The sequence below is a fragment of the Homarus americanus genome, unplaced genomic scaffold (genome assembly GCF_018991925.1).
Source record: "Homarus americanus isolate GMGI-L3 unplaced genomic scaffold, GMGI_Hamer_2.0 scaffold42657, whole genome shotgun sequence".
NCBI classification, from domain to species: domain Eukaryota; kingdom Metazoa; phylum Arthropoda; class Malacostraca; order Decapoda; family Nephropidae; genus Homarus; species Homarus americanus.
In genome coordinates this window covers 440489-506294 of record NW_024722584.1, presented here as the reverse complement: position 1 = coordinate 506294, position 65806 = coordinate 440489, and the positions used below count along the sequence as shown (strand labels likewise).

Sequence of the window (65806 nt, the reverse complement as noted above, 5' to 3'; positions counted from 1 at the left end):
TGGATCAAACCACAAAATATTCAACAACAAGACAGCCTCCCATTCCCGACCAACTCAGTGAAATGTTAAAATATAATGTCTATGTTTGTATCTTTTCATGGAATATTGTATAGAATTATGTAGATGTAATTAAATTTGACTTCATTTCTGTTCTCTTCTTTATGTTCTAATACTTATAAAAGTCTTGATGTAGTTCATGTATCGATAAAATATCTGACAGTCGTCGTCTTCTCCTGTCGGATTAAGAAGACAAGTTTCAATATATGTTGTATAAGTTTTTTTTCACGATTTATTGTTGGGGAAGCTGTTAAACAAATATTTAGTTCTTTTTTGAGAAATTATTCTTGTGTATCAAACAAAATAGTCAATATAGTAAAAGTAAATTACTTCAGAAGAAATATTATCACGATTGAATGAAATATTACTATGGGGAAGACTGATAGTGTCTAAACAGCCCGAATAACCTTGAAGCTTTACTTGTAACTGTACCACCAAGACAAAATATCCCTTAAGTGTAAAAAAAAATATTGTTCCAAAAATCCTAGAATTTTGTTTGTGTTCATTATTTACAATCGAGCAATTTTTCGCCATCTACAAATTAATTTAAAATTCAGTATTTACGCAAATTAAATGGAATTTACAGTAGAGTAACTTCTCAAATAATGCTGAGGACTCATGAAGATTAAGCACTCAACCTCCTTTAATTTGATGAATAAACACTTAGTGCTACCAGGGGTTATGTGTTTGGTTAGGTTAGCTTTAGGATGTTTAAGGATCAAATGAAATAAATTGGGTGCCTAATTTTCACACTTGATATCACCATTATAGGAATACTTCGTTGTCACAACAAGTTTTGTATTATAGTTAAAAGGACCCATTAAGAATTAAAAATATATTTCTGTTTGTAATATCTGTATTCGTTTGTGTACAGATTATTTTTTTCAAAAGATTTAAAGACGAATTTATGATTTTGTTAAACTCTTTACCATAAAATGTATGCACTTAGGGGGTTCTGAATATATTACATGAATTAATGGTAAGCAGTTTAAAACCACTATATACGTATTCCTTACACAAGTATATATACACGTTACAAAAATAGGATGGTGTTACGTTGAACTTATGTTATTTACTGTTAAAAGAAAAAAATAATGTTACAATTTGGAATTATGCAGAGAATAAGTTTTTTTTTTTTTTGGTTGGTGTGGAAAAACCTTTCAATAATGGTTATCCTATCGATTATTTTGTTGAAAAGATTAGATGCTGGTTTCTTTTGATTTAATGAAATCTTCAACTGAAAATTCTGATATTGCTACTGTACTGAACAGATGTTGATCACTGGTTACCCCCTGAGATATAAATTTCTTATAAAAGAAACATATACAGAAAGTTGACTCATCCATTCAATCACTCCTAGTTGGTAAAGGAAGTAAAATAGAGTTTAAATGTCTTTAAGATAAAATGTTTAATTTTATCTATTGTGACGCTACTCAGGCGCAATTATTATTATATTTTCTGTGAGTTGTCAAATAATACGGCGTTTAAACTCTTCACTGCTTGTTTTGTTCTCTTTATTCAGTGAAGTTTTTATGTATTGTAATTGAATGTAGAGTGTTTTATATTTTTGTTTCAAGAATAAAGAAGTATTGTGCAGTGTATAACGTAAAGAACTGTTTTATATTATTTTTATGTGTAATAACAATATATAAGAATTTCGTTATTAGGAGACAAATCATTTTGTATGCTACAATAACTTAAATATATGAAACTTTTAAAAATGTTGTTAATATTTTCTCTGGAGTAAAATGTATTTACCAGACGTCATCCTCATTCATGTCTTGGAGGGAGGTGGGCACCTATATAAGACCAACTTCACTGCAGGATATCAAGAGCTATTTCTCATCTCCACACTGTCAACATGGTTAGTATTAAGAAGCTGTGCAGAATAAAACAAATTAATGTAATATTTCTTTTAAATACAGTTGTGGATTAAATTATAATTGTCAAATAGTAAGCTGTTACTTATGTCCCACACGTCTAGGAATGAAAAAGTAAACTAATAAGCTAATGCAATCCTGATTCATTTCGAAAGAGTTTTGACTGGTTTAATATAGGATCTCAAGTTGTTTCATTTTTTCCGGAATTCCTTCGACTTTCAGTCTCCCCCTCCAATAAAAAAACTTTCAGAAATAAACATCGATTCCTAATGGATGTGTTTGTGCAAATCATTTCTCGCTCTAGAATCGGAAACTTAGTGTATTTTCTTGTAATACTATAATTTAATTCGAATACAAAAGTCCTTCTATCTAATATTATGGAGATAATTGGAGATTTTATATGAGTAATACATAATTTAGCTATTTCTGTATATAAATTTAAAAAAAAATGGATTTAAAGTCCTGATGCGGTTTGCAAGTGAGAATTCGATGAGGATTCAACTAGCTCAGTTCATGCAGATAAAAAGCTTCTATACCTTTTATCAAATCTCATGTTGCGAATACTTTCGAGTATTTAAAAGTAGTTAATATATTTTTTATTTCAGCGTTGCGCCATTACTGGTTTCTGCCTAGTGCTGCTGGTGGCCTCCAGCGTCGCCATGTATGTTAGCCGTAGTAAGTGGATCTACTGGTGGTCGATCCTCTGGGGCACAACGGTGGATATAAGCGCTGTATCTCTGGGGCTACCAGCAGTGGTTGGCGGCGGCTCTTCTGGTGGTAACAATGGTGGATATAGTGGCAGCTCCTCTGGTAGTAACAATGAATTGGATATAGCGGCGGCTCTTCACGCGGTGGTAGCAGCTCCACGGGTGGTGGGCTCTGGCAACTCTGGTGGTTCTTATGGCTACTATGGAAAATAAACAAGTAGCCAATACAGCTTTTGGATCAAACCTCCAAAATAACAACAAGACAGCCTCCCATTCCCGACCAACTCAGTGAAATGTTAAAATATAATGTCTATGTTGTATCTTTCATGGAATATTGTATAGAAAATTATGTAGATGTAATTTAATAAATTTGACTTCATTTTCTGTTCTCTTCTTTATGCTCCTAATATACTTATAAAAAGTCTTGATGTAGTTCATGTATCGATAAAATATCCACAGTCGTCGTCTTCTCCTGTCGGATTAAGAAGACAAGTTTCAACATATTTTGTATCATAAGTTTTTTTTTCACGATTTATTGTTGAGGAAGCTGTTAAACATATATTTAGTTCTTTTTTGAGAATTATTATTGTGTATCCAAACAAATAGTCAATATAGTAAAAAGTAAATTACTTCAGGAGGAAAATTATCACGATTGAGATGAAATATTTTTCTACATGGGAAGACTGATAATGTCTAAAACAACCCAGGAATAACCTTTAAGGCTTTGCTTGTAACTGTGCCACCGAGACAAAAATATCCCTTAAGTGTGTGTATAAAAAATATTGGCCCAAAAATCCTAGAATTTTGTTTGTGTTCATTACCTTACAATCGAGCAATTTTTGCCATCTACAAATTAATTTAAATTCGAGTATTTACGTAAATTAAATAGGATTTGCAGTAAGAAGTAACTAAAAACATTGCTGAGGACTCATGAAGACTAAGCACTCAACCTCCTTTAATTTGATGAATAAACACTCTAGTGCTACCAGCCGGTTATGTTTGATTGGAGTTAGCTTTAGGATGTTTAAGCATCAAATGAAATCATGGGTGCATAATTTCCATGATATTACCATTATAGGAATACCTCGTTGTCACAACAAGTTTTGTATTATAGTTAAAGGACATTAAGACTTAAAAATTATTACTGATTGTATATCTGTATTCATTTTGTGTGCAAATTTTTTTTCAAAAAGACTTAAAGACAGAATTTATGATTTTGTTAAACTCTTTTACCATAAAATGTATGAACATAATGCATTTAGGGTTCTGAATATATTACATGAATCAATGTTCCTGATTTAAGCCAATATATAAAAGTATTCCTTACACAATTATATATACGTTACAAAAATAGGATGGTGTTACGTTGAACTTATGTAATTTACTGTTCAAGAAAAAATAATGTTACAATTGCAATCACGGAATTATGCAGAGAATAAGTTTTTTTTTTCAAGTTGGTTTGAAAAGCTCTAAAACCTTTCCAATAATAGTTATCCTTTCGATTATTTTACATAAAAAATAAAATGCTAAGGTTTTAACAGTTTAATGAAATCTTCAACTGAAAAATTCTGATATTGCCACCGTAACTGAACAGATGTTGATCACTGGTTACCCACCTGAGATATAAATTTCTTATAAAAAGAAAACATAACAGAAAAAGTTGGACTCATCCATTCAATCACTCCTAAGGTTAAGGAAGTAAAAATAAGAGTTACAAATGTCGTCTTAAAGATAAAATACTTCAATTTTATCTATATGTGACTATACTCAAGGCATAATTATTATTAGTCTAATTTTCTGGGAGTTTCCAGCTCACTTAATACAACTTTAAACTCTTCACTGCTTGTTTTTGTTCTCTTTATTCAGTGAAGTTTTTATGTTTAACCAATTGAATGAAGAGTTTATACTTTTTTGTTTCAAGAATAAAAGGAAGTATTGTACAGTATATAACATCAAGAACTCTTTATTATTTTATGTGTAATAACAATATAGAAATTTATTTATTAGGGAGACAAATCATTTGTATGCTACAATAGCAAATATATGTTTTTAAAATGTTATGTTACTATAGATCGATATATTTTACCATGTTTATGTGGATTTACTCGAGTGTCACTTGAAAAAATAGTAAACTATTATTTTTATCAAATTTTCAAGATAAAAACTTTGGCAAACAAAATGAAATACAAAATAACTATTACGCAATTCCTTTTGACATACAAATAAAATTAAAGTTTCAAAAAATACGAAACAATTTGAGTTCAACTATTAATCCGGAGGTGATTGACTAAAAAAAGTGGGTGACTCTGCTACTAGGATAGAATCTGAAGGTATAATAACTTACTTCCTAGAAAATGGAGAAATTTCACTGGAAGATTATGTTACCCTGACTAACACTACCGCTCATGATTTGATGCTTGTGGTTAAACAATGACCTTACGACACGTCATCCTCATTCATGTCTTAAGGAGGGAGGGTAGAGGCTACTACAGTATATAAGACAGACCACACTGCAGGATATCAAGAGCTGTTCTCATCTCCACACTGTCAACATGGTAAGTATTAAGAAGCTGTGCAGAATAAGAACAATTAATATAATATTTCTTTTAAACCTGATTGTGGATTAGAGAATTATAATTGTCAAATAGTAAAAGCCGTTACCTTATGTCACACGTCTAGGAATGAAAAGTAAACTAATAAGCTAATGCAATCTGATTCATTTCGAAGAGTTTTGACTGAACTTTCCAATATAGGATCTCCAAGTTGTTTCAAATTTTATCAGGAATTCCTTCGTCTTCCGATTCCCTCTCCCAATAAAAAAAAAAACTTTCAAATAAACATCGATTCTTAGGGATGTGTTTACGTACCCAAATCATTCTCCTTTAGAATCCAGGAAGCTTATAGTGTATTTTTCTTGTAATACTATAATTTAATTCAGGCCTAGGAATCCTACTATCTAATATTATGGAGATAGTGGAATTTTTATATGAGTAATACATAATTTAGCTATTTCTGTATATAAATTTAAAAAATGGATTTTAAAGTCCTGATGCGGTTTTGCAAGTGAGAATTCCGGTAAGTTCAGTAGCTCCAGTTCATGCAGATAAAAAAGCTTCTGTACCTTTATCCAAATCTCATGTTGCGGAATTCTTTCAGTATTTAAACAAATAGTAAAAAAATATATTTTTTATTTCCAGCGTTGCGCCATTACTGGTTTCTGCCTAGTGCTGCTGGTGACCTCCAGCGTCGCCATGTATGGTAGCCGTAGTAGAAGTGGATCTACTGGTGGTGGATCCTCTGGGGCTTCCAACGGTGGATATGGCAGCAGCTCTCTGGTGGTAACAATGGTGGATATAGCGGCGGCTCTCTGCAGTAACAATGGTGGATATAGCGGCGGCTCTTCTGGTGGTAACAATGGTGGATACAGTGGCAGCTCCTCTGGTGGTAACAATGGTGGATATAGCGGCAGCTCCTCTGGTGGTAGCGGCTCCACGGGTGGTGGCTCTGGCAACTCTGGTGGTTCTTATGGCTACTATGGAAAATAAACAAGTAGCCAGTAACTTTTTTGGATCAAACCTCAAAATATTCAACAACAAGACAGCCTCCCATTCCCGACCAACTCAGTGAAATGTTAAAATATGATGTCTATGTTTGTATCTTTTCATGGAATATTGTATAGAAATTTATGTAGATGTAATTTCAATAAAATTTGACATAATTTCTGTTCTCTTCTTTATGCTCCTAATACTTATAAAAGTCTTGATGTAGTTCATGTATCGATAAAATATCCACAGTCGTCGTCTTCTCCTGTCGGATTAAGAAGACAAGTTTCAACATATTTTGTATCATAAGTTATTTTTTCACGATTTATTGTTGGGGAAGCTGTTAAACAAATATTTAGTTCTTTTTTAAGAAATTATTCTTGTGTATCAAACAAAATAGTCAATATAGTAAAAGTAAATTACTTCAGGAGAAAAATTATCACGATTGAATGAAATATTTACTATGGGGAAGACTGATAATGTCTAAACAGCCCGAATAACCTTTGGAAGCTTTACTTGTAACTGTACCAACAAGACAAAAACATCCCTTAAGTGTGGTAACAAAAAAAATATTGGCCAAAAAAATCCTAGAATTTTGTTTGTGTTCATTACCTAACAATCGAGCAATTTTTCGCCAAATACAAATCAATTTAAAATTCAGTATTTACGTAAATTAAATACTATTAACAGTTGAGTAACTTCCTAAATAAAGCTGAGGACTCATGCAGATTAAGCTCTCAACCTCCTTTAATTTGATGAACAAACACTCTAGTGCTACCAGGGGGTTATGTTTGGTTAGGTTAGCTTTAGGATGTTTAAGCATCAAATGAAATAAATTTGGGATGCCTAATTTTCACACTTGATATCACCATTATAGGAATACTTCGTTGTCACAAGTTTTGTATTATAGTTAAAAGGACCCATTAAGGCTTAAAAAAAATTATTACTGTTTGTAATATCTGTATTCGTTTGTGTACAGAATTTTTTTATTTTTGTTTTTCAAAAGATTTAAAGACGAATTTATGATTTTGTTAAAGTCTTTACCATAAAATGTATGAACATAATGCATTTAGGGGTTCTGAGTATATTACATGAATCAATGTTAAGCAGTTTAAAGCCACTATACAAGTATTCCTTACACAAGTATATATACACATTACAAAAATAGGATGGTGTTACGTTGAACTTATGTTATTTACTGTTAAAAGAAAAATATAATGTTACAATTACCAAACCTGGAACTATGCAGAGAATAAGTTTTTTTTTCCAAGTTGGTTGAAAACAAAACCTTTCCAATAATGGTTATCCTATCGAATATTTTACATAAAAAGATAACATGCTAAGGTTTTCTTTGATTTAATGAAATCTTCAACTGAAAATTCTGATATTGCCACCGTAACTGAACAGATGTTGATCACTGGTTACCCCACCTGAGATATAAATTTCTTATAAAAGAAACATAACAGAAAAGTTGGACTCATCCATTCAATCACTCCTACGGTTAACAAGGAAGTAAAAATAAGAGATACAAATGTCGACTTAAAGATAAAATACTTCAATTATATCTATATGTGACGCTACTCAGGCGCAATTATTATTAGTCTAATTTTCTGGGAGTTTCCAGCTCAACCAATACAGCTTTAAACTCTTCACTGCTTGTTTTGTTCTCTTTATACAGTGAAGTTTTTATGTATAGTAATTGAATGACAGAGAGTTTTCATCATTTTTGTTTCAAGAATAAAGGAAGTATTGTACAGTGTATAACGTAAAGAACTCTTTTATATAATTTTTATATGTAATAACAATATATGAAATTTAGTTATTAGGGAGACAAATAATTTGTATGCTACCTTAACTTAAATATGTTTTAAAATGTTGTTAATATTTTCTCTGGAGTAAAATGTATTTACCATGTTTATGGTTACTCGGAGTGTCACTTGAAAAAATAGTAAACTATTATTTGTATCAAATTTTCAAGTTAAAAACTTGTAAAACAAAATGAAATACAAAATAACTATTACGCAATTCCTTTTTGACATACAAATAAAAATTAAAGTGTCAAAAATAGTAAACAATTTAGAGTTCAACTATTAATCCGGAGGTGATTGACTAAAAAAAGTGGGCGACTCTGCTACTAGGATAAGTCTGAAGTCATAATAACTTACTTCAGTAGAAAATGGAGAAATTTCACTGAAGGTGATTATGTTACCTGACTAATAACACTACCGCTCATGGTTGATGCTTGTGGTTAAACAATGACCTTACGACGTCAGCCTCATTCATGTCTTGGAGGGATGTGAGGCTACTATATAAGACCAACTTCACACTGCAGGATATCAAGAGCTGTTCTCATCTCCACACTGTCAACATGGTTAGTATTAAGAAGCTGTGCAGAATAAGAACAAATTAATGTAATATTTCTTTTAAATACAGTTGTGGATTAAATTATAATTGTCAAATAGTAAAAGCTGTTACTTATGTCCACACGTCTAGGAATGAAAAAGTAAACAAATAAGCTAATGCAATCCTGATTCATTTCGAAAGAGTTTTGACTGGTTTCAATACAGGAACTCAAGTTGTTTTCATTTTTTTCGGAATTCCTTCGTCTTTCAAGTCTCCCCCTCCCAATAAAAAAAAAACTTTCAAATAAACATCGATTCTTATGGATGTGTTTGTGCAAATCATTTCTCGCTTTAGAATCGAAACTTATAGTGTATTTTTCTTGTAATGATATAATTTTATTCGCATGCAAAGTTCTTGTATCTAATATTATGGAGATAATTGGAGATTTTATATGAGTAATACATAATTTAGCTATTTCTGTATATAAATTTAAAAAAAATGGATTTTAAAGTCCTGATGCGGTTTGCAAGTGAAAGTTCGGTAAGTTCAGTAAGCTCCAGTTCATGCAGATAAAAAAAGCTTCTATACTTTTTATCAAATCTCATGTCGTCAATTCTTTCGAGTATTTAAACAAATAGTTAATATAATTTTTATTTCCAGCGTTGCGCCATTACTGGTTTCTGCCTAGTGCTGCTGGTGACCTCCAGCGTCGCCATGTATGGTAGCCGTAGTAGAAGTGGATCTACTGGTGGTCGATCCTCTGGGGCTACCAACGGTGGATTTGGCGGCGGCTCTTCTGGTGGTAACAATGGTGGATATAGCGGCGGCTCTTCTGGTGGTAACAATGGTGGACATAGTGGCAGCTCCTCTGGTGGTAACAATGGTGGACATAGCGGCGGCTCTTCTGGTGGTAACAATGGTGGATATAGTGGCAGCTCCTCTGGTGGTAACAATGGTGGTGGATATAACGGCGGCGGCTCTTCTGAGGTGTTAGCGGCTCCACGAATGAGTGGCTCTGGCAACTCTGGTACCGGATATATAGCTGCCTATGGAAAATAAACAAGTAGCCAGTAACTTTTGGATCAAACCTCAAAATATTCAACAACAAGACAACCTCCATTCCCGACCAACTCAGTGAAATGTTAAAATATAATGTCTATGTGTATCTTTTCCATGGAATATTGTATAGAAATTTATGTAGATGTAATTTCAATAAGTGACATTTCTGTTCTCTTCTTTATGCTCCTAATATATAAAGTCTTGATGTAGTTCATGTATCGATAAAGTATCCACAGTCGTCGTCTTCTCCGGTCGGATTAAGAAGACAAATTTCAATATATGTTGTATCATAAGTTTTTTTCACGATTTATTGTTGGGAAGCTGTTAAAACAAATATTTAGTTCTTTTTTGAAATTATTCTTGTGTATCAAACAAAATAGTCAATATAGTAAAAATAAGAATTACTTCGGGAGAAAAATTATCGATTGAATGAAATATTATTTACTAGCAGGAAGACTGATAATGTCTAAAACAGCCCAGGCTGCTTTTGGAAGCTTTACTTGTAACTGTACCAACAAGACAAAACATCCACTTATGTGTGGTAACAAAAAATATTATTTAAAAATCCTACAAATTTTTGTTTGTGTTCATTACTGCCTAATCGAGCAATTTTCGCCAAATACAAATCAATTTAAAATTCAGTATTTACGTAAATTAAATACACTATTAACAGTTGGTAACTTCCTAAATAAGCTGAGGACTCATGCAGATTAAGCACTCAACACTCCTTTAATTTGATGAACAAACACTCTAATGCTACCAGCAGATTGTGTTTGGTTAAGGTTAGCTTTTGGGATGTTTAAGCATCCAAATGAAATAAATTGGGATGCCTAATTTTCACACTTGATATATCACCATTATAGGAATGCTTCGTTGTCACAACAAGTTTTGTATTATTATAGTTAAAAGGACCCAATAAGGCTTAAAAAATTATTACTGTTTGTAATATCTGTATTCGTTTGTGTACAGAATTTTTTTGTTTTGTTTTTCAAAAGATTTAAAGACGAATTTATAATTTTGTTAAACTCTTTACCATAAAATGTATGAACATAATGCATTTAGGGTTCTGAATATATTACATGAATCAATGTTAAGCAGTTTAAAGCCACTATACAAGTATTCCTTACACAAAGTATATTATACACATTATAAAAATAGGATGGTGTTACGTTGAACTTATGTTATTTACTGTTAAAAGAAAAAATATAATGTTACAATTACCAAACCTGAACTATGCAGAGAATAAGTTTTTTTTTTTCAAGTTGGTTGAAAACAAAACCTTTCCAATAATGGTTATCCTATCGAATATTTTACATAAAAGATAACATGCTAAGGTTTTCTTTGATTTAATGAAATCTTCAACTGAAAATTCTGATATTGCCAGCAGCCTTTGAACAGATGTTGATCGCTGGTTTTACCTGAGATATAAATTTCTTATAAAAGAAACACTTAACAGAAAAGTTGGACTCATCCGTTAATCACTCTAAGGTTTAACAAGGAAGTAAAATAGAGTTACAAATGTCGTCTTAAAAGATAAATGCTTCAATTTATCTATATGTGACGCTACTCAGGCACAATTATTATTAGTCTAATTTTTCTGGGGTTCCAGCTCAGCCAATACAACTTTAAACTCTTCCCTGCTTGTTTTGTTCTCTTTATTCAGTGAAGTTTTATGTATTGTAATTGAATGACGAAGTGTTTTTCATCATTTTTCATTTCAGAATAAAGGAAGTATTGTACAGTGTATAACGTAAACTCTTTTTATATAATATTTATATGTAATAACAATATATGAAATTTAGTTATTAGGAGACAAATAATTTGTATGCTACAATAACTTAAATATATGTTTTTAAAATGTTGTTAATATTTTCTCTGGGTAAAATGTATTTACCATCTTCACTTAGTCATAGGTATACTTGAAAAATAGTAAACTATTATTTTTATCAAATTTTCAAGATAAAAAACTTGGCAAAACAAATGGAATACAAAATAACTATTGCAATTTCTTTTTTGACAAACAAATAAATTTAAAGTGTCAAAAATATAAACAATTTAGAGTTCAACTATTAATCGGAGGTGATTGACTACAAAAAGAAGTAGGCGACTCTGCTAGGATAAGTCTGAAGGTATAATAACTTACTTCAGTAGAAAATGGAAAATTTCACTGAAGGTGATTATGTTACCCTGACTAATAACACTACTTTCATGGTTGATGCTTGTGGTTAAACAATGACCTTACGACGTCATCTCATTCATGTCTTGGAGGGAGAGTGCGAGGCTACTATATAGACCGCTTCACACTGCAGGATATCCAGAGCTGTTCTCACCTCCACACTGACAACATGGTTGGTATTAAGAAGCTGTGCAGAATAGAACAAATTAATGTAATATTTCTTTTAAATACAGTTGTGGATTTAAATTTATAATTGTCAAATAGTAAAAGCTGTTACTTATGTCCACACGTCTGGAATGAAAAAAGCAAACTAATAAGCTAATGCAATCCTGATTCATTTCGAAAAGAAGTTTTGACTGGTTTCTATTACAGTATCTCAAGTTATTTTCATTTTCAGGAATTTCCTTCGTCTTTCAAGTCTCCCTCCCAAAAAAAAAAAACTTTCAAAATAAACGTCGATTCTAATGGATGTGTTTGTACAAAACATTTCTCCTTTTGGAAATCAGAAACTTATAGTGTATTTTTCTTGTAATACTATAGCAAAATTCGAATACAAAAGTTCCTTGTATCTAATATTATTTAGATAATTGGAGATTTATATAAAAATACATAAATTTGCTATTTGTATATAAATTTAAAAAATGGATTTTAAAGTCCTGATGCGGCTTACAAGTGAAAGTTCGGTAAGTTCAGTAAGCTCCAGTTCATGCAGATAAAAAAGCTTCTATTCCTTTGCCAAATCATGTTGCCAGATTCTTTCAGTATTTAAACAAATAGTTAATATATTTTTATTTCCAGCGTTGCGCCATTACTGGTTTTTCTGCCTTGTGCTGCTGGTGACCCTCCAGCGTCGCCATGTATAGTGGCAAAGTAGAGAGTGGATCTACTGGTGAATTACGGATCCTCTGAGACTCAACGGTGGATATGGCAGCAGCTCTTCTGGGGCTACCAGCGGTGGATTTGGCAGCTCTTCTGCCAGGTGGTAACAATGGTGGATATGGTGTGGCTCCTCTGGTGGTGGCACAATGGTGGATATAGCGGCGGCTCTTCTGAGGTGGTAACAATGGTGGATATAATGAAAAGCTCCTCTGGAGGCCAACAATGGTGGTTGGCGGCGGCTCTTCTAACGGTGGTAACAATGGTGGATATAGTGGCAGCTCCTCTGGGTGAGCAATGGTGCTGGAGTATATGGCAGCTCTTCTGGTGTTAGCAGCTCCACGGGTGGTGGCTCCGCAACTCCTGAAAAATTCAGTTTCTTATGGCTACTATGGAAAATAAACAAGTAGCCAGTAACTTTTTGGATCAACCTCAAATATTCAACAACAAGACAGCCTCCCATTTCCCGACCAACTCCAGTGAAATAATATAATGTCTATGTTTGTATCTTTTCATGGAATATTTTATAGAAATTTATGTAGATGTAATTTCAATAAAATTGACTTTATTCTAAACTCTTCTTTATGCTCTAATACTTATAAAAGTCCTTGATGTAGTTCATGTATCGATAAAATATCAATCGTCGTCGTCTTCTCCTCGGATTAAGAAGACAAGTTTCAATATATGTTGTATAAGTTTTTTTCACGATTTATTGTTGGGAAAGCTGTTAAACACTAGTTCTTTTTGAGAAATTATTCTTGTGTATCCAAACAAAATAGTCAATATAGTAAAAGTAAATTACTAAAGAAGAAATATTATCACGATTGAATGAAATATTTACTATAGGAAGATAATGTCTAAACAGCCGAATAAGTTTTGGAAGCTTTACTTGCTAACACTGTACCCCGCAGACAAAAATATCCCTTAAGTGTGGTAACAAAAAAAAATATTGGCCCAAAAATCCTAAATTTTTTGTGTTCATTACCTTACAATCGAGCAATTTTCGCCATCTACAAATTAATTTAAATTCAGTATTTACGTAAATTAAATAGAATTTACAGTAGAGTAACAACTCCTAAATAATGCTGAGGACTCATGAGATTAAGCACTCAACCTCCTTTAATTTTGATGAATAAACACTCTAGTGCTACCAGGGGTTATGTTTGGTTAGGTTAGCTTTAGGATATTTAAGGATCAAATGAAATAAATTTAGGGGTGTCTAATTTTCACACTTGATATACCATTATATAGGAATACTTCGTTGTCTAACAAGTTTTCTTATTATAGTTAAAAGGACCCATTAAGGCTTAAAAAATATTTCTGTTTGTAATATCTGTATTCGTTTGTGTGCAATTTTTTTCAAAAAAGATTCCCAAAGACAATTTATGATTTTGTTAAACTCTTTACCATAAAATGTATGAACATAATGCATAGGGGTTTGAATATATTACATGAATTAATGTTAAGCGATTTAAAAGCCACTATACGTGTTACCACACAAGTATATATACACGTTACAAAATAGGATGGTGTTACGTTGAACTTAGTTATTTACTGTTAAAAGAAAAAAATAATGTTACAATTACCAAACCTGGAATTATGCAGAGAATAAGTATTTTTTTTCAAGTTGGTTTAAACAAAACTTTCCAATAATAGTTATCCTATCGATTATTTTACATAAAAAAAATAAAATGCTAAAGGTTTCTTTGTTTATTAAATCTTCAACTGAAAATTCTGATATTGCCACCGTAACTGAACGAATCAATATTTGATCACTGGTTACCCCCCACCTGATATAAATTTCTTATAAAAAGAAACCTAACAGAAAGGTTGGACTCGTCCATTCAAATCACTCTAAGGTTAACAAGGAAGTAAAATAAAAGAGTTACAAATGTCGTCTTAAAGATAAAATACTTCCAATTTTATCTATATGTGACTTCTCAGGCACAATTATTATTAGTCTAATTTTCTGGGAGTTTAGCTCAACCAATACTAGCTTTAAACTCTTCACTTAGCATTTTGTTCTCTTTATTCAGTGAAGTTTTTATGTATAGTAATTGAATGACAGTGTTTTCATCATTTCTGTTTCCAAGAATAAAAGGAAGTATTGTGTACAGTGTATAACGTAATGAACTTTTTTATTATTTTTGTAATGTAAAGCAACAATATATGAAATTTAGTTATTAGGAGACAAATAATTTGTATACTACAATAACTTAAATATATGTTTTAAAATGTTATTAATATTTTCTCTGGAGTAAAATATTATTTACCATATTTATAGTCCTCAGAGTGTCACTTGAAAAAAAATGATAATATTATTTTATCAAATTTTTCAAGATAAAACTTGTAGAAACAAATGAAATACAAAATAATATTACGCAGATTCGCTTTTGACAAGCAAATAAAAATTAAAGTGTCAAAAATACTAAACAATTTAAGAGTTAAACTATTAATCCGGAGAAAATTGACTAAAAAAAGTGGGCGACTCTGCTACTAGGATAAGTCTAAGAACATAATAACTACTTCAGTGAAAATGGAGAAATTTCACTGAAGGTGATTATGTTACCTGACTAATAACACTACCGCTCATGGTTGATGCTTGTGGTTAAAACAATGACCTTACGACATCATCCCCTCATTCATGTCTTGGAGGATGTAGAGGCGACTATATAAAACTAACTTCACACTGCAGGATATCAAGAGCTGTTCTCATCTCCACACTGTCAACATAGTAAGTATGAAGAAGCTGTGCAGAATAAGAACAAATTAATGTAATATTTCTTTTTAAACACAGTTGTGGATTAAATTATAATTGTCAAATAGTAAAAGCTGTTACTTATGTCCACACACGTCTAGGAATGAAAAAGTAAACTAATAAGCTAATACAATCCTGGATTCATTTCGAAAAGAGTTTTGACTGGTTCAATATAGGATCTCAAGTTGTTTCATTTTTTCGGAATTCCTTCGTCTTTCAAGTCTCCTCTCCCAATAAAAAACTTTCAAATAAACATCGATTCTTATGGATGTGTTTTGGTACAAATCATTTCTCGCTTTAGAATCGAGGAAACTTATAGTGTATTTTTCTTTAATGATAAAATTTTTATTCGCATGCAAAGTTCTTGTATCCTAATATTATGGAATAATTGGAATTTATATAGAAAAATTCATAATTTAGCTTTATTTCTGTATATAAATTAAAAAAAATGGATTTTTAAAGTCTGATGCAGTTTGCAAGTAGAAAGTTCGATAAGTTCAGTAAACCAGTTCATGCAGATAAAAAAAGCTTCTATAACTATCAAATCTCATGTCGTCAATTCTTTCGAGTATTTAAACAAATAGTTATTAATTTTTTTATTTCCAGCGTTGCGCCAAATTACTGGACTTTCTGCTTGGTACCTTGGTGGCCTCAACGTCGCCATGTATGGTAGCCGTAGTAAAGTGGATCTACTGGTGGGCTGGATCCTCTGGGGCTCAACTTGGTGGATATAGCAGCAACTCCTCTGGGGCTACCAATAGCAGTGTAGTTGGCGGCTCTTCTGGTGGTAACAATGGTGGATATAGTGGCAGCTCTCTGGTGTGGTAACAATGGTGGGTATAGCGGCAGCTCTTCTGGTGGTAACAATGGTGGATATAGTAGCAGCTCCTCTGGTGGTAACAATGGTGGATATGGCGGCAGCTTTCTTCTGGTGTGCTTGGCTCACCCGGTGGTGGCTCTGGCAGCTCTGGTGGTTCTTATGGCTACTATGGAAAATAAACCGTGTAGTAACTTTTGGATCAAACCTCAAAATATTCAACAACAAGACAACCTCCCATTCCGACCAACTCAGTGAAATGTTAAAATATAATGTCTATGTTTGTATCTTTTCATGGAATATTTCATACAAATTTATGGATATGTAATTTCAATAAATTTGACTTCATTTCTGTTCTCTTCTTTATGCTCTAATGCTTATAAAAGTCTTGATGTAGTTCCATGTATCGATAAAATATCCACAAGTCGTCTTCTGTCGGATTAGAAGACAAGTTTCAATATATGTTGTATCATAAGTTTTTTTTCACGATTTATTGTTGGGGGAAGCTGTTAAACAAATATTTAGTTCTTTTTTGAGAAATTATTCTTGTGTATCAAACAAAATAGTCAATATAGTAAAAGTGATAAATTACTTCAGGAAATATTATGACGATTGGACCAAATATTTACTATGGAGAGAAGACTGATAAATGTCTAAACAGCCCGAATAACCTTTGGAAACTTTACTTGTAACTGTACCGCAGACAAAACATCCCTTATGTATTGGCACCACACAAAAAATATTGGCCCAAAAACCCTAGAATTTTGTTTGTGTTCAGTACCTTACAATCGAGCAATTTTTCGCCATCTACAAATTAATTTAAAATTCTGATATCGTAAATTAAATAGGATTTGCAGTAAAGTAACTTCTAAACATTGCTGAGGACTCATGAAGACTAAGCACTCAACCTCCTTTAATTTGATGAATAAACAATCTGAGTGCTACCAGCGGAGATTTATGTTTAGTTAGGTTAGCTTTAGGATGTTTAAGCATCAAATGAAATAAATTTGGGGTGCCTAATTTTTCACACTTGATAATTACCATTATAGGAATACTTCGTTGTCACAACAAGTTTTGTATTATAGTTAAAAGGACCCATTAAGACTAAAAAAATATTACTGTTTGTAATATCTGTATTCGTTTGTGTACAGAATTTTTTTTCAAAAAAATTCAAAGACAATTTATGATTTTTATTCAACTCACTTTACCATAAAATGTATGAACATAATAATGCACTTAGGGGTTCTGGTATATTACACTTGAATCAATGTTAAGCAGTTTTAAAGCCACTATACAAGAATTCATACAGAAGTATATATACACATTATTACAAAAACTAGGATGGTGTTACGTTGAACTTATGTTGTTACTGTTAAAAGAAAAAATAATGTTAATTACAAGCCTGGAATTATGCAGAATAAGTTTTTTTTTCAAGTTGATTTAGGCTCAAAAACTTTTCCAATAATAGTTATCCTATCGATTATTTTATATAAAAAAATAAATTGCTTCAAGGTTTCTTTTGATTTAATAAATCTTCAACTGAAAAATTCTGATATTAATGCTACGTAACTGAACGAATGTTGATCACTGGTTACCCCCACCTGAGATATAAATTTCTTATAAAAAACATAACAGAAAAGTTGGACTCATCCATTCAATCACTCCTTAGGTTAACAGGGAAGTAGAAATAAGAGTTACAAATGTCGTCTTAAAGATAAAAATACTTTAATTTATCTATATGTAGTATACTCGAAACTTCAATTATTATTAGTCTTGGCCCACTGGAGTTTCCAGCTCCAACCAATACAGCTTTAAACTCTTCACTGCTTGTTTTGTTCTCTTTGCTTCGAGTGAAGTTTTTATGTATTGTAATTGAATGACAGAGTGTTTTCATCATTTTTGTTTCAAGAATAAAAGGAAGTATTGTACAGTGTATAACGTAAAGAACTCTTTTATATAATTTTTATATGTAATAACAATATATGAAATTAGTTATTAGGGGAGACAAATAATTTGTATGCTACAATAACTTAAATATATGTTTTAAAAATGTTATAATATTTTCTCTGGAGTAAAATGTATTTACCATGTTTGCTGGTCACTCGAGTGTCACTTGAAAAATATTAAACTATTATTTTTTATCAAATTTTTCAAGATAAAAACTTGTAAAACAAAATGAAATACAAAATAACTAACACATAATTCCTTTTTGACAGAAGCAAATAAAAATTAAAATTGTCAAAAAATACTAAACAATTTAGAGTTCAACTATTAATCCGGAGATGATTATTTAAAAAAAGTGAACGACTCTGCTACTAGGATAAGTCTGAGAAGGTATAATAACTTGCTTCCCTAGAAAATGGAGAGAAATTTACTGAAATTGATTATGTTACCTTACTAATAACACACTACCGCTCATGGTTGATGCTTGTGGTTAAACAATGACCTTACGACGTCATCCTCATTCATGTCTTGGAGGTGGGGGCTACTATATAAAGACCAACTTCACACTGCAGGATATCAAGAGCTGTTCTCATCTCCACACTGTCAACATGGTTAGTATTAAGCTGTGCAGAATAAGAACAAATTAATGTAATATTTCTTTTTTAAATACAGTTGTGGATTAAATTATAATTGTCAAATAGTAAAAGCTGTTATATGTCCACACGTCTAGGGTAAAAAGTAAACTGTAAGCTAATACAATCCTGATTCATTTCAGAAAAGAGTTTTGACTGGTTTCAATATAGGATCAAGTTGTTTCATTTTTCGAATTCCTTCGTCTTTCAAGTCTCCCCTTCCCACGAAAAAATAATCCCTGCAAATAAACATCGATTCTTATGGATGTGTTTGTGCAAATCATTTCTCGCTTTAGAATCGAAACTTATAGTGTATTTTTCTTGTAATACTATAATTTAATTCGAATACAAAGTCCTTCTATCTAATATTATGGAGATAATTGGAGATTTATATGAAAAATACATAATTTAGCTATTTCTGTATATAAATTTAAAACAAATGGATTTTAAAGTCCTGATGCGGTTTGCAAGTGAAAGTTCGGTAAGTTCAGTAAGCTCCAGTTCATGCAGATAAAAAAAGCTTCTATACTTTTTATCAAATCTCATGTTGCCAATTCCTTCGAGTATTTAAACAAATACTTAATATATTTTTTATTTCTAGCGTTGCGCCATTACTGGTTTCTGCCTAGTGCTGCTGGTGACCTCCAGCGTCGCCATGTATGGTAGCCGTAGTAGAAGTGGATCTACTGGTGGTGGATCCTCTGGGGCTTCCAACGGTGGATATGGCAGCAGCTCCTCTGGGGCTACCAACGGTGGATTTGGCGGCGGCTCTTCTGGTGGTAACAATGGTGGATATAGCGGCGGCTCTTCTGGTGGTAACAATGGTGGATATAGTGGCAGCTCCTCTGGTGGTAACAATGGTGGATATAGCGGCGGCTCCTCTGGTGGTAACAATGGTGGATATAGCGGCGGCTCCTCTGGTGGTAGCGGCTCCACGGGTGGTGGCTCTGGCAACTCTGGTGGTTCTTATGGCTACTATGGAAAATAAACAAGTAGCCAGTAACTTTTTTGGATCAAACCTCAAAATATTCAACACCAAGACAGCCTCCCATTCTCGGCCAACTATTTGAGACGTTAAAATATGTCAGAAATTTTATATTTCAATAGAAAGTTGTAAAGAAATTTGTGTAATTGTAATTTCAATAAAATTTTATATTATTTTTACTCTCTTCTTTATGCACCTAATACTTATAAAAAACTATATTGTTGATATTGGACCAAGAAATATCCACATTCGGCGACTTATATCCGATTAAGAAAAGATATATAATTATTTCTGTATTTTATTTTCAAGATTAATTGAGGGTAGAAGTACTAACCATATATTAACTCCTCGTTGATAATTTATTATGATGTATAAGAAATAGTAAATGTGTCTAAAAGCAGTATTTCAGGGGAAAATAATCACGATTGGATTCCGCATTTACTATGGAGAAGACTGATGGTGCTAAGAAAGCCTGAAACTTCCAAACGGTTGTATGCCGGGAAGCTCCTCTTTAACACATTTACTCAAGGTACTGGATGTTTGGACCCAAATTCTGGAACAGGGTGGCAATATCGACAATGTTGAGTATAATCTAAGCTTGTCAGACAGAACCTTAAAACTGGTAAACAGAAATGAGGTTGCTGTTGAATTTGTAGCCAGTAGACAAGTGCAAACAGGCACTAGTCAATCCATTGTTTACCATGATGAGATGTATCAAGTAAAACATGAAAATGGAGCAAGTAACAAGATCACTAGAGTACGAGATGTTGTAACCGCTAGACTAAGGTTAGGATATAAGTACCTCTAGCAGTATGCCCCTCAGGCAGATGTGAAGAAAACTAAATGTAAACTGTGCGGCGCCAGACATTTGGGCACACACTCCAACACTACGTCTTAGACTGAAAAAAATTAACCTTATAGGGATAGAGACAAGCACACTGTGTAAGCAATGGCACAGCACTTTATCTCTGACGAAAAGATAGCTAATATATTAATGCTGTAACCATACTTTGCATCTAGTACCAAATCAAAAATCTATGTACTGACTTAAACAAACAATGTACTGGAAATACTCGATAACATTCATTGCCATAATATCAAAATCACTGGAGTCTGATAAACACCTTTGTGGCATCTACTCTATAATCCTTTTGCGCTACCGCTCACAGGATGAGTACGGGTGCACAATATACTAGCTGCTGTCCGCGGCAAAAATTCAAAAATAATGTATACACCAAATTTTTTTTAAGTATTCAAAGCTTATATAGCACATATTGTATTCCTGAAAACACTATAAACGTATTCCTTAGGTTTACACTATCGTGGTAGTAAAGAATGTCTAATATATACCGTCCTCAAGACACACAGTACTTCTGTTGTCGGTACATATGACGCGACTCAGACACTATTAATATTCTATTATTTTTTAAGTGTTCCCATCCTAAACAATGCAGCTTGAACCAGCACCTTGCTTGTGATCGATTCATCTTTATTTAGTGAGGATTATATTTATTGTAATTGACCTGAAGGTTTGTTTTCATAATATTTCTCTCATAACTAAAGGAAGTATTCCTATATTATATATATCTTATATTTATTTTTTTCTAATATATAAGTAAATTATGAATGACAAGTTTGAGATCACGTATACTACTATATCTAGGTTATATAGTGTTGTTATATGCCGTGTACATTTTTCAAGAGCAAAAGGAAAACATCTTTTTTTTTTTAACTTCTTCATGGTAGAACGCTTATGTCCATGGAGCAATGAAAGAAAAGAAACGTGAAATAGAAAATTAAGACCAAAATTATTCATTATTTTTTTTTTGAAAGACGTCAATTGGATTTCAAGCCCTAGATGTACTATATAAATTACAATTACACAATTAAACAGTTGAACAGCTAATATAATGATGGGTGACAATACCACTGTGATAAGTCTGAAGTTCTAATCATTTCCTGCACTAGATGAAAGAGAAATTTCCTGAACGTAATTTCTTTCATGATTAATAATACTGTCGTTCCTAGTTGAGGCTTGTGGTTTAACAAAGACCTTACGACGTCATCCATATTTAAGCCTTGGAGGGAGGTGAGGCAGCTATATAATACCAACTTCACACTGCAGGATATCAAGAGCTGTTCTCACCACCACACCGTCAACATGGTAAGTATTAAGTAACTGTGTAGAATAAGGACACATTAAAACGAAATAAACTAATATACTACTGCAATCGTGATTCATTTCGTAAGAGTTTTGACTGATTTCAATACAGTATTTCAAAGTTGTTTTTAATCCTGTTTTGTTTTTCTTCGGAATTCCTTCGTCTTTCAAGTCTCCCCTTCCCACGAAAAAATAATCCCTGCAAATAAACATCGATTCTTATGGATGTGTTTGTGCAAATCATTTCTCGCTTTTGAATCGAAACTTATAGTGTATTTTTCTTGTAATACTATAATTTAATTCGCATACAAAGTCCTTCTATCTAATATTATGGAAATAATTGGAGATTTTGTATGAGTAATAGAGAATTTAGCGATTTCTTTATATAAATTTAAAATTTTTTGGATATTAAAGTCCTTATGCTGTTTGCAAGTGAGAATTCCGTAACTTCAGTAAACTCCAGTTCATGCAGATAAAAAAGCTTCTATACTTTTTATCAAATCTCACGTTGCCAATTCTTCCGAGTATTTAAACAAAGTGTTAATATATTCTTTTTTACTTCCAGCGTCGCGCCATTACTGGTTTCTGCCTAGTGCTGCTGGTGGCCTCCAGCGTCGCCATGTATGGTACCCGTAGAGGAGGATCTAGTGCTGGAGAATATAGCGGCAGCTCCTCTGGTGGTAACAATGGTGGATTTAGCGGCAGCTCCTCTGGTGGAAACAATGGTGGTTATAGCGGCGGCTCCTCTGGTGGTAGCGGCTCCACGGGTGGTGGCTCTGGCAACTCTGGTGGTTCTTATGGCTACTATGGAAAATAAACAAGTAGCCAGTAACTTTTTTGGATCAAACCTCAAAATATTCAACACCACGACAGCCTCCCATTCTCGGCCAACTATTTTAGACGTTAAAATATAATGTCAGTAAAATTATCTTCAGTAGAAAGTTGTAAAGAAATTTGTGTAATTGTTATTTCAATAAAATTCTATTTTATTTCTGCTCTCTTCTTTATGCACCTAATACTTATAAACCTGTACTGCTGATATTGGACCAAGAAATATCCACATTCGGCGACTTATACCCGATTAAGAATAGATTTATCAACATTTTTTTATTTGTTTTTCAAGATTAATTGAAGGTCAAAGTACTAAGCATATATTTATCTCCTCTTTGATAATTTATTATGATGTATAAGAAACAGTATATGTGCCTAAAAGGAGAGTGGCTCCTCGAAAGGGCTGCTTGGTCACACAGACAGGACCGGATTGTACTGCTGCCTAGATCCCAGTGCATAAACGACCATCTTATCTGTGCCGCCTATGTGCAGAGTTGTGACTAAGACTCCCGGCAGTCATCTCTGCCTGTCCCCGTCGCCACTCGTCCGTCGCCATTGGACTTTTGGGGGTATAGGGGTTTTGATGATGATGAGAGGTATGATGAGCTGGATGATGGCTGCGCCTGAGTTGATTTATGTGGTGAGACAAGGGCACAGGCTGCAACCACACATCTTGACTCTCCCTTTTCCTGATCCAGTGTTGCAAGTGTTGCAACAACTGGGGAGAGGGAGAGTTGCAAGGGACTGCCGATAGCCCAGTTTGTTGGGTTTCGCCTTCTCAGCCTGTCCATCATATATTGTTTTCGTCTGCCGGTGTAGTCGTTGGGTTCCCATGGTAGTCACCTCTTCTGCCGTTGGGGTCTTGTTGGAGATCTGTAAGCATGTCTGTTTGATGCGGGGCTCCACCTCATATTTTTCGTTTGGGGTTTACTCCCGTAGCCTTATACCTCCCAAGGTTAATCCGCAAGGCATTGTGACAATGATTGGTAGGCGCCAGGACGACTCCACATGCCAGTGGGCCTATGCGCCGTCCCTCTGGGACCCACTACTGCTCCCGAGATCCCTTGCTGGTCTAGCCTGGGCTCACGAGGCACCCAGTTACCGTGTGTTGCCACAAGGAGGCACAGTAGGAGTCTTGATGGTAAAGAGGCTGTGTACTGGCAGGGGCTAGCCAGCGGCGGTAACTGAAAGCGAGAGGGAGCAAGCAGTGCTTACATCTTACCACTAACAAAAAGCTGCCACACTAGACGCATTTCACCACCCTGTGCGCTCTCTCTCTCTCTCTCTCTCTCTTTCTCTCTCTCTCTGACCACTGGAGGGTCAAGACCTATCGGGCGCCAGCTCCTGTTGGGGAAGCTCAACCAGCCAATGTTGGCCCATTCCCTAAGTCCTTGTCGTCGACCCATCCTCACCACCGGGATATCAACATAATCCCGCCAAAAATTACAATTTCCTTTCGGAAAGAAGTGGGATTAGTGTTGAACAGTGATGAACTCGGCACTAGACGTACCAGCGTCAGCAGTGACCCACCGGTGAGGTCTGCACCCAGATATAAGCCCCCTGGGAACCGACCACCATCTTCTAACCAGTTCACCCTGGAAACAACCATGGGTCGGTTTTACAGCTGACCATATGATAACACAACACGACTTAGCAGAGAGTGAGGTACTGTGACTCCACCCCACACCACCCAGTGTCTCCATGACCACGTGAAGTCCTTCATATCAACACCTATGGACGAGTTATTGCACCAAATGAACACCACACCACCCGGTGTCTCTATGACCACGTGAGGTCCTTATGTCAACATTTACGGATGAATTATTGCACCACGTGTCCTACGTGACCTCACACAGTAGGGCAAGATACCAGCCCGGGTCATCAACTGTAAACTATAATTTGTATGTTCTTTTCATGTTCCTTCGTTTAGTAATGAAAGCTTTTGTTAAACGTCCCACCCAACCCAAGGCTTTGTATGCAATAAGTCATTTTTGTCAAATGTATATTTTCAGCCTTTGCGCTGCTGAATTTTTTCAATAAACCATTAATTATTATACACACACACACACACACACACATGCGTGTGCGCGCGAACATTGTGAGGAATTAAAGAAATTATAGACTTGACAAGTAACAATATATATTTCATTACAAATTACAACTAAGGTAATGATTCTTGTACAAGTTCTTGATATTTAGAAGGACTAAGAAGGTTAAGAATAAGAAAAACATAACATGAACAGAAGTAACCAAATTCACCTGCTGGTGTTAACTGTTATATTGATGTATTGTCAAGTCACCTTCACATTGCTGAGGTCATGTTAGAATTAACCTTAAGGTCATCGGTTAGAGGTCACCTTAAGGTCAAAGATTAACGAAGTATTTTCTTTCTGTTCATCATTGAAATTCATCCTTAAATAAATGTCCCTATATCTATAATACATATTAACATTAATATTCGTGCTATAACACTGTACCTGCTATAACTGATTTATGTATTTTGAAAATCATCTGGTTTTTTTTTTCGTAGTGCAACAACTGGGGCAGCTTATTGTTGTTGGATGGAAGTAATAAACACAGTAATTATAAAGATAAACTCTCCAGCGTCTCATGCACTCATTTTTTAGTGAATTATTTTATACTTCTCTGTTTCATACGTGGGACAGCGATTTGTGATATGTTTTTCAGGGTATATTTCAAAACGTGGTCTCTGCGATTTATAAATGTGATTCTCTATGTCTGTCTTGTTATTGTCACACTGAGTTTGTTCACGATATTTGAAAGTAAGATAATCACTTTTCTTTTCTTTTTGTTTCAATGAAAATTTCACAGAACTGAAATTTTAATATTTTTTTCATTTAACAGTTTCTCAAAATTATTATATTTCTTAATTCTGAAAGTAATATAAGATCATTTCTATATCATTATTGGGATAAATTTAGTCAATGTAACATTTGAGAAGTTACTTTCACGATCATGAGAGAAACGCAAATTATTTAATGCAGTACAAACATTTACAACTAATTTGTCAACCTTGAAAAATAATGTGATAAAAACAGTGGTTCTATTTCTGTATGGGGAATCATAAGAGTATAAGCAGTGTAACTAATATACCTTGACCAAAAGCCACAGTCTTCACATGTCTTGTAAACACAATGGAGGAAGATGATGATGTACCCTCATCTTCCTGTATGTCAACTGGGAAAAATGACGAGGGTTTCTGCGTAGTGCCTCTGACAACCTCGGCATCACCATCCTTATCCTTTTCAACAGTGTTATCGTTTGGAGGTACATCCTTAACGGGAGTATGGTTCATGTGTTCATTATCGGAGGATTCATTCTTCTGAGAGGAAGATTTACTGTTTTCATCAACAGGAGATACATCCCTTGAAGGAAAATGAACTTTGTGTTCTATAGAGGATTCATCCTTCTGATTAGGAGTATTACTATTTTCATCGACAGTTGACACATCCTCATCAGGAAGATGGGCTCCGAGTTCATAATTAGGTGACATTTCATCTGAGAAAGGATTTCCATTTTCATCAACATTCGACATATTGTTTGAAGGTGGATGATTTCTACTTTTGGAGAAAGAATCATCGGTTTTGATTGTAGAATTTCTATTGATATTGTCCATCCCTTTATTGTCATCAGACCCAGATCCTGCAGCCTCTCGATCTATGTCCAGGACTGTGACGGACTGATTAAATTTGGAATCCCTCACGATAATGTATTGTGGTTTAGGTTTTCTCGTGGTGTTTGAAAACGAGTCATGACCGGCAGAGAACCTGTTGACGGGATCCTTTGGGAGAGAGGCGTAAGGGGAAGCGCTCAGGTCCTCGTAATAAGCCACCACTGTGCCATCCTCAAGAGGCTTCACATCGATGGATGCTATCACTATCTTATCATCAGGTAGGTCTTCCTTTTGACTGTTATCTTGGAGTGTGACCGTCAACGTCGTCGTGCCGGGATTCTTTTCACTGCTTCGTTCAACACTGGAGACTGTCGGATCAGTAACAAAGTTTTCATCATCTGCCTGTCTCTCATTCACTGATATTGTTTTCTGGCTTGAAAATTTAATTGCTTCTTCTATATCTTTTTGATCAACAGAAGAATTTCTGATATCCTTAAAAGTTTTGTCAATGACTATCTTCTCTTCAGATGAAGCTGTGAGTTCATCCAGATTTCCTTTATGAGAATTTGGTCTATTTTTTTCAGTAACTTTAGAGTAATTAAAACTGGGAAAGCTTAATCCTTGCGTCTTGATCTCTGACTTGTCACCCTGAAATCTTGTCATAGGTTCAGTGCTACCTGTTCTCCCATCTGTCTCATCCTTGAAGAGTGTACTTGCTCTTGCTCTTTGTTCTGGTGTATGCAGATTCGGGGACCCACTTTGAAGTGCCCTGAAGAACACTCCTTGGGGGTTAAACCTTCTTGGATAACCATGAGTTGGGAAGTATGGGAATGGGGTTCTCCTTCTATAGTTCCACATGACTAAAGTTGGTGAGGGGTATGGCAGTATTGGAGGTCGCACTGCAGGATGTCTAGTAGGCAGTGGTATGGCGAATGGAGGTCTCACAGATGGAAATTGCACAACGGGAGGTCGCACAGCAGGAGGTTGCACAGTTGGAGTTTGCGTAGTTGGAAATTGGATAACAGGAGGACGCACAGTTGGTGTGCCGTTAGCTGATCCGTAGGGGTCGAAGATTCGATAGTCTGGCCGGCCGCCCACAACAGAAAACGACGTCGAGATGACACGAGTAGAGGGAGAATGAAAGATGGGTGTGGCCTTCCCAACCCACCGGACATTGCTTGTACCGTATGTTACGCTGCCGCGGAAGTACCCTACTTGGGGTACACTGACCAAATTAGAACTAATCATTCCTCCAAGAGAGATGGGGCCACTTGCGGCTGAGCTGTCACCCCATGTTGCGGTCCCTGGAACAACAATAATGGGACTGTCTGGCCCGAAGAGCCTCTGAGGATCAGCGGTGGCAACCTCCCAAAGATTCAGAGTTCCAGAAAGCAGCAACACGATGACGGTCTGAAAATTAAGCTATCACTTATCATTCCGTAAAAAATATCAAATGATTTACAAAATAATTTCACCTCGAAGATGTTGTTACAGGTCAATATTGTCGTAGTGTATTAAAATAACATTTCCAGATATTAAGACAATGTGTGGAGCTACTATGTGTGGCTTAGTTATTGACTCACATTACTAACACAGTAAATATACAAACTCATCAAGCTTTTGATGTTAACCTTCTAATAAAAAAAATATAATTATCTACGAATATATATATATATATATATATATATATATATATATATATATATATATATATATATATATATATATATATATATATATTCATGTAAATCCACAATGAAAACGTGGATAAGATAAATCTTGATAAAATCACACGGAAAGACAGCTAAGGTACTCCGTTGTTTCCATTTTCCCGTGTGATTTTATCAGAATATATATATATATATATATATATGTGTGTGTGTGTGTGTGTGTGTGTGTGTTGTGATAGCTGTATACTCAAATATGTAGACAGTTGTGTATTTATTGCGATGGGTGTAAACACACACCTGCAGCCATGTGATATGTGTTGGGTAGGCCGGGGTACTCATCTCTTCGTTGCCTTACCATCTGCCATCACCAATAAATCTGTTGACAGAGATACTGTCAACACACAGAACTTGTAATGAAAAAAGTTTGTGAGAGATAACAGAATACATTTAATATCCAAAACAAGTGATCATTGTTTTTTTTATATATATATAATATGAGTTTAGCATTCCAGGTAGTTTTAACAGTAAAATATATATATATATATATATATATATATATATATATATATATATATATATATATATATATATATATATATATATATATATATATATATATATATATATATATATATATATATATATATATACATATATATATAAAATGATGCAGACACACACAACTCCATATGTATTTTACACAGCGCTCTTTGTACAACAGGAAAACAGAGCAAGGACCTGGATTGTCAAAAACAGTCTTTACAGTCAACGATGTGTTACGGTAGGATTTTGTCTTGGGAATTCGTTGGAGATGATGATCTTCGATGGAAATTATTCTTGTTGGTATTTAGTCCAATGATATTTTGTCTAATGGCATTTTGTCCAGGTAATTTTGTCTGGTGAGAATTCGTCCGTGCAGTAATGCCTGTGCCGCCAGCTGATGAACAAGACACGCCTCATCAGCGTCCTCTCAACTTCCGCCACTTTGTGATCTTGGAGGCGTGAAGGTCCTTGACGTAATGTTGGTCCAGATCCTCAAGACTTACTTAAACGTTGGGGATTTTTTATCCGTAATAATTGGAGGTACAAGAACTTATGTCAGTAGTTCACTTAACCAAAGAGTAAACAGACTGGTTTGTAAGGTTCGTCAGTGTTAATTTATTCCCTAACTTGTATTTTGAAAACACACGCACACACGTACACATGCGGCACGCACGCACACACACACGCACACACACACACACACACACACACACACACACACACACACACACACACACTAGAAATCATTCAGAGTGACGTTAGTGGAAACTTTTAGAGCATCAAAAGTCTCAGAATCAAACACATGACACAACAGTGCAAAACGGAACGGTAACCTTCACAGTTAAGGAATATTGGTGCCTTTAAAATGATGGGGGAAGGACGAAGAGAATTCTTGCGACCTTGCAACACTGGCAAGGAGAATGACAGTCATTTGAGGTCAGTATGTCATGCGAGGGTCAGTGAGCTGTCACAGTGGCTTCCGGTCGCTGCCACTGAGTTCATTTTGACTAAAAGTTATCACTCTCAAGTTATTCGTTTCCCTCCTCTGATTAACACATTATAAGCATAAAAAAAACAGGAATCACGGCCAATAAACCGCCCTCTCATACAGTCGATCCTGAATAAAGTTGTCTGTTTGTTTGCTTATGTGTGTGTTTCTCCCGAGTATGATGTGTAATGCCTATGAATAAGATGACCTATTGCCACGAGAAGTATGACATATTCCTCAGAGGTTTAAGTCATAGTTTTCAAAAAGTTAAGAGACTTAAAACATTGCTTCAGTCAACAACAAAATGCCCCCCTACCAAAAAAATACATCAAGACGATATACAATCATTTTCTTCAGTAAAATGGTGCCTGCTGGCCTGAATATACTTGAGAGTACGAGTCATCGGTGGAGAGTTGGCATTGTTTTTGGTGCGTGCGTAATATAATTGACGCCCCAAAATTAAGAGTTTCACGCACAAACTCAAACTCCAAAAACAACATCGTAAAAACACTAAACCGTATCCTTAAGCAAGGCGAACACTGAACAGATGCAAGACACGTTTCAAATTTACGTGCGTCGTTTAAAATGTGACATAAGCATCATCAGTAAATCGACGTCTGAATTGCACTAGGTCTCTTAACCAAAATTTAATACCTTCTCCCGTCTCCAGATAAGGGATAAACAACCAAGACAAGGGTATTAAAATATTCAGGCTCAACTAATGTGGATAAAGGATATTTCGAAACACCTGGGCTTGGGGTAATCCAAAACTTATATAGACGACTATGCGCGAATGAGCCAGACACGATATTGAAAAAGCGACACTACTTGTGCCTCAGAAAGATATCGAAAAAAATAAATCCCGGACGATACTTTGAAATTCACCTAAATCGGTGGCATATCAACAGGGCAGCAGCACGTTATTGTTGTTATTTCCATTTGATTGTTAGTCCATGGGTCGAGGGTCACCTGCGGTTGCTTAAGATTTCAACAGACTGATATTCGCTCAGGTGATTCATCAATATTAGTGCGCTTATTTCTACACATTAACTAGTATAAGTGCCAAGACTCACCTACATGAGCTGGGTGTGAGGAGATGTAGTTCCCAACACCATCCAGCCAACAGGTTCCACCGTACACTACTGTTGTTTCGTGATGACTGTCCGGTATATCGTAAGAATTCGTTCTCCAGTGGTCCTCTATTACTCCGGCCAGGGTGCGTGGAGGGCTGGCTGTGTGCGCTTGGCTCGCTCAGGCAGCCAAGGGTGTGAAGGGAGGAGAGTTGTTGGGTGGATGGATCACGTGTTCATTGAGAGAAGTCTTCCAAATTGGTCTCCTCCGCTTAGACCCACCACAAACACTCGTCTCAAAAACAGAGCGAAAATGCAGACATACTTTATTGTATCTCATGCTTATACGTTATAAAAAAAATATATATTCCTTCATCTTTCAGGATTCTCAATCTTTGCCTGCCTGTCTTTTGGACCTTGACAGAGACCCGCCTGCGTGCGTTTCGGGGGGTTTGGGCATAAAGTGTTGTATCATACCCGAACACGTATTTTTTTTTTGTATTCATTACGTAGTAGACAATCGTTGATAGTGACTTCGTAAAATAGATAAATCTACTACCGTACTGTAATATTTAATAATAAGCTAAAGTATACGACAAATAAACGAATAAAACACATGTAAAGGAAGTTGTTGCTTCATAACACAGTGAAAGTTCTTAATTTCCCAACAAAGATTACGAGACAACTGTATCATATTTTAAGCTCACAAATATATTATTGTTAACACTGTAACCGGTCCTTGTTTTACCTCCCCGGACCACCCCCCCAAAAAAAAACCGCACACACACACACACACACACACACACACACACACACACACACACAAATGTCATAGATATACTGTACAGGGTGAGCATAAAGTCTTTCCCCGATTACAAACATTTATTACACAAAACATATGCTAGGTACAAACGTATAGTTTTTTTGCAGCTTAAAATATGCTACAATCATGTTTCTATCTAGAATGGTCTTCGAGGTATGATTTTTCATAATCAGGGAAAGACTTTATGCTCACCCTGTATAGACAGACAGACAGACAGACAGACACAGACAGGCAGACAGACAGACACAGACAGATAACACTCGTTTCCAGACCTTCATAATGCCAATTCCAATATTGCGAATGACTGACGTAAAGATAGCATAAAAAAATAATGCAGTAACTTCCTAATACTCGAAGCTCCCACTCCCTTTCTCCCACACACATTATTCTACACATCACTGGACGTTTCCAAACATCCTGTAGCGATCGTGAACTCCTGAACCACGTTTGACATAATACCACATTCTCCAAGTCTGAATTGAGTGTGTTAAAAACGTGAACGGGAAATTTGTTTGAGAACACAGAAGGAAAAGGGAAAGAGAAATTCAGAAAAAGAATTAAATGAAGGATAAGGAAGAAAGAAACAAATTATATGAGAAAATGGTTGAATGCAAGAGAGAGAGAGAGATGAAGAAAAAGACAAATAAGAAAGAAAGGGGAAGAAAGATGTAAAAGAATAAGAAGGAAGTAAGAAGAAGAAGCAAGAAAGAAGAACAAAAAAGAAGAAAGAATAAAAAGAGTTAAGAATAAGACAACAAACAGAGGAACCATTTACCCAAGGGGACTCTCAATAGCACCAGACGTTTGACTAAGTGAAGCAATTCCAACGTCATGTTTGGTCGTAAATCCAAGAGGAGATTGTTCACGTTGTTATGCCAGTCTTTGTGTATTATCATCAGCGTTGTTAACTTGTATCTTTGTGGTGTTGTTCTCGTGTGATTATTATAACAACACGTGTGGTTCAGTAGTTCACAGGTAACACTCGCAGGTAGGAAGTCATCGCCTTACAGGTCACCGTGCTTGCCTGATGGGTGTTCTGGTTTTTCCACAGCAAGTATACACACACACACACACACACACACACACACACACACACACACAAACAAACAGGCTCGGACACACACGCACACACATACTAAGGAGATCGTTGCCATGGTGACCTTGACTGCAGAACAAGGCGACAGATAGATGACACCCCGAGGCCCTCTCTCTGTATCACTCAAGGCTAAACACCTCTCCATTACCCAGAATGAGACAATCAATTAAGAGACATCAGAACAAAAACAAATAAATCACAGGTATAAGGTAATTCAAATCATAAACGTATTGGATATTTAGTGCCCATAACTTTTTTTCAGATGGCTATTAAATAAAGTATAACTGAAAGTCAAGATTTAAGTAGAAAGTGTAGTTATAGTAATTTAAATATAATGATAGTATTATAAAGGTGATTCTTTTGCGGTTTCAAAGAGTCTGACTCGACAAATAAGATATACAGTAATGTGTAAGACGAGTTATGAAAGTATTGTGTTATCCTCAATATAGATAAAACTAAGAGACCAATATTAAACTCGGTCATACATTCATAGCAAAGAAATCAACCTGTGTCATACTGATCATCTCCAACACGACTTGAGGTATGAGGGGAACGTCTCCAGTTAGGCCAGTTTGTTGTGATGTACCAGGTGTGTGGATGATGTGCCAGGTGTGTGGATGATGTACCAGGTGTGTGGATGATGTACCAGGTGTGTGGATGATGTACCAGGCGTGAGGATGATGTACCAGGTGTGTGGATGATGTACCAGGTGCGTGGATGATGTACCAAGCGTGAGGATGATGTACCAGGTGTGTGGATGATGTACCAGGTGTGTGGATGATGTACCAGGTGTGGATGATGTACCAGGTGTGTGGATGATGCACCAAGCGTGAGGATGGCGTACCAAGCGTGAGGATGATGTACCAGGTGTGGATGATGTACCAGGCGAAGATGATGTACCAGGTGTGTGTGGATGATGTACCAGGCGTGGGGATGATGTACCAGGTGTGTGATGATGTACCAGGTGTGGATGATGTAACAGGTGTGGATGATGTACCAGGTGCATGGATGATGTACCAGGCGTGTGGATGATGTACCAGGCGTGAGGATGATGTACCAGGTGTGTGATGATGTACCAGGTGTGTGGATGATGTACCAGGTGGTGGATGATGTACCAGGTGTGTGGATGATGTACCAGGTGTGTGGATGATGTACTAGGTGCATGGATGATGTACCAGGTGTGTGGATGATGTACCAGGTGTGTGGATGATGTACCAGGTGTGTGGATGATGTACCAGGTGCATGGATGATGTACCAGGTGTGAGGATGATGTATCAAGCGTGAGGATGATGTACCAGGTGTGTGTGGATGATGTACCAGGTGTGTGGATGATGTACCAGGTGTGTGGATGATGTACCAAGCGTGAGGATGATGTACCAGGTGTGTGGATGATGTACCAGGTTGTGTGGATGATGTACCAGGTGTGTGGATGATGTACCAGGTGTGTGGATGATGTACCAGGTGTGTGGATGATGTACCAAGCGTGAGGATGATGTACCAGGTGTGTGGATGATGTACCAGGTTGTGTGGATGATGTACCAGGTGTGTGGATGATGTACCAGGTGTGTGGATGATGTACCAGGTGTGTAGATGATATATAACACGCGGGGGTCTGTCTTGTATATGCTGCTCAAGATTATCAACACCCTACTGATGCCTTGGTCGCTTGAAGACATGCACACAGACACGCATCCAGGCACGATACAAACACATACACATACAAATTCGTATATAAACTAGAACATGTACAAAATGAATGATTTACTCAGGCACAACACGAGAGAGAGAGAGAGAGCGAGAGAGAGAGAGAGAGAGAGAGAGAGAGAGAGAGAGAGAGAGAGAGAGAGAGAGAGAGAGAGAGAGAGAGAGATTAACGGGATAATAATTCACAATCTCTGGTGGTTGGCAACAGGTCCTTATCAGTCTGTATCTCTGTCACGATTTTAGTTTACAGGGTGACGTAAGCTGACCAAACTGTTTGTTGCTGTGTGTGTGTGTGTGTGTGTGTGTGTGTGTAATGGTCAGCATGATCGCCTCGCAAGCGTGCCCCCCGGGTCTACCCAACAGTAATGGCTAACCAGTTCAGTTGGCGAATTCTCCGGTCTTCTCGGTCTATTCCTTGACACTGGGTCATGCACCTCGTTAACTCAAGGTGTGGTTATTGTGTTGGCGACAGCTTCTTTACCTTAAACAAATCCACGCCTAGGTTGCACTCGGGCCGGCCATCCTCGTTACACGAGGAGCAACCATTATTTTAATGTGTGTTTTCCCTCTTAATGCGCACTCTTACTTTAAATGGCACACACACACACACACACACACCTTGACCACCGAAGGGTCAAGACCCATTTGGCGCCTGCTCCTGTGGTGGTAGCTGCCTTGGCCAGTGTTGGTCCTCTCCCCCAATCCACGGGCCCTCAGCCTTTCTCCTCACCGGGATGTCAACAAAATCACGTCAAGGATGACAATCTCGTTTCGGAAGGGAGTGGATCAGTGTTGAACAGTGATGAACAGTGTTTAAGCCAGTGAATCAGCATCAGACAGCACCAGCGAGAGCCGTGACCCACCACTGAGATAAGCACCCCTGGGAACTGACCAGGCGGTGTTAATCAGTTCACTCCAGGAACAACCGTGGGTCGGCTTTACACTTGACCACGAAATAACACAACACCACTTAGCAGAGATTGAGGTACTGTGACGCTACACTACACCACCCGGTGTCTCCATGACCACGTGAGGTCCTTTATATCAACACCTACGAATGAGTTAATACACCACGTGAACATCACACCACCCGGTGTCTCCATGACTACGCAAGTTCCTTCATGTCAACACCTACGGTCGAGTTACTGCACCACGTGGCCTACGTGACCTCACACAGGGCAAGAGACCAGTAGGGCAAGAGACCATCCCCTGCCATCAACTGAAAACTATAATTTGTATGTTCATTTCATGTTCCTTCTCACTTTGGTAATGAAAGCTTTTGTTAAACGACCCAACGAACCCATGTCTTTGAATGAAATAAGTCATTTCTGGCCAATGTATATTTTCAGCCTTCTGGCTGCTGAACTTTTTCAATAAACCGTTAATTATTATTATTATAATTATTATTATTATCACGCACGCACGCACACGCGCACACGCACGCACGCACGCTCACGCACACAGACATAGTGACTCATATTACATCCTAAATATAGAAGAATCAACATTAAGATCTTCCGATAATATTTCTACTATGAGATATTTTGTACTTCAGCTAAAACATAGTCTCATTATACCCCCTGCCAACACATCCTTCGCCCCAAGGTGATACACGCTCGGATCAAACAGTAGAACATACACAAAAAGACCACAGGAGCGTGTATGAGCATTCTGGGTGTAGCAGCTCCTGTGTGAAGGGGGTGTGTAAGTGTTTGGGTGAAGTAGAGTGTATCATTCCGTGTAGTTGGAGATGTAGTCACTGAGACCTTCAAGGACAGTGTGTGTGTGTGTGTGTGTGTGTGTGTGTGTGTGAAGATGATAGTAAGTCAGTCAGTCAGTCAGTCAGTCAGTCAGTCTATTTCGATTTCTATCTCTCATTACTATCTTTTTCTGCTTCCCTGTTTCTCTTTTATATCTACTTACACTTGTCTCATTCTTATCTCTCTCGTTCTAACTCATTTTTTTTTATTGTATGACTCAATTGTCTTTACAATCTCTCTCTCGCCGCTTATCTCTCTCTCTCTCTCTCTCTCTCTCTCTCCAACCTATTGTCTTACACATACACTAATCTCACCACCATTCTCTCACCATCATTCTCCTCACCATCATTCTCCTCCATCTCCTCACCATTCATCATTCTCCCTCATCATTCTCCTCATCATTCTCCCTCATTCTCCCTCACCATCATTCTCCCTCACCATCATTCTCCCTCACTATCATTCTCCCTCACTATCATTCTCCCTCACTATCATTCTCCCTCACCATCATTCTCCCTCACCATCATTCTCCCTCACCATCATTCTCCCTCACTATCATTCTTCCTCACTATCATTCTCTCTAATCATTATTCTCCAGGCTTATGCAGATGTGTATAGGAGAGTCAAAAGGGGACGGGACTGTGTAGGAAGGCTTAAGAAATATATAATTATGAAGAAATGTAAATAAAGGAGGATAAGTCCATAGAAATGTAAAAAAAAAAAAGAGACGAAATTTGCAAAAATATACAGAGCTATGTATAACTGTGCCTGCATGTATAAATATGTGAAGTTATACATAAGTGAGAGTTTCATATTGAACAAAGTGTACAGTATTATGCCAAAAAACGAAAAAGTGTAAGTTTAAGTGTTTATAAGTTTAGGGTACAATGATGTATAGAGAAGTACATATGTGTGGAGAGAAAAACTTGCACAGTCATCATCTCTGTCATTATGAGTATGTTATGTTCATTTTATCGTGATCAACACTTTTTTTCTTATTGCACAAGCTTAAGCATTCATCTCGCCATTCGTCAGTCTTGCACTCAGCTCTTTAACATTATTCTACGCAAAAAATTGTGTTTTTCAGTGTATTTAGTTGCGCATACACTCACACTTAAACACACACACACTCCACCCAGTGTCTCGTACTGTAACACCACACCACCCAATGTTTACATGATAACGTGAGGTCCCTCATGTCAACATCTACGGACGAATTACTGCACCACGTGGCCTACGTGACCTCACACAGTATGGCAAGAGACCAGCTACTGCCATCAACTGTAAACTATTATTTGTATTTTCAATTCATGTTCCTTCTCCTTTTAGTAATGAAGGCTTATGTTAAAGGACCCACCACCCCATGTCTTAGTATGTAGTAAGTCATTTGTGTCCAATGTATATTTTCAGACTTCAGGCTGCTGAACCTTTTCAAAAAACAATTAATTCTTATTTTTTATTATATTACTGTACATGCTCACGCACGCATGCACGCACGCAATCACGCACGCAATCACGCACGCACGCACGCACGCACTACTACTACTACTTTGCTGTCACTCGGAATCGAGTGTGAGTTATTAAGGATGTCACCTACGTTGGTGAGTTCTGAGGTGACTAAAGAGGCCGATACGGGATCGGCAGGGTCGATCACAGATGTTGCACATGGGGGGGGGGGCTACATCTAGTGCGGGAGGGGAGGCGGCAGCGTCTATCCGGCGTTGTCTGCCTTGTTATGCAGTCGGGCTAACTAAAAAGTATTGACACCTTCTTGTGTGGTGCTCCCCCAAGCATTAAGGTGTGGAGTAATCGTCTCCCAGGTGAGGGGGTCGATTTGGCACTTTTTCAGGTTACGTTTACTATTCGTTAGGTGACTGTAAATTAGCTGCTTTAGCACTCTACTGTCGTCCATGCGGGTAACATGGCCAGTCCACAGTAGTTGTTCATGGATAATGGTAGCATCGATGCCCCTTCAGTTGGTGTCAGCGAGAATACTGGCATTTGTTCACTTGTCTTCCCAGCGAACTCGGAGGATGAAACGTAGACTACGTTGGTGAAATTTTTCAAGTGCTTTCAGGTGCCTCCTGTATGGAACCCATGTCTCGCTGCCATATATCAGGGTGGGCAGGACCACTAATCGATATACGTGTAACTTTGTAGATAATTTCTGCACCCTACAGCTGAAGACACGGTTTTGGAGTCGCCAAGGGCTTTAGATGCACATCTGATCAAATTTTGAATTTGTTCATCGATGTCCGCGGTGGTGGACAGGTGGGAGCCGAGATACCGAAAGTGGGTAACATTAGAGAGGGTAGTACCGTTAAGCTGGATGGATGGTGGAGGTGTGGTTGAACCAGGGACAGGTTGAAAAAGAATCTGAGTCTTATGTACATTCACCTCAAAGCAGAGGTGTGCATACGCATCTGTGTAGGTGTTCAGGATCTGCTGTAGGTCGCGTTCAGTGTGAGTGACATGGGTGAGGTCGTCTGCATACTGAAGTTCAGTAATAGAAGCTGCCAACACCTTTGTTCCTGCCTGGAGTCATCTTATGTTGAAAAGACCCTTCATCCGATACTCGATGTCCACCCGGCCGGATAAATTGGCACTGACACGCGTAAGGAAGCCAGCCAAGAAAATGGAAGAGAGACTTGGTGCAAGTACACACACTTGTTTAACCCCCGTTTGGATGGGGAAGAACTCAGACTGGGTGCCATTGTACAGGACACTGCCGTTCATACCATCGTGGAGTTGCCTCGCAATGGAGATGAATTTTGGTGGGCAGCCAAAACTGCTGAGGGTCCACCAGAGGGCTTCCCTATTGACAGGTCACGATGCTGTTCTCTGCACTTTTCCTGTATCTGGCGGACAGCAAAAATCATGTCAGTGGTGCCACATGTTGTTCTAAAGCCAACAACAGCGAGATACCGAGGTAGTTGCCAGTCTGACCGGTCTCCCTTGTTGTTATAAATACTGACGATGGAAGCGTCTTTAAGAGCTTGGGAGATTTCATCCTTTTTTTCATATATTCTCCAGGAGAGAGTGGAGACGGCTGGTAAACCGGCTGGGATTCCATCAGGCCCTGGGGCTTTGTTATTTTTCATCTGTTTGATGGCAGCAGCTACCTCGTCCAGGGATGGAGAATAGCTGAGGTGGGTCAGCTCTGGTGGATGCTGAGGGACCTACTGGGTAGTCAGGACATCCACACCGGTGTTTTGGTTGAGCAGTGAATGGTAGTGCTCTTTCTAGCACTGAAGGAGGCCTTCATCGTCTTTAATTGGGGAGTTACAGTCGAATGAGTGGAGGGGGCTGCGCCACGAGTGATTGATACATAAAATGTTTTAGTGGAATTGAAAATTATTTTTAAACCATTCATTCTTTAGATTGCGAAGTTCGCGCTGGGTCGCCACTTTCTCCTTGTGGAAGGTATCTGCTTTAGTCCGAGACTGAGGGTTGTTCTGCCAGTCAGTTAAAGCAGCACGTTTATCATCAATGAATACATTGATTATCGGGTCATTTTCATCAAACCAGTCCTGGTGTATTCTTTGGATCTGGCCGAGGGTCTCTGCAGGTTTTTGTCATGACAGTGTCGAGAATATCCATTCGGCACTGGGATTTGGATTGTTTGTTTTCGGGTTGTTTGTTAGCCCATGTTCTAGCTGCTCTGAAAGCATATGCCACCGCTGGATCCTCCAGACGTATAATGTTAAAAACTCTTCTGGAGGCTTGCTGCCTCCGTCGTTTTGGGGCTCTGACGAGCAGATGATCAGTGTCACAGTGGTCTGAGCCACGCATGGCTCAGGTGATGAGGACATCTCAGCGATCTCTTTCTCTAACAAAGTTGTAGTCAATGAGATGCCAGTGTTTGGATGGTGGGTGTTGCCACGAACCCTTGTACTTGTCGGCCTGCCTGAACAAGATATTGGTGATAGTGAGGTCGTGTGCAGCTCACTGGCTAAGGAGGGGTAGGCCGTTGGGATTACACTTGCCTAGGCCATTTCTTCCTATGGTTCCTTGCTAAGCTAAATGTCAGCATCTGTGCCAACTCTGGCAGTGAAGTCAAAACTAACAAACTCTCTCTCTCTCTCTCTCTCTCTCTCCTTAAGTTCTCATGACATACGCTGCTGAATACAAAAAATACATATGCATCAAGGCCGAGATTATTCTGCAAAAATGATAGTAGCTTTGAAGGCGTATCTTATGTTGTAACACTCAGTGGCTGTGCTGACAGACACTTTACATGGCAAATAAGAAAGAGTATGGCTATCTTTTTATCCGCAGTCAGTATAATGGACATAAGATTTTTTTTTTTTATTCTCGACAGATACAAAAGAGAGAGAGAGAGAGAGTTATCATTTTAGCTATTTGAAGTGAGTAAACAACTTAATGATAAAGTTAGGATAATAATACAGTTCAAGTAAGAATGATGATAAATAACCTTGCAATATGATATATACAACAATTATTTTATTGTTGAAGATAATCGTTTGATATTGCCTTACTATTTTTCCACCTCTAGATACACTCGCATGCTGTACTTCCTTACCCCAGTTCTATATAATGCGTCGTCACACTGTTGCCTCTGTACATATTTCACCGATATTTTAGGTCATTGTTTATGTTAACACACATCGTGGAGTTACTATTTTTCTCTCGCTATCTACATATAGTATTGCCTCATGAGTGCTACTTCTGTCGACATAATACAGTGCTATAATATTAAACACCATACTTGGACCTACTTCACCATGCTTGCCTCCCCTGATGACATACTACATTATTTATTTATGAATTGTCATGAATTGTCACGTATTGTCAGTGTCTTAAGCAATATCACACAGTATATATTTCGTCAGCCAATTTTCTTCTTTTATTGACCTAATTGATGGATCTTTTTTTTTTTTTACGAGTGAGGGAACTTTCTTGTTTAAGTGAGTCATAAGGAAAACAATAACCTATTCTCACTGGTTAGGAATCGAACCCTGAACCTCTGCGTATGAACATGAATCGCTACCACAAGGATAACAAAAGCAATCCTAGGCTTTGTTACATTTCACACAAAGCTTGGTCATTCTACTTATTTTTCAAGCAACGTGAACCTCTACCGTAGATTGCCCGTTCCAACTATGTGGTCGTAGTAGCATTTTATAAACTCCAGCTCGGAAACACGAGGGTTCGAGTCTCGACTAGTGAGGTATTGTTAGTATATGGATTATTGAGGTCTGTGTGTGTGTGTGTGTGTGTGTGTGTGTGTGTGTGTGTGTGTGTGTGTGTATTTTTATCTGAAACACTCGTATGGATAATTCTTGATAGGAATTTTGTACTAAAGGACAACCATAATAACTTGATATGTTTAGCGTAACTTACTAAACCATAATAATGTCTTACGATACTCCTTGTGTTGTTACATTCTACCAACACGTTCGGTATCTGTGAAAAAGGTAATATGTCAGGAGTGGTTGTGAAACTGACACACAGGGAGTTGGAGTTCATCTGCAACGTCACGTTCTCGCACAATGATCGCACGGTGACATACCACCCCTGACTAAGTGAGTGGATCCGCCCGTCCTAAGCATGGCTCGTGTCTTTCATATAGGTTAAGAGAGAATCGGTGGACAAGGCGGTGTGACACAACGTACTGATATTTGTGTTCTTATTTCTTTAACTGTAAATGCACCTATGCCTGTACCTATACATGTATGTGTATTAATAGTATAACAATAACTAACTATATACTGTAATGGACCTTTGCATGTAAATGTGCTTCTTTTTACGTGTAGAGTACTTTAAGAATGTACAAAACTCATGATTATTATACATATAAGTCTGTAATTCTGAAATCTCTGTATGTAGACTTGTAACTGTACTGAAAAGTGTTATATGTTCCTGTTATTGTAAGATTTCTGGCCCTGTATGTACATCTACTTGTTGGTGACGACTTAAGCTTTATGTACATTGATACTAAACAGTGTTTTTAGCACTGTTATATTCCAGACATTCATGCTCAGTTATGGAGAAAACTCCCCGGCCAGTTTTAAAAAAAAATTGAATCATCTACTTGAAACTCAGGTAGGTTAGGGAATTTAGAGTTTGACGCCTGTTATTATTATTATTATTATTATTATTATTATTATTATTATTATTATTATTATTATTAAGTTATTCTGAAATTCAACTTACAATTAAAAAAACACTCACCAGCTATAATCAAATCACAAATATGACTCACAAGTAGACTATATAATTCACTAATAAAGACGCGTTCACCAGTTATGGTTAACCTCATATACGACAAACAAGTAGATGCTGGATACTACCAAGTGTTGAGAGAATTTTTGGCACTAACTATAAACATTAGAAAACATGAAATAGCTCCCGTCAGAAATCACAGTGTGAGAACATGATATCCCATTTGTGCAACACGATGCAACATTGCAAGCTGTTGCAACAGTACTAAGTCATCGTACAAATAAGATGTATAATGTTTACACGCCGATAATAAATAAATAAATAAAAGAAAGGAAATATTTTATCTGTAAGTCATTATTATCCACTGTCCTATAATGTTTTTCATTGATTTAATGTTGTAGTCATTATTATTATTATTATTATTATTATTATTATTATTATTATTATTATTATTGAAAGTATTTGGAAGACTGTATGGTAAGGCTAAAATAAAAAGGAATGTAGTCAGAAGTAAAAGGAAGAAATTTGAAGAAGAAAGAAAGTGTGAAAAGAAGGTCAGCTTGAATACAGGTAAGAATGAAAGAGGTGAGCTGTTCTCAAACCTGGAAGTGAATAATTAAACAAATGGAAGAGTAATTGGCAATCAACTCCGAGAGTAGAGAGAAGAGAAATAAGAGATGAGGTATGAGATGAAAAGAGAAGAGCGCATCAGTGGAGGTCAAGATGGCAGTAGTATATTAATGAAGAAGTCGCAGATTAATAATGAGATGTAAAAGTAATATAAGTTATCAGATGGGGAGAAGATCAAGGTTGGCTCAGGTGTTAATACCGAGAGAATGAGAAGTGAGAGACACATTAAAAGAGAGTACTATGATTCAACAGGTGGAAGAACGAAGGAGCTTTAAAAATAGAAATGAAAACCTCAGTGGACGTGAGTGGAAAGTATGATGTTGTTGAGGATTTGTTTTTGTTTTTCAGAGGAAGGACGTACTGTTGATGAGTGATGCTGGCTTCTGTGGAGGGATCGATCGAGGATATAAACTATTTATGTTCCGGGGTAATGGTTAGCCAGTGCAGTTGACTAGTTGTCCGGTCTTCTCGGAATATTCCTTGTCACTGAGTCATGCAGCTCGTTAACTGAGGGTGTGGTTGTTGTGTTGGCGACAGCTTCTACACCTTAAACAAATTCACGCCTAGGTAGCCCTAGGGCAAGTCATCCTCGTTACACAAGGGGCAACCACCATTATGTATGTATGTATGTATGTATGTATGTATGTATGTATGTATGTATGTATGTATATTGCTGTTATAGAGAAAGTAAACATGTGTACAAATAAAACAAAATAAGAGCATTTGTTCGAACACAATATCCAGGTCTTATAAAGGCAATAACTAACTCTTTTACCTCATGAGATTGATTCCCGGATATCACAACACACACACACACATGACCACAACTTCGACCACAGCAATATACTTTGTCACAGTTGATAACCAATGGTTGAGCAAACTCCCTTATGCAAACATGGTTGAAGCCTGAGACAAGTGTACGCTGGGAGTAGGTCACGTCTGCTGCACACTGAACGACTGTCAACATAACTCTATTACGTAATTTTTTTTAATCATTACTTAATCTTCCACTCCTTAAACTAGGGTTGCCGCCACCAGACGCCAGGACAGTATAAGTGGATTAAAACTCAATAATTTTACTTCACAGACACTTTACCTATGTAGTGGGCAAGGAAGTCTATTACTGCGAGTGTTTTACTTTTAATTAAACAAATTTGCATAGTGGAACGAAGGATAAACATCAATAATCATTCATAACTAATTGATTAATGAAATGAACCTCATATTAGATATAATTATCCTTAGTCACAGAACTAAAATCTGACTTTTCCAACTAAGATCACTCGTTTTCAGCACAAAAATGATTGCCTTCCGCCCAGGACACTCAACTCGGCCCTGAATACGAGGAACGTTAACATTGTGCCCTTCATAATTCCATACAGGTAGTGTACTATACTACTCTAACTCACCAGGAACAATAACAGATACATTTCTCATCTTATATCTGTACAAGGAACTTCATCACATCATTCATAAGCGCCATACCTGCTTTCTTAATACTTGGTAAATATTGTACAGAAGTTATAGCACCTCAGAGTAGCACCAGACGTCATATCCAACACGTCATATCATCCAGGGATTCATAGGGAGTTTGCACTGTGGCCACATCCACCGGGATTATGCCATCTATTCCATAACTGCGTATCCCACTAACACAGGCGAGTTCCTTGCACACTTTACTGGTCCTGGCACCTTTCCAACACCAAATACATCTCTCCATCGGATCCACAACTCAAAACCCACGGGCTCACAACGTCCCGCAGGGAAATTCTCACATTAATGAGCCTTCGGATGCCAAAGCTTACAAATTACTAAGTCTTTATTTTGAACACAACACATACATTTTCATGAGTATTGTGACTTCATGAAATATAATTTTTACCTTAATTCTAAATTATATAATACATATTAGTGTCTGAACTGTCAGGTTTCTGGTAAATTAATTTACGAATCAGTCTACCTCGAAACTAAGGAACTAACGGTCGAATTCCAGCTTAAACAGTAACGGTTATGTCTAACTTGGTCTAACAAAGAGATTCTATAATCACAGCAGTGTCCGTGGCTATCCGTCAAATGACGTAAGTAATATAACTTCACTTTAACACAGTTTATGGGTTGACAGCAACACTTCACATGCATTTATTTTATCTGCGAGATTCTCTGGTAATTACACTTGTACATACGAGTACTTTCTAAAAATCACATAGGCACCTTAAATTCTCCCTTTTTGAGACTATATACACGGACTCTGGAAGAATTAGTACAAAACAATACATACGAACTACTCCTTAGTGTTGAACATTTTCTGTGAAGCAACGCAATAGAAAACTTAGATACTACACGAGTGACTACCTAAAGAGATAATATTATTTCACTATCATTATTGTCAGGAATTTTGGAATAGTGGTTTACGCTTATAAATTTGTGGTCGTACTACTGACCCTGTGGTTAATACGCCAAGTAAAATTTTGAGGCCTTACTCCATTGCAGTTGAAATCTTTGCTGCACTATCAAGACCGCTGCCGCTGTAATAGAATATAATCTGGATGGTGGCAGCTATTAACGTTGAATAAATACCGGAAAGAGTGTTAAACATTGTACAATAAAAATGGGTTTCCCAAATATACCCATCAGATTATAAGTAAATATCCTTAGAAATGAGATATATAAAAGAATTTAAAGCTAAAGGTAAGAACGCAGCTCTCCTCTACACCATGTTCATCTGAATAAATACCCATAGCAAGATACAACTTCACTGATGATGTGGTTAAGTGGATTCATTGTAAACACGATCAACATACATGAGTGTAAAATATTCACAGTGAGGTGTGATTTTTCATATAATTCATGTTTGAGTCACAAAGTAAACTCATAAATAAGGTAGAAACATCATATTTTAAAAGTCTGAATTTCCTCCAAGACATAAAGATATTAACTATAAAGTAGTGAAATAATTAATAGTAACTAATTGGTATAAATAACTTTCAGGTGGTTATTCTTCTGAGAAATATTCTAAACATTTAAAACATGAAAAAGTTTACCCTCTTCTTGCCTTTTCCCTTTATTTGTTTATTTTCGTCTTTTTCTGCGTCTTCCTCGACGATTAAGCATTGTTCATACAGTCACTTGGGTTGAAGGAGTCATTCCTAAAATTCTGAACAAAGAATTTATTGTTCAAAGAAAATGTAATATTTTTAGCTATAACTAAAGAAATCTTATTCAACTTTTCTCCTGGATATTGAGTCAAATATTTTAAACATGTTTAGACTAGTACACCACAAGCGTACATAAAAAATGCAGAAATACAAAAATGGTGAAAAGAAAGCCGATTAAACTAAGGAGCGACTCACTATAAGATCTCCCCCCACAAATAATAATAATCAATATGCTCCTATATTTTCTTTTAATTAGTTAGCGAGCCAAAAATCCACACTTATATTCAACGATATATTATTGTGGTGATTACAAACACTAAGTAATCTAACTTACTGAACCATTCTCAAGAAACTTGCAAGAGGTGTGTGGTTATCTATGCTAAGCAAGACCTTAGAGCCAGCCAGGCGAGGGTACAGGGAGAGGATGTTTTTGAAGAGTCCAAGTGGTGTAAAATTAAATTAAAGGGAGGGGACTTACTTATCGTCGGGTGTATCTACAGATCCCCAAACTGTGGCCCACTAAATCAAAGGAACTTAAGAACCTTAATAGACAACGCAGCGATGCTCAACCCTAGCCACCTCCTTATCATGGGGGACTTTAACTATGGCGACATTGACTGTTGAAACGAGTTCACCCCCAAATGACTTGAATAACCCTGCTACGCTTTTTGTAGAAACTCTGAGAGATAATTTTCTGTTCCAACATGTAAGAGACCCGACACATTACAGGGAGGAGCAAACACCCAAGCCACTAGACCTCATCATAACAAACGAGAAGGGTATGGTGGACAAACTGGAACACCTTGTCCCAGTTGGAACCAGTCACCATATAGTGTTGTCATTCAGTTTTAACTGTTACCTAGTTCAAGATAAGGCCAGGCCAAGGTGCAAATATTACAAGGGAAATTACAACGGGATGAGGGAAGAGATGAGGGGTATCAACTGGCCTGACTCATTAAGGCGCAAGAACGCAGACACTACGCTGAATATCATAACTAGTAAAGTGACCCATTTTATCGATAAATACATAGCCAAGACCAAACCCAGTGCCTCTAGGAATACGAGGGGATCCCTACACATGAACCATGCGGCGGTCGACACAGTTAAGAAGAAAACCCAGAAATTCAGTACGTGGGTTGGGTCAAACGATGAGCAGGACAGGAGGATGTATGCAAGAACCAGAAACCAAGCAAAGGCAGAGTGTAGAAGGGCTGAAAAGGAGTTCCAGAGGCTGGTAGCAAGCGAGGTCAAGTCAAACCCAAAGGCGTTTTACCGCTATGGAAAGTCGAAATTAAAAACGCGAGAAGGAGTATCAGACCTGAGGCTTGAAGATGGTAGTTACGCACATTCGGACCAGGATAAAGCTGAGGTATTAAACAGCCTCTTTTCCTCGGTGTTCACAAGAGAGGATGCGATTAACCTTCCTGCGTTTGAGGACAAACGGTTCGACACAGCACTGACCCACATTGAGTTCACAGAAGAGGGTATTAGATATAAACTTTCAAAGCTAAAGGTTCATAAGAGTCCCGGCCCTGACATGGTACATCCCAGAGTGCTAAAAGAGTTGTGCAACGAGCTTGCCGAGCCCCTGAAGATCCTGTTCTGTAAATGCCTGGATGAACAAAAGGTCCCCAGCGATTGGAAAATGGCTCATGTGAGTCCTATCTTCAAGAAGGGCGATCGTCACTCCACGAACAACTATAGACTGGTGAGCCTGATCAGCATAGTATATAAAGTACTTGAGAGCATGATAAGAGATGCCATGATGGAACATCTACTATGAAACAACCTTGTAAAGGATGGCCAACACGGTTTTATGCCGGGGCGCTCCTGCTTAACACAATTACTCAAGGTATTGGATATTTGGACCCATATTCTGGAACGGGGTGGTAATATCGACAATATATACCTAGATTTTTCCAAGGCTTTTGACAGTGTACCCCACGAAAAGCAAAAAATCAAACAAAAAGGGTACGGAATTCGGGGAAATGTCCTAGCGTGGATAGAAAACTTTCTACATGACCGCAAGCAGTGTGTGGTGATTAATGGCACGAAATCATCATCTGTACCTGTCACAAGCGAGGTACCACAGGGCAGTGTATTGGGCCCGCTGTTGTTTGTTTGTTTCATAAATGACATGCCTGACGTTGTACACTCCTCCATACAAATGTTTGCCGATGACGCCAAATTATTTCGGGAAATCAAGAACCAAGTGAACTGTGGAGAGCTGCAGAAGGATCTCTGTGAGCTCCAAGAATGGTCAAAGAAGTGACTGCTGAGATTCAATGTCACGAAGTGTAGAGGATGCAACTTGAGCGTACCAACGGTAAGGAGGCGAATCATATGTCCCAACGGGATGAAGAAACTGCACTACTTGAGGCTAGATGTGAGAAGGACCTATGTGTGTATGTTGACAATGAGCTGAAGCTCTCGGGCCATTGCGAGAAGAAGGTAAATCAGGCAAATAAATTATTGGGTCTTATAAGAAGGTCGTTCAGATATCTAGACGATCCATCCCTCGTAATGATGTTCAAGAATGAAGTGCTTTCCCATCTGGAGTACTGTCACCCCGTCTGGTCCCCGAGATGGGCTAGGGACTGTCAGTTGGTTGAAAATGTTCAAAGGGGGGCCACCAGACTGGTGCCTGCACTTCGGCACCTCAACTACCCTGAGAGATTGGAGCGCCTGAACTTGCGTAGCTTATACTACAGACGGGCAAGGGGCGATCTAATTGAGGTGTATAAGCATCTCAAGGGGCACTACTCAGTCGAGTGTCCTTACTTGGAGCTGGCGGACGCTCGCCCCACAAGGGGTCACAGCTCAAGATTTAAGAAGCCGCAAGTCCAGAAAACTGTGACGGCAAACTTTTTCGGAGTGAGAGTTGTGAACTCTTGGAACAATCTACCAGAAAGTGTTGTGACGGCACCAAGTGTGAGTTCCTTCAAGACCAGACTTGACCAACACTGGAGCAGGTTCAGGTACATTCAGGAGCCGGTGCATGTCCAGTACCTGCCAACAGTGCGTAACAGAGAGCCAGTACATGACTAGTACTTGCCAACAGTGCGTGACAGAGACGTAACCGATCGCCCAAGCAGCTAACGAGCCGATCAGTGGTGAAGAGGATAAAAGAAAAAGAAGATAAGGAAATTGATTCTTCCTAGAAAAACATGAAAGGTAAAGACATCCTGCCAGAGAATATTGTGACAGCTTCATGCATAGGTTCATTCAAGAGCATGAACACACCCAGTACTTACAAATACGAAACGGCAGTGAGCATAACGACTGATTAATAAGCCGATAAAAAAGTGAAAATTATAAATGTGACAAATATAACACTGAAAACGAGCGTGAAATATATCTCCTTCCGTTACACCTAACATTATCCGTTTTCTTTGAGGAAAAATGTGTCACTGTATATTTTTCCGGATAAACTCCTTTGGAACCTAGAGAATAAATGCGCAACACTTATTAGTTGAAGAAGAAGACAAGAGGAAAGAAGAGTGAAGAAGAAGAAAGTAGGGGGAAGAAAAGAAGAGTGTAATAAAAAGATAGAGGGAAGAGACGAAGAGAAAAAGGTAAAGGGAAAATAAAGAGAAACAGAAAAAGATAATTGGATGCTAGATCACTAGCGTAGCTAGGGGGGGCGGTCCGGGGCGGCACTTTTGGGTCTGCTCATCACCCATATCTGCAGCTACTGGAGACGTTAATCCTTCCCTTTGTATCGGCGGCAAGTTAATCCTTGTCGTGTCTGACCTAACACCTGACCCACATCATCACGGCCACGTCATGAGCTACACCCTTGCTATGCGCCCCCCCGCCACACACACAACCTGTAACCTGTTGAGGATTAAGGAAACAACTTCAAACAAGTACGCCAGTGAGCTCATGTGGTGTGGGTCAGGTGTTAGGTCAGACACGACGAGGATTAACTTGCCGCCGATACAAAGGGAAGGATTAACGTCTCCAGTAGCTGCAAAACCATGCAGTCTCGGGTCATATCAGTTCATGTACAGCCGACCAATCCACCAGTTACAAGCAATTCACTTCAGTTCTGCACAAGTCTCCATCGTGACAAGACGAGGGGAGGCTAGACGACTTTTAAGTTCTCTTGTGTTTTCGATCCAGTTATTTACTTCGTTGGAAGACATAAGACTATAAGGTAAGAAATATTAAAGTATTGGTTAAAAAATATTGATGTGACTTTTGCTGCGGTACTGAGATTAAATATTAAGATTTTGTTTCACAGCATTGCGATTTTATACTAAGACACTATCCTCACTGGGGTACAGACAAAAGCCCCCCCCGACAAAAGCCACCCAGACAAAAGCCCCCCAGACAAAAGCCACCCAGACAAAAGCCCCCTACTTTGATCGGGGTGGCTTTTGTCTGACAACAGTAAGGGCTTTCAAAAGTTACGGACATAATTAAATAGTTGAGGGTAAAATATACTGTTCTTCTCTGTGGTTAATTATTGGTTAGGTTAGGGTTAGGTTAAGTTAGGTTAGGTTAAGTTAGGTTAGGTTGGGTTAGGTTAGGTTAGGGTTAGGGTTGTCAGACAAAAGCCACCCCGATCAAAGTAGGGGGCTTTTGTCTGGGTGGCTTTCGTCGGGGGGGCTTATGTCAGACATCCATTTTCACTGTACTCTGAGTCTGTAATTTTAGATTAAGTTGCTACTTTTTAGTGAGTAATGGAGTAAACTATGCCAAAGAGATTTGCAATGATCTGGGGATAGTCATGGAGCGTCAGCGTCGACCCAAAAAGAAGAAACAAATGTTTGGTGAAGGATCACGAGATGCTGAATTGCCATACGACATTGAATTGAGGAGAGAAATGTTTTCTTCGCTGGACAGAGTGATCCAAGAAATAACTTTGAGATTTCAACAGCTTCATGAACTTGCTGAGAAATATGCCTTCCTTACCCCATTGAATCTTTTGGATAATAAATATGAGTGTCAAATAGATCACGATCACGACGACATTGATAAAGAGGAGTTCCTCGTTGAGAGAAAAAGACTTCAGCATTTTGTTGCTGTTGCTGCTATAACTATTACAGACAGAATACAGACGTGGAAAGAAGGCCCCCTTGAACTTTTGCAGTTTATTCAAAAGTATAACCTTGGGAACTCGGTTCCAAATATAGTAATAATGCTGAGGATTTTCCTCACAATTGCTGTTAGTGTTGCTACCTGTGAGAGGAGTTTTTCGAAACTAAAACTGATCAAGAATTACTTAAGATCTACTATGAGCACCTTGCGGTTGAGAAATCTTGCCATACTGTCTATAGAGCGACAATTGACAGATGAAATAGTTTTTGACAATGTCATTGAAGAATTTGCCAACAAAAAAACAAGAAAAGTTACTTTGTAGAAAGTTGTAGTTTTCATTTCAGAAATAAAGATGGTCCTAATTTTTTACACTTTTTTACTTTTTTCCCTATCCTATATGTCGTTTTTGCTTTTTGTTTAACTGTTACTTATAAAGTTTAAGTATGTTTGGTGTGTATTTAAAGCATACTATATTTGAGTATGTGAAAGTACAGTAATATTATAATGGTACACAAACTATTTAATATATATATATATATATATATATATATATATATATATATATATATATATATATATATATATATATATATATATATATATATATATATATAAGAGTGAGTCACTGTGCAATATGTATTTTTTGTGGGGGCACGAGGGGGGGCGGCAAACTCAAGGGCCGCCCCGGGCGGCACACACTCTAGCTACGCCACTGTGCTAGATAATATAGAGAAAGTAGAAGAAAAATTTAATAGAAGAAGAAATGAGGAATGGTATAATTATAAGAAGAGAAAGAAACTTATGAAATTGAAAGAGATACGAGAAGTAGAATAAGAAGAGAACGAAGAAGAAAATATAAGATGAAAAAGACAAGAGGTAAAATGAGTAGAAGAAACAAAAAAATGGATTTACAATGAAGTGAAGAGAGAGAGAGAGAGAGAGTAATTCGATACCCCATTGACACAAGGCTCTTCCTCTAACACCTACGCCAGCACGAGCAATAAACAACGTCTGGCATTAATTTCCACCTCAGCAGCGACAAGCCTATGAGAGTCATGGCAAGCAAATGTTCACTTCTTCCTGTTTACATTGCCTGTCCCCTTTGCTTATAAGTGTGAAGGTCACTGGACAACGTATCTTTACCTCCGTTACCTGATCTAGGTCGTTGATGGATGGCTGTCGGGGTTGTGGAACCTACTCTAATCTTTCCCTCAGTTTTTGTTGATGTCCAAACTAGTTTTAGACAATAGTTCCTGATATTAATAAAGGACACCCAGTTAAAGTCAAGGAAATGAGGGGCGTCCACTGAGAGAGAGAGACTGTTGTCAAGTTTCTTTGGCAGAGAGAATTGTTTACTAATTTCTCGCACACACACACACACACACACACACACACACACACACACACAAGAAGGAAGGGGAGAGTGTTGACCAAACAATTAAAGACTGGATACAAATATCTCGGGTGAGGTCCGTCCAGTCTGGTTTTTCACCTAGTCATGGTAAACGAATCAGCATGAAAAAACGGTCTTGTTAGGGTGTGGTAAGTTCCCCCATTTTGTCCACCTATAAAGCCTTCATCTAAGCCCCTTTAGCAATATATTTCATGGATGACTGTGCAACAAAGAGGAGTTCTATGAGGGGTTTTCTTTTTTTCTGCGTTCTACATCGTTTTACAGCCTTGGTATGGTGTGAAGTAGGTCGAATTAGCTTGTTTTTACCTACAGTTATACCGACTCGTAATATTTGTTTTGCTATAAATATTTCCCTGACCCGTGTTTGCTTCTCCTGAATAGTTGTAGATCAAAGTACTATTCATTATTATTATCATTATCATTATTATTATTATTAGTAGTAGTATTAAGCCTTCCGATAAAACCTCTAGAGTTTAGTCTATGATAAAAAACTTCAGGAATTGAATCACTTTTCCGCTGTTCTCTTCGTTCTGCTAAAATCCGTCTTCTTAAATAATACTCTCAATCTAAAACCAATAAATCATCGCCAGCACGAGCAGTTAACATCACCAGTACGAGCAGTGAACAGCACCAGAACAAGCAACATATACTCCAGCTAATGACGACCTACAGTAGAGGAACTTTGGTCATGAATCCGATTATAGGAAGAATATATACTTCACTCTCTCTCTCTCTCTCCCTTCAAATTAGGTTTAAGTTGATATCTTCATTGACAATTACATAGTATGAATGAAAAGGAATGAGCCAGTTTAGGGATGACATCACTTTAGTTCAATAAAATACATTATATTCTCAGCTTAGACTCACCAAATGTGGATAAACTCTCGTGTGTAAAATAATTCTACCCACCGAACGAACGGCCTATCAGAGTGTTAAAACCTAAACCAAAAAATCTAATCAGGATATACAAATAGCAAATAATAGACAAAAAGAGTTAGTTGTTTGTTAGGTGTGTGTTGTGATATTTTCTTCTGGGATACTGTAAAAGTGACCACGTCATAGGTGGAGGTGATATGTTTAGTGTGTGTGTGTGTGTGTGTGTGTGTGTTTGTGTGTGTGTGTGTGTGTGTGTCCTTCTGTAAGTCATTGTTATGAGGAAGTATAAGGTAACTTGGTGAGTGTTGACATTAATTATGAAAACTAGTGTTGTATACCATAGTTGGTAAAACATAAATTTATCAGGTGTGTTGACAGTGTTATTGTTCTTATGGCTGGAGTGAACACAGACTCATGTAATCTTTATGTATCAGAGGTGTTCAGTTAGACTACAGATAATAATTTCAGGGTTTCTGTTAGAATTAAATTTGGTTTAATAATGAAATGTAATTAAATGCTCTCTGGGGGCATCTATAGTTTCAGTTTAATCGTGCATACATCCGGCTACAATAAGACTAGAATGACTGCTTATAAAATACATCAGGTCTCTCATATATAATAATAATAATAATACCCACATAAATCATGGATACTTTTGTAATGATGTAATTCTGGATTTGATTCTAATCTTATAGGTTTACCTGAGATGAACGATTTTTATCTCTAGGACCTGCTATCATCTGCTCTACCACTATCTTCCTGTTATCATTTGCTCGCTCTATCTACCACCCGCTAGCATCTCTCTCTCTCTCTCTCTCTCTCTCTCTCTCTCTCTCTCTCTCTCTCTCTCTCTTTGAAATTACCTGAAACATTATATAACCGCAACAAGCGTACGTATGTGTGTGTTTGTGTGTGTGTGTTTTCTTTCCACGCAATTTATAGCCGACATAATGCGTTAATTCTTGCGGTCAGTCTCAAGCTCGTGATGTATCTGTTTTAGCGGACGGCAGCTAATTTCTTCCGCGTTCTGTCATACATAAAAATAGCGATACGAGAATATATTAAGTAAGTGGTAATGAAGAGGTATGAAGGAAGGGGAAACTCTCCAAGGTGAGTTACCTGTTTTTTTTTTTTTTTTTGGTGTTTTTTTTCACTTTTTATGTTTTCTTGTTGCCCTCTTCTTCTTTCTTTCTATCTGTTTCTCTCTCTATTTTTCTGTTTGTCTATCTGTCTGCCTCTGTCTATCTATCTCTCTTTGTCTCTCTCTATATATATCACCCGCTCTCTTTTTTCTTGTTTCCTCTCTGTCTCTCACCCACATTCAAGTCTCCCTTTCTTCCACAATACCACACAACTTTACTCATCTCTCTCTCTCCTTCTCTTTCTTCTCTCTCTCAATACCACTTCTCATTCACTCTCTCGAAACTCTCTTATTCTCTTTCTCTCCAAGCCTTTTACTTTCTTCTAAATTTACATCCTGTACTCTCTCTCTCTCTCTCTCTCTCTCTCTCTCTCTGTACCTCCACGTCTGTACTGCTCGTTATCTACCTCAATGACCTCTCCATCACCTCGTTGTCAGCACTAACTATACACCTGGCGGGCTGACTTATCATTAGCAGATAAGTTAGTGCATAAGTATCGTAATTTCAAGCCTAAAGTTCAAATTTCGTAATGATATTGGGTGTGTGGAAAGCGTGGGTGGTGTGTGGGGGGGGTGAGGTGATGATGTGGGGGGGGATGGGGGGTGATGGGTGAGGTGGGTGGATGAAAGAAGGTAGGTGATAAGAAGTGGGTGAAGGGACAGTGTTTGTGAGAGGAAGGCGATGGAGGGAGGGGAGCAAGTAGGTGGGGAGAGGTGGGAGGTAGGTGGTGGGGGGCAGGGGGAGAGGTGGGGAGGGAGGTAGAGAGGGAGGCAGTAAGAGGAGGAGAGGGGAGGGGTAGGTGGGGAGGGGAGGGGTGGGAGGGTGGGTGGGTGTGGGGAGGGGAGGGGGGGAGGTGTGGGGGGGGTGGGGAGGGGAGAGGTGGGGGGAGGGGGGAGAGGTGGGGAGGGGTAGGTGGGGAGGGGAGGGGAGGGGGGGGAGGGGAGAGGTGGGTGAGGGAGGGGAGAGGGGGAGGGTAGGGGGGGGAGGGGAAAGGGGGAGGGTGGGAGGGGGGAAAGGGGGGAGGGGGGGGGAGGGGGGGAGAGGTGTGGGGGAGGGGAGAGGGAGGGTAGGTGGTGGGAGGGGAGGGGGTGGGAAGGTAGGTGGGGAGGGGGAGAGGTGGTGGGGAGGGGGAGGTAGGGTGGGGGAGGGAGAGAGGTGAGAGGTTATGTGGTGAGGGGAGGGGAGGGGAGGGTAGTGGGTGGGAGGGGGAGGTGGAGGAGGGTAGGTGGTGGGCTTGAGGGGAGAGGTGGGAGGTAGGTGGGAGGGAGGGAGAGAGGGGAGTGTAGGTGGTGGGAGGGGAGGGCAGGTGTGTGTAGGGTGGAGTGGTAGGTGGTGTGGGAGGGGAGAGGTGGGAGGGTGGTGTGGGAGGGTGGGTGGGAGGAGGGGTGAAGGGTAGGTGTAGCGAGGTGGTGGGTGGTGGGAGGGAGAGGTGGGAGGTAGGTCGTGTGGGGAGGGGCAGGGGTGGGAGGGTAGGTGGTGTGGGGAGGAGAGTGATAAAAGGTAAGGGGGCGAATGGTCAAAAGTGGATACCGGGTGAGAAAGGGGGAGTGGTGAATGGTGGTACTGGTGGATAGTGGTGTGGATGTGAGAGTGGGTGGTAGTGTGGATGAGAAAATGGATGGTGATGTGGATGAGAGATTGGATGGACGGTAGATAGTAAGTGGCACAGATATACGTACATCATGACCCGGCACCTTGAGGACATTCTTGAGGTTTATCCCAAATTTGCTGCTAGCCCACACTGATTAGTCTTCAATTAGAATATGACGTCTAATGTATATGAACCACTGTCTTGCATGGCAGTGAACAGTTACATCACCCAAATGACTCTGACCTATATATACTGCTAATGAGTATAATGTATGTCTTTATGTATGAACCTCTGTCCTGCGTGGCAGTGAACAGTGATCCCACCCTCAGTATTAAGACCTGACTGAATTACTCAGAATACGCAAACTGTACTACGAGCTTTGTCAATAAATTTGTTAAACTACAAAAAAAAATTCTCAAGTACTCCCCACAAGGACACACCAGGTAATCAAGTCAAGGTGTTCTCCTACTCGTTTTCTTCCTTGTTGTCACCTGTTCAACTTTTCCTCCTCAGCTAAACGCTCACACACAAACAGCTCCTTGGATTCTTTATTTGATTCTTAGTATCATTTCGCTGTAAATTAAGCCCAGTTATCATTTAATTATGACTTAATAGCAAGTAAATTATATATTTTTCTTTTCTATTTGCAGTTGTATTTACTTAATTGTGTACATTCTAAGTATTATTATTATAAGTTTTAAGTGTAATTTTCCTGTGATTTCAGTTTTAATTTTTATGCTCAAATTATTTAATCGGCCAATAATATTAACATGAATTACATAAGTACTACCTTTATTCATACATCATTCATTCTGTAATACTGTTATGATGCTTCCGCCAAGAGTTCTTAGTCACAGATATTATGAAATAGCTGGTGAATTTCTCCTCTAAGATCCATAATATAAATGTCTCCCTAAACAATAGAAAACAGTAGATTTATTTACGATCGAGTCTCGGTATAATTTCGAAGCCAATTGGACTACATGTATCATGTTGTTTGAATGAGGATAATTTCCAACCTCAACACTCAAATACAGGAAAAACAAAAGGAAAAATACCAAATTCTGTACGCCCCAGTCATCTTTGTGTTTGGAGCTAAATGAGTCAGCATTATCGTCCCTGCTGTGCACCGAGTATGGGGAGAGAGGAGAGGGGAAATTTAACTCACGAATATATGAGAATCGTGAGCCTGGTGGATATATCCGGCAGCCTGGGATGGGGTACAAGCTAAATAAACGTGTGTTTTAGGGGTGCGTCAAGGGTTCAGAGATGTAAATACTTTTTTTTTGGAACGTTTGCACCCTTGTGTGTGTGTGTGTGTGTGTGTGTGTGTGTGTGTGTGTGTGTGTGTGTGTGTGTGTGTGTGTGTGTGTCCAAAAGAAAATTGTATCATCTATAATTCCTTGATCATAAGTCCTTAAAATAAAGTTTATCTTATTTGCAGTAGAGACAAAAATCTTATAGTCTTGTCTACCATATTGAGTGAACGGCTTATACAGTTATTGCCTGATGATAAAAAAACCCCATAAAATAAGCGTTTTAACTAATAGACTAACTTCATCTGATTTAACAGTGTCTTTTAACGATTGCCTCCATCACCTACTCTCTAAGCTAAAAATAAGTATATGTTCCGTCTCAGTTCTTCATGTCAAGGATGTCAAGTATTTTGATCACGCCATCTGTCAGGTTATGTAAGTGTCTGCTAATGAATCTCAGTCATCACTATCGCTACATCAATTATTTTTTGTCTCCTGGAAGAACAATTAAAAGTTAAATTCCTGGTGATATGTTAAGGCTTCTTTGAAAAAAAACACAGGATGTCAGTAAGTGAGTCAACAAGTCAGTCAGCAAGGCAGTCAGTCAGACAGTAAGTAAATGTTTGAGAATGTCAGCAGGCACAGACAGTCATCAATGCACCAAAATAGCATCTGTTTTTCTATAACGATGATGTGTCTACAGAGATCGCGCCAGGTGAACGTTCGCCGACTTTTTGCGTCAGTGGCGTTCATTTTAAGATCTACGACTGTCATTCTAATTGACAGAATCTTGGACAATAGAGTCATTATCAGGTTCCCGACGACGTAGCAACACTTAAGACGCCTGATTTTTATGCACGCACACACACACACACACACACACACACACACACACACACACACACACATAGGATAGCTAAAGAATAAAAAAATATCAAAAAATAGAACCAATATTATAATGACATTCAAAAATAATTAGATACACTCACTAAGCATAACACACTCTCCAAATTCTCTTCTTGACTGACTGACTGGCTGACTTAATGACTGACTGACTGACTGACTGACATCCTTACTAACTTTCTTCATCATTTCCTATTTCTAGGTGATAATTTTTTCTGCAGTTTCTACAGTATAGTTTATGTAAAGCGTGTGTTAACCTTTATGTCAGGTGGATTAATGACGGACCGACCGACCGACCGCTATTTCCCGAAGGCGTTTCAAGACCTCAAAGAGAATACATACGATGAATTAAGTTTGATACGTGCAGGCTTTTTTTTTTATAACGTTTTCAATATTTTGTCACTTTTTTTTGGCGTTTCATTGTAATTGTTTCGATACCATTAATATGTATTTGTTTATCAGTTCTAGTAATTTTGGGGGATTGCATTTTTTCCATATCAGTTTTTTCAAGTATATCTTCTTACTTTCTCGTTATTACAATAGTTAATGTAATCAAATTATTTAAAATCTGAGTTCAACTTTTTATTAGACTAGAAAATAAAGTTTATGCACTATAATGAACTGTAATATTAAAAGTATTATAGTTCCTTCAGTATTAAACTTCATATTTTTCTTTTTAATATAAAATACAAGATCCCTCAGTAAGACAAATCCGTATTTTACGTGAGCATTTTTTTTTTTACGAAATATCCTGTCCAAATCTGGGGGGTAATATTGCAGTCAATAGCAACCACAGAATTCCGGAAATTCACTGCACTCAATCGATAGAACTATTTTTCTATGATAATTTTCTTATGTTACAAAAGGTCAGGTTAGGTTAGGTTAGGTAACACTATTTTATCACATCCTTAAGTCGTCAGTGTTTCTGGTGTTTCAGAGTTAGTGCTTTACAGTTTTTGTCAGTGTGTCCGGCGCAGCGCAGTCCCGGAATAGACATGTCTGGCTATATCAAGAAAAAAAATATTGACCAATCAGGATCTGGTATATTATTAAGCAGTAATAAAAAGTCATAAGAAAAATTTATTAATAATGTGAAGTTATATGTAGCCTTCCCCTGTGTGTGTGTGTGTGTGTGTGTGTGTGTGTGTGTGTGTGTGTGTGTGTGTGTGTGTGTGTGTTTCTTTTTCTTTCAAATTGTGCAGTAGATACTAATGTACACACACACGCACACACGCAAACACGCAAGCACGCACACTTGCACCTTCAAACCTTGAGGTCAATGAGGAAATAAACCTCAAATATTAAAAAAGTAACAATTCCAAATAACTATATACCTCTGATAAATCATAGTCTTTACTCAGACCCAATCAATCTCTAATAATAATAATAATAATAACAAATCTTTCTATTGCCTGTGGGAGAGATAAAGGGGTAAAACAACCTGAAAGAATGAAACTAATAAGAATAACATCATTGAAGAGAGTAGCTTGAAAAGGCCACCAAAAATACCCCAAGAAAATTGTATATTTCCTTAACCTCCGCTACGTCCGCTTTGACAAATGAATCTCTTACTTGCATTCATTTTACACACTGACTTAATAGATAATGGTAAGATTATTCTATTACGTAACAGCAACCACTACTGCTGTTAATGACAATGATAGTGCCAATAATAATAATAATAATAATAATAATAATAATAATAATAATAATAATAATAATAATAATAATAATAATAATAATAATAATAATAATAATAAGATAAAATAAAATAAATGTTTTATGATTTCAAGATTGATGCCAAAACCTTCCTTAATCATCAAGTTCAGGTGCAAAGTACAACAGATGCAGTAGTTCCCACGTTCTTGACAGTATGATAAAGAAGGTTGTCTTATGATTTAAAATTTATCGTGACTCAAAATACACTGTTGACATTTTGTAAAGAATGATTTATATTGGTTCACAAATATCCACGTAGGAGGTAAAGTGGAATAGAGTTTTTTTTTTTTCCAGTCCAGTTCTCTGGTTTGTGAATTTGATCCGGTCACGAGGTTCAGTGTTCGCACGAGGAATACTTTACAGCACAAGAACGATTATATTCAGTTATATATATGGGGAAAAGCCAACCTTGATCTAACTGTTGCAACGGGAATTAAATTTTAAGCCTTTCATGTCGAAATTCTATACAAAATTGGGTCAAATTTCTTATTTTCATGTACTAATTGAGCATCTTATCTCGACGCAAGTACTCTAATATTATTTCACTTTTAAAGTTTTAACTCTCCAATTATCGCAGAACCTAACAGCTAAGCATATCATCTGGGAATAACAGCTCAAATAACACTCGTTATCACAGATTCAGCCTTGCTGCCAAATACCACATAACAAAGAAGAAAACACCTCACTTTTCATATCCTGGTTAGGAATGTGATTTTACCATAACACTCAGTACAGTAACCTTCACTCACGTCTTGAGGGAATTTCCATCGATGTGCACAATCATGGTTTATAAATATACATTTACACGCGAACTTATAGAACAAGAATTCGGGCAGTAAAGAGCAAGAGTGACCATAAATAACGAGTGAAAATTGCCTGCACAACCTTGACTTAATGGAATACATCCGGAGTAGCCTTGTGGCGTCACGGGGGGGAATATTGGTCCTTCGTACAATAGCTTAGTTACAAGCTGTAGTTGTTCTTTGTGAAGGATATGTACATACAAGTCCTAAGTAAGATGTTTCTCTATTATAATTCCTTAAAGGGAATTTGATGACTGTTTCTTCTGTAGGAATTTGACAGTGTGTGCATATAAGACTTGTTCTTTGTTTGGGAATTTGCCCTAAAAGTTCTTAGCAGGAGGTATATCTGTCTATTGTGGCTGCTTGTATGATACGTGTGTGTGTGTGTGTGTGTGTGTGTGTGTGTGTGTGTGTGTGTGTGTGTGAGGCTTGTCCTTCTTAGCAGCTTGTAAGACTACAAGATGATGTTTGTATAAGTGTGCTTATGTGTCTGATATTGTTTCTGCTAGAACACCCGAATTTAGCAGCTATTGGGGATTTGGTGTCTATTGAAACCGTTCTTTTTTCTTTGAAGGAAAGGTCAAAATTCTCGAAAGATAATTGTGTGTGTGTGTGTGTGTGTGTGTATTGTGTTTGTTCTTTCTGAAGAAACAGCTCCTGGATCACTGGATGTACTTACAAGGGCTAATATCTGTGTACAAATATGATATATAATAACTAGGTGGGGAGAGGGTCAAACTACAGGGCATTTCAACATAGCGACAGTGCAAAAAGGTAAGATTGGCTGGGAGTGAATACACTGGTTGATGAAAAGTTATTGATAATTTTTCCAATGGTTGGGACTGGGCTGTTCTTATAGCAATCAGTTCGTGCTCGTATGGGCTGGATGCGGTTGTGGTGTCGAACAGCAATTCTCAGACGAAGGATCTCGGGTGGTAGTGGGAGCCGGTGTCGAGGATGATGCAGAAGCTTCTCACCAAATTTGCAGATTCGGTTGTGGTGATGGTTAGAAACAGCCGAGAGGGTCAATGTGTTGAGCGATTCTTGATATGTGGAGTAGAAAGGGGAGAGAATAATCTTGCATGCCCTCTTGTGCATTTTTCTAGGTGTTTACGTTGTGTGGCATTTAGGGAGGAAAACCAGGTAGGGGAGGCATAGGTGAGCTTGGGAAGTATGAATGTTGAGTAAACACTGAGAAGCTAGGGCGCAGGAACTCCAAGGGACTTGAGTCGGCGGAGGAGGTGGAGACGGAAACTGGAGGATTTGACAATTCACTGACGTGTGGTTTCCAATTTAGTTTGTTGTCTACGCTGACGCCGAGGAGTTTAGTGGAATCTACAACCTGGAGTGTGTTAGGACCTAAAGGAATGCAAGGGGGTGGGACAACGTCGGAGGAGAAGTTGATGTGCATAACCATGGTCTTGGTATGGGTGATGGTGACGTGGTTGTTGGTGGCCCAGTTTCGGAGACTGTTCAATAAATCCTGAAGGGAGGTATAATCGAGAGCAGAATTGGTGACACTGATCCCAATAGTGGAGTCATCGACATATTTCCAGCGAGCAGGGGTTTTTCTTAGGGCATCATTGATAAGCATAAGGAAGCATAGTGCCTTGGGGAACGCCACAGGTGAGTGACTGAAAGGTGAAGACAGCCCCTCAGAAGCGTACAGCTTGGCGTCGGTTACTGAGGAAGTCTGAGAGCAATGGTATAAGACTTCTTCGAAACCCGAGGTCGATAGCTTTGTTGATGATTAAATTGTGGTCAACTAGGTCGAATGCCTTAGTGAAGTCAATGAAGGCGACAGCTACAGACGTTTTTCGCTTTTCCAGATGGCGGTAAATGTAGTCGAGAAAGTTGACAAGACAGTGAGTGGTGGAGGAAGTTTTTATAGTACCAAATTCCTGAGGATCTATGGCGCCTGCAATATGAGCATAAGCCCAGTCAAACACAAAACTTTCACAGATTAAGCTGGGAATTGGGGTGATGGCAATGGGTCGTAGCTGATTTAAGGATTGTGGGCTGGTTGACTTGGGCACTGGTGACACATAAGAAGTCTTCCAGTCAGCTGGGCATCTGGCTTGACTAGGGGAAGCATTGATGATGGAGCAGAGGGGTTCAGCTAGCTCCGAGGAGAACTCCTTGTAGAGTTTCATTAGTAAGTCAATGAGGGTGGTGGAGCGTTTTAACTTCAGTGTGTGTGTGTGTGTGTGTGTGTGTTATGGACTGTTTGAATGTACCGTTGAGTAAACAAAATGACCGATTTGCATAACGATGTACTATCGAGTTCACACACACACACACACACACACACACACACACAAAATAGCACTATTCTACCACTTCAGCAGTGACTCGGTATTTAGCACAGTTATGGGTGGAAATGCAGCATCAGGAAGTGGGAAAATGATCCTTACTGAGGGGGCTTTACACCAGTGTGCACTAAATGAGCTCCCCATGGCAGTAAAAATTTTGGGGACAGGAGGTAACAAGAGGAGGAGAGAGGAGGAGGAGAGGACGAGGAGGTGAGCAAGAGGAGGAGGAGGAGGAGGGATGAGGAGGAGGAGGAGGAGGAGACGAGGAGGAGGAGACGACGACGAGGAGGAGGAGGAGGAGGAGGAAGAGACGAGGAGGAGGAGGAAGAGACGAGAAGGAGGAGGAAGAGTCGAGGAGGAGGAAGATAAAAAGAAATAGGAGCACGAAGAAGGGGAGAAGAGGGGGAGACGACGAGGGGGAGGAGGAGGAAACGTAGAATGGAGAATGAAGAGGTAGGAGGAGGTGAAGTAGAAGAAGAAGAAAAAGGCTAACATCAACAACAATAACGTGAACATAAGAAGGGAGAAATAAAATGATGATGATGATGATGATGGAAGATGATGATGTATATAAGGCAAGAAGGAGGGGAAGAAGTATAGTCTTTGTTTCTTGCTGGTGGTCGTGAGTGTTGGCTGTGACGTCACGGTGTTCCGGAGTATAGGAACCAATACTGTTTTGTGTTAGTAATTTTTTTGTTTATACTTTTGCTGTTTATATGTTTTGTTTTGTTGTGTTTTTTGTTTTGTTTTGTTTCAGGTATAAGAAAATGTAAGGTTGTTTACATTGCAATTAATTCTTAAGTTAGAATTAATAAATATGATCAATTATATAAAAAAAAGTACATCCCTGATAAATAATTCTGCAGGTATTTGAACTAGTTATAATGACTGTAAAATGTTCAAGTACATAAAGTTCACCAAGGCAACACTACGAATCTCTCACTCCTGTGCAAAGTAGATGGTGACGTATTATCATCTTGAACACAAAGAGAACAGAAGTACACATTTTTTCGTTCAACCTTCTGAAAATTGCCACCAATTATCTTAACTCCCTCACAGTTATCGCTTGCTTGGTAAGATCAACCTTCCATAACTTAAATAATTTCCTTCAAAAGTTGGGTTGTTCTGCCTACACCTACCCCGTTACCAGCTGGGGGAGGCTGATTGGAAAGCAAAGTTTCCCCTTCCTTGACCTTCTTTTCCATTAGAAATTGGGTACATGAGACTGATATTCACACACCTGTTATGACAAGGTATACAAGTATCAGCAGTAATGACACATTTCAGCATCACCTATCATGATATACACTATTACCTATAACAATTAGACTATCAAACATCAGTTAACATAATATGTATATGTACTGAGTGTCCTCGAATAATATGACTCATTCTATAATTAAAAAGACAAATAACTTTTAATGATACAACACAGTGCGTATGTGGAAGTTTACTAAGACAAAAAAAATAACCTTATGAATTGTTCGTCCAGTGTAATGAAAGGTATAATATTTTCTAGGTTATTAAATGTTAAAAAAAATGGGTTAGATAATCTTGTATATTTTGTACTAGAACACATAAACGTTCTCTATCGCACTCAAGGCAATTATTTGTGATCAAGGGATTTATAGTTAAGAAACACACGCATGAAACACTTATCTGTGTGAGTTAATCAGTCAACACATCCACACATTTGGTTTGTTGAATGAAGATGAAACTTATTAAACCACTCGGAATCCAACCTCCTGAACGTTTTACCTCTTGAGAACAATGGTTTAACTCCCTGGGCATAATCGTCCCTGGTGAAACTAATGAGGATTGGGAACCTCAGCTTATATCACCAAATGATTAAACAACCTAACCATCAATGGAGGGTGTGAGGTTAGGTTAGGGTTTTGAAGAATCACATATCCTGACGTTGTATTCAAGGTCACTTATACCTTAGGGATTAAAACATCCTCTTCAATGTATTAAGATAACTTACTTACTGGGTTGGGTTAGGTTGGGTTAGGTTAGGTTGGGTTAGGTTAGGTTGGGTTAGGTTAGGTTAGGTTAGGGTTTTGAAGAATCACATATCATATTCAAAGGATCCTGACGTTGTATTCAAGGTCACTTATACCATAGGGATTAAGACTTCCTCTTCAATGAATTAAGATATCTTACTTACTGGGTTATTTCACTGTAACTCCGGGTGTTAACATCATAACCAAGAGATTAAAATAAAACGAAATACAGTAAGTACATCCGTGTTGTGTAAACCAAACAAACAAACGCTACTCTTGCAACAGTGAATGGAGGTGGAAATGAATGGAAAAATAGAGAAACGTGTGAATCAGAAGATAATCTGAGACGAATGAAACACAAGAGTTCAAGGTTGATATGAAGTAAGAATATAATAGATAGACTTTAATGTAATAAGGAAAGTTAAATAAAGTTATAACTGGATAGAGACAAAATATAAGGAAGAATAACAAGTAGAATAACAACGTTAATTGATAATATGAATGATTAGAACTGAAGAACTACATAGAGAGTTTAATAAAGAGGAAGTAAGAGAGAATGCGGAAGGTTAACACAACAAATAAGTAGAATTGTTTTATGAATTAAAGACAGTCGATGATAATTCAAAGGAAGAGCTGAAAAATAAGTTGAAATCAGGTTATATAAGAGACAATTATTGTTCTTTAATGTCTAAGATGAACGAAAGACTTTAGATTAAA

General features: G+C 37.9%; 4 protein-coding genes across 5 annotated transcripts; 3 read left to right on the top strand and 1 right to left on the bottom strand.

Annotated features, from left to right (window-relative positions):
- Window positions 1-5158: 5158 nt before the first annotated feature.
- On the top strand, window positions 5159-6358 carry LOC121862841. Its single transcript, XM_042361163.1, has 3 exons — window positions 5159-5199; window positions 5842-5991; window positions 6026-6358. Exons 1-3 carry the CDS (start codon window positions 5197-5199, stop codon window positions 6269-6271), a joined length of 399 nt encoding a protein of 132 aa, XP_042217097.1. The 5' UTR covers window positions 5159-5196; the 3' UTR covers window positions 6272-6358.
- A 2129-nt stretch (window positions 6359-8487) lies between these two features.
- On the top strand, window positions 8488-19951 carry LOC121862840 (uncharacterized transmembrane protein DDB_G0289901-like). Its single transcript, XM_042361162.1, has 3 exons — window positions 8488-8557; window positions 9190-9472; window positions 19604-19951. The coding sequence occupies exons 1-3, from the start codon at window positions 8555-8557 to the stop codon at window positions 19777-19779; spliced, it is 462 nt and encodes a 153-aa protein (XP_042217096.1). The 5' UTR covers window positions 8488-8554; the 3' UTR covers window positions 19780-19951.
- Window positions 19952-21871: 1920 nt separating this feature from the next.
- LOC121862839 (keratin, type II cytoskeletal 1-like) lies at window positions 21872-22927 on the top strand. The gene is made up of 2 exons (XM_042361160.1): window positions 21872-21940; window positions 22503-22927. Exons 1-2 carry the CDS (start codon window positions 21938-21940, stop codon window positions 22752-22754), a joined length of 255 nt encoding a protein of 84 aa, XP_042217094.1. The 5' UTR covers window positions 21872-21937; the 3' UTR covers window positions 22755-22927.
- A 1964-nt stretch (window positions 22928-24891) lies between these two features.
- Window positions 24892-30856, bottom strand: LOC121862803. 2 transcript variants are annotated; one of them, XM_042361119.1, is made up of 3 exons: window positions 30677-30856; window positions 28370-28448; window positions 24892-27812 (listed from the first exon to the last, which is right to left on the bottom strand). In XM_042361119.1, exons 2-3 carry the CDS (start codon window positions 28409-28411, stop codon window positions 25851-25853), a joined length of 2004 nt encoding a protein of 667 aa, XP_042217053.1. In that variant the 5' UTR covers window positions 28412-28448; window positions 30677-30856; the 3' UTR covers window positions 24892-25850. The 2 variants fall into 2 exon arrangements, with proteins under 2 accessions (XP_042217053.1, XP_042217055.1); XM_042361121.1 differs by having other exon boundaries at window positions 30681-30856.
- Between the last annotated feature and the right edge of the window lie 34950 nt (window positions 30857-65806).

Excerpts from the sequence above, each read along its gene's own strand:
- LOC121862840 (XM_042361162.1), top strand. Across the intron at positions 9,473-19,603 it reads ATATAGTGGCAGCTCCTCTG|GTGGTAACAATGGTGGATAT; the intron begins GTGGTAACAATG and ends GCGGCTCTTCTG.
- LOC121862803 (XM_042361119.1), bottom strand. The coding sequence starts at position 28,411 with ATGAGTACCCCGGCCTACCCAACACATATCACATGGCTGCAG. Across the intron at positions 27,813-28,369 it reads CACATATCACATGGCTGCAG|ACCGTCATCGTGTTGCTGCT; the intron begins GTGTGTGTTTAC and ends CTTAATTTTCAG.
- LOC121862841 (XM_042361163.1), top strand. Across the intron at positions 5,992-6,025 it reads GCTCTCTGGTGGTAACAATG|GTGGATATAGCGGCGGCTCT; the intron begins GTGGATATAGCG and ends GCAGTAACAATG.